The sequence below is a fragment of the Cricetulus griseus genome, chromosome 4 (assembly GCF_003668045.3).
Source record: "Cricetulus griseus strain 17A/GY chromosome 4, alternate assembly CriGri-PICRH-1.0, whole genome shotgun sequence".
NCBI classification, from domain to species: domain Eukaryota; kingdom Metazoa; phylum Chordata; class Mammalia; order Rodentia; family Cricetidae; genus Cricetulus; species Cricetulus griseus.
Window position 1 is genome coordinate 133,047,333 of NC_048597.1, and position 72,089 is coordinate 133,119,421.

General features: G+C 38.1%; 3 protein-coding genes and 1 pseudogene across 3 annotated transcripts; 2 read left to right on the plus strand and 2 right to left on the minus strand.

The window, feature by feature from the left end:
- Positions 1–9,685: 9,685 nt before the first annotated feature.
- LOC100766786 (olfactory receptor 7D4) lies at positions 9,686–10,639 on the plus strand. Its single transcript, XM_027411659.1, has one exon. It carries the CDS (start codon positions 9,704–9,706, stop codon positions 10,637–10,639), a length of 936 nt encoding a protein of 311 aa, XP_027267460.1. The 5' UTR covers positions 9,686–9,703.
- A 15,922-nt stretch (positions 10,640–26,561) lies between these two features.
- Positions 26,562–27,512, plus strand: LOC100751251 (annotated as a pseudogene).
- A 13,663-nt stretch (positions 27,513–41,175) lies between these two features.
- LOC100750957 (olfactory receptor 18) lies at positions 41,176–42,141 on the minus strand. Its single transcript, XM_027411660.1, has one exon. It carries the CDS (start codon positions 42,061–42,063, stop codon positions 41,176–41,178), a length of 888 nt encoding a protein of 295 aa, XP_027267461.1. The 5' UTR covers positions 42,064–42,141.
- An 8,815-nt stretch (positions 42,142–50,956) lies between these two features.
- LOC100766497 (olfactory receptor 18) lies at positions 50,957–53,746 on the minus strand. The gene is made up of 2 exons (XM_027411661.1): positions 53,734–53,746; positions 50,957–51,882 (listed from the first exon to the last, which is right to left on the minus strand). The coding sequence occupies exons 1-2, from the start codon at positions 53,744–53,746 to the stop codon at positions 50,957–50,959; spliced, it is 939 nt and encodes a 312-aa protein (XP_027267462.1).
- Positions 53,747–72,089: the final 18,343 nt, after the last annotated feature.

Genomic DNA, 72,089 nt, shown 5'->3' on the forward strand with positions numbered 1-72,089 from the left:
ATAAAGGGTATTTATTAGTATGATTTACAGACTTCAGTCCCACTAATCCAACAATGACTAGCTGTGAATGGAAAGTCAAAGAATCTATTAGTTGCTCTGTCTATGAATCTTTATGTCTCAGATGGTCTTCAGCATATACAGGAATATCAAAGAAGTAGGCTCTGATGCCATTGAAGGAATAGACTTCATAGCAAGGTAAGGGCAAGTAGGCAAAGAGCAAAAGCTTCCTTTTTCCATGTTCTTATATATCCTGCCTACAGATTAGATAGCCCAGATTAGATCTGGATTAAAGACAAGTCTATTCCCAGTTCAAGGGCATGTCTTCCTACCTCAAATATCAGATTAGAAGTCAATTTTCCTATTTCAATTTAAGCAAAACTCTATCACAAATGTGCCCTCCATTTTTGGGTTTTAGTTCCAGGTGTGGTCAAGTCAAGTTGACAACAAAAACATAGATACAAGTGGTATAGCTGAATCTTGAAATAGATAAATTCTCATCTTTCTGAGGAACTGACACATTGATTACCAAAGTGGCTATACAAGTTAGCACTCCTACCAACAATGGAAGAGTGTTCCCCTTGCTCCACATCTTGCCTTCATGAGCTTCCACTTGTGCTATTGATCTTAACCATTTTGATGGGTGTAAGATGAAATCTAAGAGTAGTTTTGATTTGTGTTTCCCTGATGGGTAAAGGATGTTGAACATTACTATAAATGTTTCTCAGCCATTTAAGTTTCTTCTTTTGTGAATTCTCTGTTTAAATCTGTACCCCATTTTTAAATTGGATTATTTGTTTCCTTGATATCTAGGATTTTTTGAGTTCTTTATATATACTGAATATTAGCCCTCTACCATACATATAGTTGTTGTGGGATATTTTACACTGTTTGAGATGTATTGCTGTGATTGGTGTAATAAAAAGCTGAATGGCCAATAGTTAGGCAGGAGAAATAGCCAGGATTTCCAGGGAGAGAGAGGAAGGGGAGGAGTAATCTAGGTGCAGGGGTTATGCCAGGAACATGGCAATGAGACTCTGAAGAATTCAGACATATGGTAGACAGTAGAGGTAACTGAACCACATGGCAGAATGTAGATTAAGAGAAACAGGCTAGTTTGAGTTATAAGAGCTAGTTGGTGACAAGCCTAAGGTAAAAGCTGAACTTTCATAATTAACAAAAAATCTCTGGTCTGGCAGTCCAAAGATAGCCCAGCAATATCTTGCTACATATCACTGGTAAAAAAAAAATCTTTTCCTATTCTGTAGGCTTCTGTTTATTACAAATAATGATTTCCTTGACCATGTAAGAGCTTCTTAGTTCCATGAGGTCCCATTTTAATTATTGATCTTATTGCCTGTGCTAATAGTGTTCTGTTCATAAAGTTACTTCCTGTTTCAATGAGTTCAAGGCTATTCCCCACTATCTCTCCTATCAAGTTCAGTATATCTAGTCTTATGTTGAGGGCTTTGATCCACTTAGAGTTAATTATTGTTCAGAGTAATAAGTATACATCTTCTTGGATTCTACTTGCAGCTGTCCATTTTGACTAGCACTGTTTGCTGAAGACATTTTTCATATATGTGTGTGTGTGTGTGTGTGTGTGTGTGTGTGTGTGTGTGTGTCTTCTTTATCAAAAATCAAATGTCCATGGGTGTGTGAATTTATGTCCGTTTCTTCAATTAGATTCTATTGAGAAATCTGCCTGTCATAATAAAAACCATAATGTTTTTATTTCTATAACTCTGTAATAAAAACTGAAATTGGGAATAGTGATATCTCCTACTGTTCTTTTTAGGGTGGTTTTAGTTATTCTGAGTGTTTTTGTGTTTCTGTATGAAGTGGAAAAAATTGTCCTTTCAATTTCTGTGAAGAATTGTGTAGGGATTTTGATAGAGATATTATTGAATCTTTGCATTACTTTAGGTATAATGGCCACTTTTAGTATATTAATCCTACTATTCCATCAGCATAGGAGATATTTCCATATTCTGATATCTTCTTCAATTTTTTTCCTCAAAGACCTGAAGTTTGTATCATACAAATCATTAGAGTTACCTCAAGGTATTTTGTATTATTTGAGGCTATTGTGAAAGATGCCATTTCCCTGGTTTCTTTCTCAATCTGTTTGTCATTTGTATATAAGAGAGTTACTGATTTTTGTGATTTTTTATCTTGTATCGCGCTACTTTGCTGAAAGTTTTTATCAGATGTGGGAGTTCCCTGGTAGAATATTTAAGGCCACTTATCTATTCTATGATATCATCTACATTTATTTCTTCCTTTCAAATTTGTATCCATTTGATTTCCATCAATTGTCTTATTGCTCTATCTAAGCCTTCAAGTATTATGTTGAATGATTTTATGAAGTAGATGACTTTGTCTTGTAACTGATCAGGGGGCAGGGTTCAGTTCTATGTTGGTTTCCCAGCTGTCAGCCTGGGGCCTATAAGCTCCCCGTTGTTCTGGTCAATTTTCTGGATGTATATCACCTACCAAAATCAAATCAAGAACAGATAATCAATTTAAATAGACCAATAACCCCTAATGAAATAGAAGACCATGTAGAAATACTTAGATTAATAATTATGTGTTGATAATTAAGACAGAGATAATCAATAAGAAGTCCAAGCCAATGGCCAATAGTTTCATAGTTAATATAAGTCTTGTGTGTTTATTTGGGGGCCCTGAGTTGGCTGCAGAATCTGGCTGGAATCCTCACAACATCTGGCACTAGAGAAATGTACAGAGATCTACAAGAATGACCCCAACTAAGAATCTAAGCAATAGTGAAGAGGCTATCTTAAATGTTCTTCCCCTATAATGACTTTGATGACTACCTTATATGACATCCTAGAGCCTTCATCCAGTAGTTGATGGAAGCAAAAGCAGACACCTACAGCTAAACACTGAGCTGAACTCTGGAATCCAGTTGCAGAGAGGGCAGAGTGATGAACAAAGGGGTCAAGACCAGGATGGAGAAACCCACAGGAACAGCTGACCTGAACAAGGGGGAGCTCATGGACCCCAGACTGATAGCTGGGAAGCCAGCATAGGACTGTTCCAGACCCCCTGAATGAGGAGGTTAGTTTGGATGTCTGGACAATCTATGGGGCCACTAGTAGTGGGTCAGTATTTACCGCTAGTACACAAATGGACTTTGGGAGCCCTCTCCACATAGAGGAATAGTCTCTCAGCCTAGACACACTGGGGAGTGTCTAGGCCCTGCTCCAAATGATATGACAGACTTTGAAGATCCCCCATGCAAGGCCTCCCCCTCCCTGGAGAGCAGAAAGGAATTGGAACAGGGCATCAGTGGGGGGCAATGGAGGAGGGGAGGGAGAGGGAACTGAGATTGACATGTAAAAGAAGCTTGTTTCTTATTTAAATTTAAAAAAAGAAATTAGAGACCCACAGCCAAACAATGTGCAAAGAGTGATAGACCTTCTAACACTCAGTCTCAAAGGGGATGTCTCTATCAAATCCCTTCCCTCATGACTCAGGGAACTCTGCAGAAGAGGAGGCAGAAAGATTGCAAAAATCAGAGGGGATGGAGGACAACAAAGAAATAAGTCCTTCTAAACACAACAGAACCAATGTACACATAAACTCACAGAGAGTGTGGCAGCATGCACAGTGCTTGCAAAAGTCCAGGCCAGATGGGGTCCCAGCCCAGTTAGAAGTGGACATAAGTCCCATCCCTAACCCAGAAGCTATGTTCAATTGATAGTCACTTGCAAATAAAAAATTAGTTTTTTTCTAGTGAAGTCACTCTGGTGATAAAAACCACTCTTAAGGGAAGGTCCCATGCTCACCAGTAGATGGCCAATGCAAAACAATCTCACTGGCAACCTTGAAAGCTCTTTGTCTCACGTATTGTCAGTGTACTTTTTAATACCTTCAAGGTCCTTTGTGTTTATATTGTGGCTTTTGGTTTTGTATGTGAACTCATATGTCTCTGCATCTATATGTTTCTTGTGATTTATCATGGTTCTTTTTCTTCTGTTTATTTTGTCCTATTCCAGTTTATTTCTTTTTGTTTTATCTCATTTTACTATTATTCTTCAGATGCCTGTTTGTTTCTAAGAAAAGACAGAAAGGATAGGATGGGAGATAGAGGGGATTTTGGAGGAGTTAGGTGAGTATAAACCATAATCAGTATATTTTATAAAAAAACTTTTTTCAATAAAAGAAAAATTAAATAAGAAAATATGGATGAAAGGGATTTGAAAATTTGGGTTAATGTAATGGAGGAATTTTATTCATCTAAAAGTAAAATATAATGTGTGAATTACCAATACAGAATCAGGTAAAAAATACAAAAGAATTTAATAGGGAAAAGCTTTACTTACAGAGCAGCTTAGCCAGCCAGTGGGGCAGCAGTAAGTACAGCAAGCTGAAAATGAAAGCAAAAGCAGGACCATCATGTGAGCATCCTTCACTCTTAAACTTTCCCTGACCACACCCTGACAGGCATAGTCAGGCACATCTGCAGCCAGCCCCTAAGCAGGCTTGGCTACAGTATCCACTACAAAAATATCAGTGGGAAATAATTTCATTAGAAGAGGAGGAGAAGGAGTAAAGAGAAGGGAAGGGGAGGGGAGGGGAGGGGAAAGGAGGGGAGGAGAGAGGGAAGGGGAAGAGAAGGGAGGGTAGTGGAGAGGAGGGGAGGGGAGGGGAGGTATTTTGGAAATACTAAGTGAATACTAAGGGTCTCACCATAAAATTAATAACTCTATGAGGCAACTTATATGTTACTTTTCTGTAATCAATTCATGACATGTAGTACTACCTGGCATAATCTTATATACATTAAACACATATAATTATATCCTTTAAGTTGAATTATGCTAATATAAAATTACAAAGAAAAGTAAGGACTTCTTTTCTACATAACACTGTAGACAAAACATATCCATTCAGTCTCTAAAATTCCACACAGATATCAATGAGAGATAATATCTAGGATCCTCATACAATTTAATATTCCCATAGATGATGTCTTGTACCTTTGGAAATAAACTGACCATAGAAGAAATAAGTTTATCTCTCCCTGTTAATGCCCACATGAATGTAAAATTGATTGAAAAATTTCTCCTCTGCAATCTTTGTTTTTTCCCTCAGGGGAAACAAAAGTTCTGGGACCTAGAAAGGAAATAAAACAATTTATTTAATGAGGAGCTCTGGTAATTAAATGATTTAAATGATAGAAACTCCAACCATGTCATTGTCCCTGTCCTGTAATTATATTATTCTAGATTCCATAATAATCCATATGGGCTTCCTCAAAACAGGTTATGGAAATATAAAACATCAGTGATAGATATCTGAAAGAATCTGTACATCCTGGTCAAGACAGTGGATTTAGAGGTAAGTAGTAGTCATAGTAATATTAAAAGAAAAATGAGCTTTGTCTCCAAAATACCAGAATTATTTTGTCTCTGAAAGTGAACTCTGTATTTTGAAGTAAAGTTAGTATTCACAAATTAGTTTCTTTCTTTGCTCTTATTCTATATCTTTCTTTCACTCTTTGGAATCTGGAGCCTCATATAAAGAAGGGTAATTTTTTGCCCAGAAATCAAACAATACAAAATGGTTCTGTGTGTATATGTATATGTGGGTGGGTGTGTAGGTGCATATATGCATTTTTGTTTTGTTTTGGGTTTTTCTGTTTGTTTGTTTGTTTGTTTGTTTGTTTTGGTCTTACTGGTTTTCTTTTTCAATTTCTCTGTCTTGATTTGGGGTTTTGGAGTTTTGTTGGTTTGGGAGAGATTTTGAGAGAGAAAGAAAGAGAACAAACATGAAGTTGAGTTGAGGAAGAGGGGAGGATCTTGGAGGATGTGTAGAAGAAGAAAGACCATGATAAGATATATCATAGTCTTCCCTGGGATGAACATTCCAATCGGTTATATAATACCAAATGACCAGCCATGAAAATATATACATACAAATAATTTTATATAGACTGAATAGATTGTACTTATATATTTAGAAATGTGTGTGTAAAACAACGATTAATAAAAAAGAGCAAGGGAAGAAGAGGAAGGATGCAGAGGTCATGAGAGAGCAGAAATGTTGAGTGAGGTGTAGATTAGAAGAAAGGATATGTGATAGATAGGGTTTTAGTTGAGGGGTGGTAGGGGAGGAAAGGAGGGAGAAGGGAATTGGGATTGTCGTGTAATTCAATCTTGTTTCTAATTCAAATAAAAAATGATAAAAATAAATAAAAAATAAAAAGAGCAAGGAGGGTTCTATAGGAAGGTTTCAAGGAACGAAAGTGGTGGGGAAAATGATGTAATTATGTTATAATGTCAAATAATAAAGTAAATAATTTAAACATATAACTTCCACCATTATCCCTTTTAAAAAGAGAAATCACTAGTCTCTAGCTCTTCTTCAGTTTTCCTTCAATTGTGCTCTCCTTCCAGACATTCTGCATCCAATTATTTACTCATTAACAATTCATCAAAAATCTATTATGCACCAGGTATTGTCAATTTTATCATACTTTATTTTTCCGTTCTGTTACCTAAGCTTTTACTGAATTACAATGTCACTTGTTCCTTTTAGTTGTAATTATTGTTTCATTATTGTATCCCAAATAACATTTACTTACAACTAATTATTTAAAAGGTTCAAAATTCAGTGACGTTCCCTTTGTCATATAAATTGTCTAATCCCTTTATTTTAAAGTAATCTTTTAACTGTTCAGAAAAAATATGATTGAAATTGGAGGAGACCACGGCCTAGGCCTGGCCCAGGATGATGTGGTAGACTTTGGGGACCCCCTTTTGAGCGCCTTACCCTGCCTGGAGAGTGGAGAGGGGATGGCTAGGGGCAGGTGGGATGTTGGGGGGAGGGTAGGGAGAGGGAAAAGGGATTGACATGTGAAACAAGCTTGTTCCTAATTTGAACTAATAAAAGAATAAAAAAATAGGAAAAAAAAGAAATTGAAGGAGATCAAATTAACATGTTAATGGATTTACTATCTTGTAGACTGTTGTTTCAAAACAATCATTACTTATTGGATTAGGAAATTGGTCTTGGTTGTTTTTGTTTGCTGACATACTCACCTTTCGCATCTATCAACAAAACTTGCTGCTAAGCTTTTTCAACCACATTTTTCTTCAAATTGTAGTTATAGTATATTCCTATAGAAAACTGTTGACTGACATCCTTATTTTAATTGGACTTACATTTCTAAAATTGCTGCTAACTTTTTATGATGTTACTATTTTAAATTTTGACATGGATGTAGTTTATACGATTCTGTGTGTATCTGTTTTGAGGGGTAGATATGATGAGGTTGAACTCTAATTTTTGTTATATAATTGATATTGGGTACTGATCTTTATTATGATTTAAAATTTATATTTGTTCAGCACTTACAACATTTCAAGTCATGCAGATCTTTGGAAAGGAAAATTATGAGATAAACTGTTACAAACTCAGACGAGCAGATGAACTTGAATTCGTCAATGTGATGGTGGCATTAAGGAAGAAAAAAGGGATATCTTTACTTTGCTTCATGCATTGTGTCCTTCTTGACTTTCACATCTGCATTTCATCAGTCACTTCTTGAAATCCCTAGTTTAAATCGTAATCTGATAGAACAAATGTTCATTCCCTTCTCATTGCTATGGTTGCTTCTTCATTCCTTACCTTCCCAAATTAAGTTACCCACCATTCTTCTCTCTGCTGAAATATTTCTATTTAAGACAAGCCTTTCCTACCCACTTTTATGCAATAACTTAGTATTCAATATATATTTGTGACTTAAATAAGCATCAATAGATATTAATAATGAGTTTTTGTGAAAATATGTTTAGTTTCAATAATTGCATTTATTATCTTAATATTTTAAGATAATTTGCTTTAGAAACCTTGGTTTATTTGGTCAAACACATTTTATCCATTGATTGCATTTATTTAAAAAAATGCCCATCATGAGCATGACTATATGAGCATACACTCCCATATATACTTTTATTTTTATTTTATTTCACTTTACTTCCATGGTATAGCATTACTTTTCTCTCTTTTCTTTTTTAACTAATTAAATGTATCCATTTGTTTTACATCCCAACCACAGTTTCCTCTCCCTACTCTCCTCTCATTCCCTCCTCCCACTTTCCCTCTGCCCTCATCAAGCCACTCCTCCTCTGTTTGTGTTCGGAAAGGGATAGGCTAGGTATATCACTTTAAGGCAAGACTAAGCTCATCCCCTCATATTAAGGCATGGTAAGCCAACCCAGTATGAGGAACAGGTTCCCAAAAGCCTGACAAAACATCAGGGGCAGGCCCCGCCCCCACCTCTAGGTGTCCAACATATAGACCAAGCTATAAAACTGTCATACTTATATAGAGGGCCAAGATCAGTCCCATGTGGTCTCCTTCAATGTGAGCCCAGTGTCTGTGAGCTCCTATGAGCCCTGGTTAGTTGTCTCTGTGGGTTCCCTGGTAATTAATAACTTTGAGCTCATACAATCCTTCCTCCCTTTCTTCAATTCAGGGAACATTATTTTTTACATATCTTGCAAGAATAAACACAGCATTCTCTGTCTAAAGGAATATAGGTTCACTGATCAGAAATGTTGCATCCATTGAAAACAATGATTGTATTTATAATCATCAGAATTCCATCTTTGATGTATGCCCAAGTTTAACAGGTATTGCTAAATAGCCCTGCAATAGATAAATATTGCATGCTCAGAAGAAAAGTTAACATTTTGAAATGCCAGCTTCATATGACAGGAACCACAGTAGAATAAATGAATTGCAATCTCATCTAATTTCTTTTAATCTTCTCATGTAGTAAATGTCAAAATGTAAAATTATTTATAACTAAGTGAATTTAAGTAACTATCTCAGAATCACATAAATGGTAACTTGGTTAACTAAAATATTGTTCCTACGTATTTGAGTTGAGAATTCAATTTCTAAACCAAACTCCTTTCTGACTTTTGGAATACTTTCATGTACAAAATACTTATTATAAAAGATAATAATAGTCGGGCGATGGTGGCACACGCCTTTAATCCCTACACTCGGGAGGCAGAGGCAGGCGAATCTCTGTGAGTTCGAGGCCAGCCTGATCTCCAGAGGGAGTGCCAGGATAGGCTCCAAAGCTACACAGAGAAACCCTGTCTCGAAAAACCAAAAATGATAATAATAATAATAATAATAATAATAGCAGCAGTAAAATATATCATTTTTTGATATTCTTACTGTAGAAAGCCATGTTAAAGCTCAGAATAAATTTAATAGTACTAATATTTATAGAGAGAATCATGTTTGTTAGCTGTTAAAATACCAATAAGTATAAATTCAGAAAACAAATATGGATTGGGTTAAAATTCATTTTTTATTTATTACAAAACTTTAGAAAAAAGGAAATGTTATTGTTGTCAAGGAATGTTTGTCTTAAAATCATTCTATAGCTAATACATATCGGCAAATTAAGAGGGAAGTTCCAGAATTGAGTGGCTATAAAATGTTAGGACTTTTCTGCTAAATAAACTAAAATGCTTGAAACATTTAAACTGAAATGAGATTATTTTTGACTAAGGATATCATGGTGATGGGAAGGATCCTGAAGGGGCAAGAGCAACCGTCCAAAGATGAGAGTGTAAACTCATTTGGGACTGATGTCAATGTGGATGTTTTCTGAATATTTGCTTGTTTGTCAAGGAGAAAACCCTCAGGAATGGGAAAAGGAAACCACACAGAAGTATCACAATTCCTCCTACTGGGCCTCTCAGATGATCCTAAATTGCAGCCTATTCTATTTGGCATGTTCTTATTCATGTATCTGGTCACAGTTCTTGGGAACCTGATCATCATCCTGGCTGTCAGTTCTGACTCCCACCTCCACACCCCCATGTACTTCTTCCTCTCCAACCTGTCTTTTGTGGACATCTGTTTTACCTCTACCATTGTCCCAAAGATGCTGGTGAACATCCAGACAATGAAAAAAAATATCACCTACATAGAGTGCCTCACTCAAGTATATTTTTTTATGGTTTTTGCAGGAATGGATAATTTCCTACTGACTGTCATGGCCTTTGACCGCTTTGTGGCCATCTGTCACCCCTTAAACTACACAGTCATCATGAGCCCTCACTTCTGTGACCTCCTGGTTCTAATGTGCTGGATTATTATTTTATCAGTTTCCCTACTTCATAGCCTATTAATGAAGCAACTTACCTTCTCCATGGGCACAAAAATCCCACATTTCTTCTGTGAATTAGCTCAGGTTCTCAGGGTAGCAAGCTCTGATATACTCATCAATAATATCTTATTGTATGTGGCTACTGCCTTATTCTGTGTGTTTCCTGTCACTGGCATTCTCTACTCTTACTCTCAGATTGTCTCCTCCTTATTCAAGATGTCTTCTGCAGTAAGCAAGTATAAAGCCTTTTCCACCTGTGGGTCTCACCTCTGTGTGGTCTACTTGTTTTATGGAACAGCACTTGGGGTTTACCTCAGTTCTGATGTTACCCATTCTTCTCAAGGAAGCACTTTAGCCTCAGTAATGTACACTGTAGTCACCCCCATGCTCAACCCCTTCATCTACAGCCTGAGGAACAAAGATGTGATGGGGGCTCTGATAAGACTCCTTAGAGCAGGTTCTTGTCCCTGATGGGTCAATGACCAGAGAACTATAAGTAAACATTGTACCTTCTTAGATAAATGCTGCGGGTTTTAATATCCCATTTACCTATTCAAAACTGCTTCACATAGAGGGATACTCTCTCAGCCTAGACACAGGGGGAGGGTCTAGGCCTTGCTCCAAATGATATGACAGATTTGTAGATCCACATGCAAGGCCTCACCCTCCCTGGGGAGCAGAAATGGGTTGGGATGAGTGAGGGGGTAGGGGAGGTGAGGAGGGAGAGGGAACTGGGATTGATATTTAGAACAAAAAGCTTGTATCTAATAGAAAAGAAAATTGGTGAGAAAGGCATCTGTGGAAGAAGTATATGACTATATCTCTCCAAATGGGTAAAGGATGTGAAGATACTTGTGTCACATGTAAATGCTCATTAAAAAGTGACCAGCTGAGGAGGAGTTCAAAAATCAAGTAGATAGGTTGACCCATTCTGTAGATAATCAACCTCTTTCCCCAGCCATTTTGGTCATTGCCCAATGGGCCTATAAACAAAGCAGCCATGATGGCAGAGATGGGGGTCATGCATGGGCTTCTACTCAGCAAGACTGATCTAGTTATAGCTGCTTCTAAATGCCAGATCTGCCAACATCAGAGACCAACATTGATCCTCAAATGTAGCATCATTTCCAGAGATGACCAGGCAGCAACCTGGTGGCAAGTTGACTACAATGTAGCACTTCCTCTGTGGAAAAGACACAGCATTGTTCTTACTGGAGTAAATACTTATTCCTGTTATGTATTTGCCTTTCCTGATTATAATGCTCCTGTCAATACCACCATCTATGGACGTATAGAATGCCTTGTTCACCATCATGTTATTCAAATGCAGTACTGCTTCTGACCAAGGAACTCACTTCACAGCCTGAGAAATGTGACAGTGAGCCCATTATCCTGGAAACCTCTTGTATTACCATATTCCCTACCATCCTGAAGCAGCAATTCCACTCTTAGGCACATACCCAAAAGAAGCACATTCATACAACAAGGACATCTGTTCACCTATGTTCATAGCAGTATTATTTGTAAGAGCCAGAACCTGGAAGCAACCTAGATGCCCCTCAATTGAAGAATGGATACAGAAAATATGGTGCATTTACATAATGGAGTACTATTCAGCAGAAAAAAAAACAATGGAATATTGAAATTCTCAGGCAAATGAATGGAACTAGAAGAAACTATTCTGAGCGAAGTAACCCAGTCACAAAAAGACAAACATGGTATGAACTCACTCATATATGGATTTTGGGCATAGAGCAAAGGATTACCAGCCTATAATCCACACCACCAGAGAAGCTAGGCAACAAGGAGGACTCTAAAAGACATACATGGTCCCTCAGAGAAGGGGAAAGGGACAAGATCTCCTGAGCAAGTTGGGAGCATGGGGGAGGAGAGAGGGATCTAGGAGAATGAGAAGGGGAGAAGAGGAGGGGTGAGGAGGACATAAGTGAGCAGGAAGGTTGTGTAGGGGGAAGAATAGAGGAGAGTAAAATAAGAGATACCATCAAAGAGGGAGCCAGTATAGGTTTAAAGTGAAATCAGGCACTAGGGAAATGTTCAGAGATCTACAAGGATGACAACTAACCATCTAAGCAACAGTGGAGAGGTTACCTTAAATGCCCTCCCCTGATAACGAGATTGACGACTAATTTATATACCATCCTAGAGCATTCATCCATCAGCTGATGGAAGTAGAAGATACCCACACCTAAAAACTGAACTGAACTGGAATCCAGGTGCAGAGAAGGAGGAGTGATGAGCAAAGGAGTCAAGACCATGCTAATGAAACCCACGGAAACAGCTGACCTGAACAAGAGGGAGCTCTTGTCCCCCAGACAGCCAGCATGGAACTGAATAAGACCACATAAATGTGGGTGTCAGTGAGGAGGTCTGGGAAATATATGGGGCCTCTTGTAGTAGATCAGTACTTATCCCTAGCATAGGAATGGACTTTGGGATCCCATTTCACAAAGAGGGATACTCCCTAAACCTAGACACACGGGGGAGGGCATAGGCCCTATTCCAAAGGATATGACAGACTCTGAAGACCACCCCCCATGGAAGGCCTCACCCTTCCTGGGGAGCAGAAAGTGTATGGGATAGGAGTTGGTGGGAGGCAGGGGAGGAGAGGAGGGAGAGGGAACTGGGATTGACATGTAAAACAAGCTTGTTTCTAATTTAGACTAAAAAATAAAAAAGCAAAAAAAAAGAGAGCTATCATTGTGTGTCATGTTGACAAGGGGTGGACTTGTGATGAATATTCTTAGTTGTCAACATGACTACATCTGTAAGGAACTATAATCCAGGAGCAGAGGGCACACCTGTTTGAGATTTTTTTGCTTAGTTTGAAGTGTGTGAATCCACTTCTAATCCAGACCTTTGAGTTAGGAAGATACCCACCATTGATCTGAATGGATCTTGAGGTGGAAAGGCATACTGTTAATCTGGGCCACACATTTTGCTGGAAGCCTATATAAGGACATGGACAAAGGAAGCTTTTGCTCTTTCTCTGTTTGTTCTTTCCTTGCTAGCAAGTCTATTCCTTATAATGTCAATGGTCTACTTCTTTGGGATTCCAGCATCTACTAAAGACTAGCTAAGGCATCCTGACTGGTGAACTGAACAACTTCTAAAATTTTGGACCCATTCATAACCCATCATTGTTGTATTAGTTGGACCACGGCCTGTAATACATTATAATTAATCCCATATATATACACATATATATATATATATGGATTCCATAAGTTCTGTTACTCTAGACAACCCTGACTAATGCAGTTATCCCTACAGCAATCATGTCATTATTACAACATCAGGCATATTTTTCCAGATTGTCCATTAACTGAGCACACAAGATTCATATCTGGGTAGGACCATTTATGACTTTTCTTCCCCATCAACCTACATAGCATTTTGGCATTATGAAAGAGAGCTGTAAGAAAAGTATTGTCCAATTTAGATCCAAATTGATATTTGTATGCATTAAAAGCAAAATTGTATGATGTTTTTAGTAACAGTGTATTACCATCTAGTTCTGTTTGGAAGCCAAAAGCAAAGGCAAAAGCTAATATTGTTTCAGCAATCTTTGATGTCTACCCAATCAACAACTCCATATGAAAGCTTCCTGGGATAAATAGTTTTGTGTCAACCTGACACAAGCTTAAGTCATCGGAGAGGAGGGAACCTCAATTAGGAAAATACCTTCATAATATTGGCCTGTATGTAAGCCTGTGGGACATTTTATTAATTAGTGATTGATGGGGGAGTTCCTTGCCCATCGTGGGTGATACCATCCCTGGTCTGGTGGTCCTGGATTCTATAAGAAAACAGGCTGATCAAGCCCAGTAAGTGAAGTAAACAGAATACTCCATGGCCTCTGCATCATCTCCTGTATCCAGGTTCCTGCAACATTTGAGTTTGAGTTTCTCTCCTGACTTATTTTGATGATGAAGAGTGCTGTGGAAATATAAACTGAATAAACCCTTTCATCCCCAAGTTTCGTTGATAATGGTGTTTCTTCACGCCAAAAGTAACATTAACTAAGTCACTTCCTACACTTGATACTGGAATTTATTTTTGGATTGACACTTTTATTATTCTTTTTATAAAATTTTATTTAAATTGCAAACAACCTTATTTTGCATATCAATCCCAGTTCCCTCTCCATCCCATCCTCCCATGACCACCACTAACTCCCCCATCCCTTCCCCATCCACTCCCTGGGGAGGGTGAGCCTTCCAGGGGTATCATCAATGTCTGACACATCATTTGGGGCAGGGCCTAGGCCCTCTGCTGTGCATTTAGGCTGAGAGAGTATCCCTCCATGGAGAATGGGATCCCTAAGTCTATTCATGCACTAGGGATAAATACTGGTTCCACTGCCAAAGGCCCAATAGACTGCCCAGGTCTCCTAGTTAACAAACGCCTTCAGTGGGCATGGTTCAGTCCTCTGCTGGTTCCCCAACTGTCAGACTGGGCTCCGTGAGCTCCCACTTGCTCAGGTCAGCTGTTTCTGTGCATTTCCCCAGCATGTTTTTGACCCCTTTGCTCATTACTCCTCCCTCTCTACAACTGGATGCCGGGAGTTCAGCTCAATGCTTACTTGTGGGTCTCTGCTTCTGCTTCCATCAGCTACTGGATGAAGATTCTAGTATGGCATTTACGGTAGGCATCAATCTCATTATAGGGGAAGGGCATTTAAGATAACTTCTCCACTATTGCTTAGATTCTTAGTTGGGGTTATCCTTGTGGATCTCTGGACATTTCCCTACTGCCAGATATATTTTTAAACCTATAATGTCTCCCTCTGTTAAGGTATCTCTTTTCTTGCGCTCCTCTATTCTTCCCCTGACTCACTCGTCCTGATCCCTCATGTTCTCCTCTCTTCTGGTCTTCTCCTCTTCTCTTTCTCCTACCTCCCTCCCCCCATGCTCCCAATTTGCTCATGAGCTCTTGTCCCTTTTCCCTTCTCCAGGGAACGATGAATGTCTCTCTTAGGGTCCTCCTTGTTTCCTAGCTTCTCTGGAGGTGTGTATTGTATACTGGTAATCCTTTGCTCTAGGTATAATATCCATATATGAGTGAGTACATACCATGCTTGTTACTGATTACATGACTGGGTAATCATGACAACTCACTCAGGACAGTTTCTTCTAGTTCCATCCATTTGCCTGCAAATTTCAAGATTCCATTTTTTTGTACTGAGTAGTGCTAATCCACATAAATGTACCACGTTTTCTTTATCCATTCTTCAGTTGAGAGGCATCTAGGTTGGTTCCAGGTTGTGGCTATTACAAGTAATGCTGCTATGAACACAGTTGAACAGATGCCCTTGTGGTATGAATGTGCATCCTTTGGGTATATGCCTAAGAGTAGAATTGCTGGATCTTGAGGTAGACTGATTCCCATTTTTCTGAAAAGCTGCCATACTGATTTTCAAAGTAGCTGTACAAGGTTTTACTCCCACCAACAATGAAGAAGTATTCCCCTTTCTCCAAATCCTCTCCAGCATAAACTGTCATTGGTGTTTTTTTTTTTTTATTTTAGCCGTTCTGAAAGGTATAAGATGTTATCTCAGAGTTGTTTTGACTTGCATTTCCCTGGTGGCTAAGGATGCTGAGCACCTTCTTAAATGTCTATCAGCCATTTTAGATTCCTCTATAGAGAATTCCCTGTTTAATTTTGTGCCCCACTTTTTTCCATTCAAAAAGCTTTATGTAAGTCTCACAACAGAAACCATGGTATTTTTGTTGGCATGCACAGACACAGGAAGGCAGTTTTCAGGAGATTAGAATCCATCCTTCAATTATTTGGGGTTTTCTTGTGTTCTTGTTGTTGTTAGCTTGTTATGCCAGGGATCAAAATGTCCAAACTAGGAAAGCATTCTACCTCTGAGTCAAACCAGCCCACCAACCTTGGCCTCCATTACAGAGGCAAAATGTCCATAGTATATCCCCTCCAGGAATTTCAAGGAGATTTCCACACATGTTCCAAACATAGCAATTTCATAGAAAATGAAGAAAGGGGAGAGCATTAATGTTTCATATCTGTAAATATGTAAGTAAAAAAACATACAAGCAGCTTTCTGACCGCTAAGCAAAGCAGCATGGATACAGCATATAAAAGTACATCCATTCTGTGAGGCAGGATTCCCTTTAAAATACTGCTTACATCCTGCTTCCAGGGCCGCTGGACTCCTCCAGCAATACATGTCAGTGAATGCTGTCAGATTTTCCAACAAATCTTCTTATAGAGAATGTAGGCAATGAGCACCCAGTGAGCAGTGGCAACTATATTCTGAATTAGGTGCTCTTTGTGTCACTGGTCATACTCCAGCTTCCACCAGAAGGGGAAGTAGTCCACAAACACCTCATAACCAACATACACCAGAATAGAATTCACCCCTGGGTGAAAGAACGGAGTGTGTGTCCACAGCCCCTTCATGTCCACAACCGTGTACCCCACTTTTTAATTGGATTGTTTGGTGCTTTGGTGGCTACCTGCCTGAGTCCTTTGTATATATTGGAGATCAGCCCTCTGTCAGATGTGGAATTGGTGAAGATATTTTCCCATTCTGTGGGTTGATGTTTTGTCTTGTTGACTGTATCCTTTGCCTAACAGAACCATCTCAGTTTTAGGAAGTAACATTTATTAATTGTGGATCTCAGTGAATATACTACTGGTGTTATGTTCAGGAAGTGGCCTCCTGTATTGATTCATTCAAGAGTACTTCCCACTTTCTATTCTAATAGGTTCAGTGTGGCTGGATTTATGTTGAGGTCTTTGATCCATTTGGACTTAAGTTTTGTACATGGTGATAGATATGGATCTATCTGCAGTCTTCTACATGTCAGCATCCAGTTATGCCAGCATCAACTTTTTGAAGATACTTTGTATTTTCCATTTTATAAGGTTAGCTTCTTTGTCAAAAATCAGGTGTTCATAAGTGTGTTGATTAATATCAGGGTTTTCATTTCAACTCCATTGGTCCTACTGTATGTTTTTGTACCAATACTAAGATGTTTTCATTACTATAGCTCTATAGTAGAACTTGAAGTCAGGGACAGTGATGCCTCCAGATATTCCTTTATTATACAGTGTTGTTTTGGCTATCCTGTGATTTTTGTTTTTCCATATAAGTTGAGTATTGTCCTTTCAAATTTTGGTAATTGTGCTGGTATTTTGATGGGGATTTTATTGAATCTCTAGATTTCTTTTGGTAAGATTGCCATTTTTACTAAGTTGATCCTGCCTATCCAAGAGCATGGGAGGGGATACAGGACAGGCTCCAAAGAAATACAGAGAAACCCTGTTCTGAAAAATCAAACAAACAAACAAAAAAGAGCATGAGAGATCTTTCCATTTTCTGTATCTTCTTTAATCTCATTCTTTAAAGACTTATAGTTCTTGTCATACAGGTCTTTCACTTATTTGGTTAGAATTACCCCCAAGATATTTTATGCTGTTTGTGGCTATTGTGAAGGGTGATGTTTCTCTGATTTCTTTTTCATCCCATTTATCATCCATATATACAATTGCCACTGATTTTCTTTTTGAGGTAATCTTGTATCCTGCCACTTTGCTGAAGGTGTTTATCAGCTGTAAGAGTTCCCTGATAGAGTTTTTTGGGTCACTTATGTAAGCTATCATATCATCTGCAAATAGTGAAAGTTTGACTTCTTCCTTTCCAATTTGTATCCTCTCAACCCTCTTTTGTTGTCTTATTGCTCTAGCTAGAACTTAAAGTACAATATTTAAGAGATGTGGAGAAAGTAGACAACCTTGTCTTGCTCCTGATTTTAGAGGAATCATGCTGACTTTCTCTCCATTTAGTTTGAAGTTGGCTGTTGGCTTGCTGTATATTGCCTTTATCATGTTTAAGTATGTTCCTTTTATCCTTGATCTGTCCAAGACCTTTAACATGAAGGGGTATTAGATTTTTTTTCAAAGGCTTTTTCGGCATCCAGTGAGATGTGGTATTTCTTTTTCAGTTTGTTTGTATGGTAGATTACATTGATGTATTTTTGTATGTTGAACCATCCATGCATTTCTGGGATGAAGCCTACTTGATGATCATGGTGAATGACTTTTCTGATGTGTTCTTATATTCTATTTGCCAATATTTTATTGAGTATCTTTCCAATAATATTCATGAGGGAGATTGGTCTGTAGTTTTCTTTCTTAGTTGTGTCTTTGTGTAGTTTGGGTACTAAGGTAATTGTAGCCTCGTAAAAAGAGTCTGGCAATGACCCTTCTGCTTCTATTACATGGAACAATTTGAGGAGTATTGGCATTAGCTCTTCTTTGAATTTCTGGTAGAATTCTGTACTGAAGCCATCTGGCTTTGAACTTTTTTTTAGTTTGGAGACTTTTAATGACTGCTTCAATTTCATTAGGGGTTATAGGTCTATTTAAATTGTTTATCTGTTCTTATTTAATTTTGATAAGTGATATCTGACCAAATTTTGTGAAGTACTGGTTTTCAAAGTATGACCTGAAGATTTTTTGGATTTCCTCAGTTCATGTTGTTATGCCCCCCTTTTCATTTCTGATGTTGTTAATTTGAATTTTCTTTCCCTGCCATTTGGTTACTTTGGATAGTGGTTAGTCTATCTTGTTGATTTTCTAGAACAAATTTTTTGTTTCATTGACTCTTTGTATTGTTTTCTTTGATTCTACTTTATTGATTTCATCCATCAATTTGATTATTTTCTGGCATCTACACCTTCTGGGTGAGTTTGCTTCTTTTTGTTCTAGAGCTTTCAGGTGTGCTACTAATTTTCTAATGTGACTATTCTCCAGTTTCTTCATGTGGACACTTAGTGCTATGAACTTTCCTGTTAGCACTGCTTTCAAGGTGTCCCATAAGTTTGGGTATGTTGTGCCTTCATTTTCATTGAATTCTATGAAGCCTTTAATTTCTTTCATTATTTATTTCTTCCTTAACCCAGGAGTGATTCAACTAAGCATTGTTCAATTTCCATGAGTCTGTAGGATTTCTGCAATTTATATTATTGTTGAATTATAACATTAATCCATGGTGATCCCATAAAACACAGGTGCTTATTCTATTTTTCTTGTATCTGTTGAGGTTTGCTTTGTTGCCAAGTATGTGGTCAATTTTAGAGAAGATTACATGTGACACTGAGTAGAATGTATATTCTTTTGTGTTTGGATGGAATGTTCTATAGATGTCTGTTAAACCCAGTTGGGTCATAACTTCTATTAGTTCCTTTGTTTCTTTGTTAATTTTTGTCTGGTAGTCCTGGCCAGTGGTGAGAGTGGGGTGTTAAAGTCTCCCACTATAAATTTGTGAGGTTTTATGTGTGATTTGAGCTTTAGTAGTGTTTCCTTTATGAATGTGGGTGCCTTTGTATTTGGAGCATAGATGTTCAGAGTTGAGATTTCATGTTGATAGATTTTTCCTGTGGTGAATATGAAATACCCTTCTTCATCTCTTTTGATTGATTTTAGTTTGAAGTCTGGTTTGTTAGATATTAAGATAGCTACACCAGCTTGTTTCGTAGGTCCATCTGATTGTAAAATCTTTTCTCAACCCTTCACTTTGAGGTAGCATCTGTCTTTGAAGTTGAGGTGCATTTCTAGTATGCAGCAGAAGTATTGATTCTGTCTTCGTATCCATTCTGTTAGCCTGTTTCTTTTTATAGGTGAATTAAGACCATTGATATTGAGGGATATCATTAACCATTGATTGTTGATTACTGTCTTTTTCATTTGTTTTTGGTGGTAGTACTGTGGGTAGGTCCCCTCCTTTTTGTCTTTTAGTAATGTGGAATTCTCTATTGCCTATGTTTTTGTGGGTGTAATTAACTTCCTTGAGTTGGAGTTTCCTTACATTATTTTCTGTAGGGCTGGATTTGTGGATATGTATTGTGTAAATCTTGTTTTCTCCATCTATAGTGATTGAGAGTTTTGCTGGGTATAGTAGTCTGGGCTGGCATCCATGGTCTCTTAGTGTTTGTAGAACATCTATGCAGAACATTCTGGCTTTCAGAGTTTCCATGGAGAAGTCAGGTGTAATTCAGATAGGTCTGTCTGTCCTTACATGTTACTTGGCCTTTTTTCTTTACTGCTCTTAATATTCTTTCTTTATTCTATATGTTTGCTGTTTTGATTATTATGTAATGAAGGGGCTCTCTTTGGTCCAGTCTATTTGGTGTTCTGTAAGCTTCTTGTACTTTCATAGGCATGTCCATCTCCAGGTTGGGGAAGCTTTCTTCTATGATTTTGTTGAATGTTTTCTGTACCTTTGAGCTGGGCTTCTTTGTCTTCTATACCTAATATTCTTAGGTTTAGCTTTTTTAACAGTGTCCCATATTTCCTGGGTATTTTGTCTTAAGGATTTGTTGGACTTAAGATTTTCTTTGGTCAATGAATCTAATTCCTCTAGTACATCATCAACACCTGAGATTCTCTCTTCTATCTCTTTATTCTGTTGGTTATGCTTGCATCTGTAGTTCCTGATTGTCTACCCATATTTTCTATTTCCAGCATTTCCTCAGTTTTAGCTTTCTTTATTGAATCTATTTAAATTTTTAGGACTTGAACTGTTTGAATTGTTTCCTTCATCTGATTGATTTTTTATTTGCTTTCCTTGCTTTCTTTAAGAGATTTGTTTATTTCTTGCATACTTTGCTTTGTATTTTTCCCGTTTCCTCCATTTTTTGTTTGTTCTTTCTCTCATTTTTAAGGGATTTTCTCATTTCCTCTTTGAGGGCCTCTATCATCTTCATAAAGTTGTTTTTAAGGCCATACTCTTCTGTTTCATCTTCATTGGGATGTTCAGGTCTTGCTGGTGCATAATCCCTGGACTCTGGTGGTGTCCTATTAGTCTTTCTGTTGTTGAATGTGTTCTTATATCGTTGTCTTCCCATCCCTTCTTCCAGAAGGTACAGGTGTGGTTTCTCCCTCTCCTGGTGGGTACAGGTCCAAGGCTCTCTCCAAGGGGGTATAGGTGGGTCTAAGACTCCAATGGCAGGAGATGCTGGATAGGTCATCCTGCTTCTAGGTCTCTCTCTCCTGGTGGGTATGGGTCCAAGACTCTTCTGATGGGTGGGGTCCAAGACTGGAGTGGTGCCTGATGCTGGATGCTTTGGTCTGCATCCAAGTCTCTCTGGGGTATTTGGTGGCAGGATGGGTCTAGGGGCAGAAGGTAAGAGGACTCCAACAGGGAAAGGTGGGTAGGAAAAGGCCCAGCACTCATATCTCCTGGTGGGCACAGGTCCAAAACTGGAATGCTTTGGTCCAGATGCTGGATGCTTTGGTCTGCCTCCAGACCTTTCTGTGGGATTCAGTGGCAGGATGGGTCTGGGGGACACATGTCATGGTCCTCTAGCAGGAAAAAGTGCTCTGTTTCTCTATTCTTCCCTCCCTTTGATCTTCCTGATCCATCATGTTCTCCTCCCCCTACCCCATGCTCCCAATTTGCTCAGGAGATCTTGTCTCTTTCCCCTTCTCCAGGTGTTGATGTATGTCTCTCCTAGGGTCCTCCTTGCTTCCTAGCTTCTCTGGAGGTGTGGATTGTAGGCTGGTTATCCTTTGTTCGACATATAAATCCACTGATGAGTGAGTACATACCATGCTTTTCTTTCTGGGTCTGGGTTACCTCACTCTGGATGGTTCCTTCTAGTTCCATCCATTTGCCTGTGAATTTCAAGATTCCATTGTTTTTCCCCCACTGAGTAGTACTCCATTATATAAATATACCACATTTTCTTTATCTATTCTTTTGTTGAGGGGCATCTAGGTTGCTTCCAGGTTCTGGCTATTACAAATAATGCTGCTTTGAACATAGGTGAACAGATGTCCTTGTGGTATGAATGTGTGTCCTTTGGGTATATGCCTAAGATTGAAATTGTTGGATCTTGAGGTAGACTGACTCCCATTTTTCTGAGAAACTGCCTTGTTATAGAGAAGGAGGAGTAATGAGCAAAGGGGTCAAGACCATGCTGGGGAAACCCCAGAAACAGCTGACCTGAGCAAGTGGGAGCCCATGGAACCCAGTTTGACAGCTGGGGAAACAGCATAGGATGAACCAGGCCCCTGAACTAGGGTGTCAGTTGGAGGCCAGAGCAGTCTATGGTACCTCTGGCAGTGGAACCAGTATTCATCCCTAATGTGCTGACTTTAGGAGCCCGTTTCCTATGGAGGGCTACTCTCTCAGTCTAGATACAGACTATGCTCCTCCCCAGATGATAAGACAAATTTTGTTGATTCCCCATGGGAGGCCTCGTCCCATGGGGATGGGGATGGTGGGGAACATGGGAGGATGGAAGGGAGAAGGAACTGGATGGGTATGTAAAATAAGATTGTTTTTAATTTAAATAAAAATGCAAAACACTGACTAATAATCTAAAAACCTGTCAAAGAATAAATTTAATTAATAAAACAAATTAATATGCAGATTTCTAGATGAGATAAAATAGGAATTGTTTTCATCCATCACATCATTGAAAATAAATTGTTCATTAAAACTCTAAAGACTGTTTAAGGAACATAAGAGAAGTTATCTCTGAAATCTATTTCCTGTATAAGTTAATGTTTCTCTGGGAATATCCTTGTAAACTTTAAGATAAAATGAAATACTTCCCACTTACAAGAAATAAGTCCAGCTTTCCCAGTCAATACAAATATAGACACAAAAGTGTCTGAAAACTATTCCCTATAATCTTATTTGTGTACCAAGGGAGCAAAAGTAATTAGACCCTGGAAAGAAAATAGAACAACATTTTTAATGAGGAGCTCTGGTGATTTGACAATTAAAATCCTAGAAACTTCAACCATAGTCTTATTGCTCTTCACCTGTAATTATGAAAACCAGACCCTATGTAAAAATAATAATAATGTGAAATTCCTGGGGAGACAAAATCAAGGCGTGATAAATGTCCTTGTTTCCTGTTGAAGATACATGAATTAAGGAAATTAGAAGCAAAAGTGAGTGCTGGGCTTTCTCTCTAGAAGAAGGACAATGGGCCAGAACCACTTGGTATCTGAAGGTGAATTGCCTGTACTTTGAAGGAGCTTTAGTTTTTATAGATTCCATTCTTTAAATTTGATTTTGCTTCTTTCCTCATTCCTTGGGATCTAGAGATTATTTTCTACATGGTCTCCAACTCTTCTACACTTACTTATGAGATGGAGTCTCTCAGCAGGTTCCTTGCATCCACTTATTTATTCATTTATTATTCTGTTATGTACCAGGTGTTATCTGTTTTTCTAGGATTTTATTGAATTTTCTCTTATATTATCTAAGTATTTCACTGAAATTTTTGAATTGGCTACATTACACCATAAGTAACATTACTAACAATGTAATTATTTATGAGGCTAAACACTCAACGGGATTTGTTCTTTTTCATAGTGATAGTCTCCTAAAATGTATCTAACGATATAATATGATTGAAGTTGGACAAGACTGAATTGATATGTCAAGGAGATCAACACACAGTCTAGTGTTTTAATATCCTGTGGACCGTGGTTTAAAATCAGTCGTTACTTTTTGATATCCTTGGTTTGCTCACTGGTATACTTAGCCTTAGCAGAAAACACAGTTGCTTTTAATTTTTCTTTAATTGCATTCTTTCTTTTTATAATTGTAAGTATGATTTATTCTCACCACTATAGTGAATTACGTTTACTAACATCTTATATTAATTAGTCTTACATTCTCATAATTAGTATCAGTTGTTCATATTGTTAAAAACAACATGAATTTATATCTTTAAATATACTATTCAGTTCTATGTCTGCTTTAAGGATGTAAGACTTAAATTCTCCTTTTGCTTTATAGGTGTGGGTAAATATCTTTAATATATCTTCAATATTTGCACTTGTTTAGCACTTACAGTGTGACAGAACCCATTTAAGTCTTTGTAAATACAAATGAGGAACTACCATATCCTCAGACATACAGAACACATGAGAGGGGAACAAGGAAGAACAGAGAAATTCCCCAACACATTGTCCTTACTGGTCATCACTATCTGCTTTACATAAGTGACTTTTCAGGATCCTCTTAAATCAGCTCACCCACACAGACAACAAATGTCCATGCTGTCTTTCTATATACAACACTTCTTTTTCTCTGCTTCTTCTAACTAGTAACTCCTGAAAATTTCATCTCAGCTAAAATACTTATAACTCAAAGAAAACTTTTCACCTCTTCTCATAATAACTTACTATTAAATGATATTTTTCTGACTTAAATTTTACTTAATGCTGATTTTATCATGAAAATACTGGACTTTTACTTCCAATAATCACATTTTGCCTTAATACTTCTAAATATTCTTCTTTATATGAACCCTTGCTCTCTTAATCAAATATATCAAATGTATGATTCATTAACTGGTGGTTTCATGTCCAATCAGGATGATTTATGCTTGGTCACAAACTCTCACATATGCATTTGATTTTTTTCTTCATGGTGTTGCGCTGTTATTTTATTCTCTGGGAAGAGTATATCTGGCATTATCTGGCCAAAGGAATCATAGGTAGATTCACTAATTAGGCAGCCTGAACTTTTCTGAAGACAAAGGAGGAGTCGATGGGGGAAGAGGGAGGTTGGAAGTACAGACTGGTGAAAGAGAAGGTAAGGAGGGAAAACTGTGGTTTGACTGGGAATAATTAATTAAAAACAAATTAAAATATAAAAAAGAAATTCTGTCATAAGCCAAAGACATAACAAACATGGAAGGTGTGAGGATGTGTGTGTGTGTGTGTGTGTGTGTGTGTGTGTGTGTGTGTGTGTGTGTGTTAACTAGAATTCTACATTGTATAGATTCCATGTTTTAAAAGATATTGATGAATTATAGGTCATAAAATAATTACTGACAAGTTCTGAACAACAGTTCACAATATGGAATACCAAATGTATGTCACAGAAACAAGAATACAATAAATGCATCATGGCCTTGTTAATTTCCTTTTTCAATTCTACTGCATACTGACTATTTACTGTTCCTAATGAAGAGGTCAAGTATTTGTTTCTGAAACACCTTAAGGAACTTTCTAAGGATCACACAGAAGATAAGAAGAAGAACAAAAATTATGTTTCAAAAAGTTTTAGTAAAGAATTGAATTTCTCAAAAAAAATATTTATGCTAAGTTGGCATTAATTAAGAAAAGAGGGATGTGACAGAGCTAAACACAGTAGGGGCAAGGTATTGGAAGGGCAATTGAAAGCTTGAGATGTTTAGAAACCACTGACATTTAAGAAATCCAAATATTGTCATTTCTGTATTTTGTATGGATCATAAAGAGTGGCATGAAAATAAATGTAGAGTAGATTGGAGCAAGAAACACAGGACAGTGTGTGAGGGTATGCCACCTGTGAGTACATGACAATACTGGTATACCTTAATGGTTATTTTGGTTTACAAATACACCATTGAGAAGGTCTGAAAAATAGAGACAAGTATTGTTAGATCTGAAATCATAAAAGCAATCATGGCCTTAGTGTGAAACATACCACACACACACACACACACACAAACACACACACACACACACACACACACACACGTATCAAACAAATGTATAACTGGATAATAAAGCCTTCTAAAAGAGAAATCTGAAAAATAAATAAATAAATAAATAAAATTAAAATAAAAAAAGAAGAATTGAATTTCTAAGACAATCGCTATTCTGATGTTTGGAACTAACATATCCAAAACAATTATCAAAAATAATAAATACTACTAACAGTAATTAAATATATCACTTCATGAACCCTAGTGTACATAACAGAATTCAAGCCTCATCAAAAGCGAAAACAAGTAGTTGGATAAAAAATGAGTACTCTGAGTGGAAGATTGAATAAAGAGAAATTCTCAACTGGTGGGTCATGACCCATTTAGTACTCCATATCACATAACCTTCATATCAGACATTTACATTATAATTCATAACAGTAGCAAAATTCCATTTATGATGTAGCAATGAAATAATTTTATGGTTGGAGGTAACCATAACATGAGGAATGCAGCATTAGGATGATTGAGAACCAATGGAATAGAGAATAGATTCATATTTTATTATAATTTTAGATCTATTAAAAGGGGAAGTAAGAGTATTTTCAAGATATTCATGAAATATCTTTAGTATTATACAAATAATTATAATAAAATAAAACAAACTTATGACAACAAATTAAGAAGGAATTCATATAGGCTCCTCAATGAAAAAGCAAGAGAGATTTCTCCTACATTTAATAAAAGGTTGAAATATTATGAATATCTAATAGTGAAATGAACAAAGTATTGAAAATGGTGAGAGAAGGGAAAACTGGGGAGTAAATTACATCTGTGAACCTGTGAAATGATGACTTCCTTGGGTCCACCTGAATGCTTGATGAACTTTTGCTTTTTTATAAAGGAGAGAAGCCTCTGGCATGGAAGGAGAAAATCACACAGAAGTATCACAGTTCCTCCTGCTTGGTCTCTCTGATGATCCACAACTGCAGCCCCTCCTCTTTGGCATGTTCTTATTCATGTATCTGGTCACAGTGCTTGGGAACCTGCTCATCATCCTGGCTGCCAGCTCTAACTCCAACCTCCACACCCCCATGTACTTCTTCCTCTCCAACCTGTCTTTTGTGGACATCTGTTTTACCTCTACCACTGTCCCAAAGATGCTGGTGAACATCCAGGCACAGAGCAAAGATATCTTCTACTTACAGTGTCTTATTCAGGCATATTTCTTCATGGTATTTGCTGGGATGGATAATCTTCTATTAAGTATAATGGCATTTGACCGCTATGTGGCCATTTGTCATCCCCTAAACTACACAGTCATCATGAACTATCAATTCAGCAGCATCCTAGTTCTGATTTCATGGATCATAGTTTTAACAGTCTCCCTGCTTCATGTTCTATTAATAAAATGATTAACCTTCTTCAGAGTCACTGAAATTCATCATTTTTTCTGTGAGCTCACTCAGATACTTAAGGTGGCCAGCTCTGATACTCTCATCAATAACATCATTGTGTATGTGGCAACTGCCCTGCTAGGTGTGTTTCCAGCCTCTGGCATCCTCTTCTCTTACTTTCAGATTGTCTCCTCTTTATTGAAAATGTCCTCAATTGTAAACAAACATAAAGCCTTTTCCACCTGTGGGTCTCACCTCTGTGTGATCTGCTTGTTCTATGGCACAACACTTGGTGTTTACCTCAGTTCTGCTGTGACCCACTCTTCCCATAGAAGTACTGTAGCCTCAGTGATTTATACTGTAGTTACCCCCATGCTCAACCCCTTCATCTACAGCCTGAGGAACAAGGATGTGAAAGGGGCTCTGGGAAGACTTCTCAAAGCAGGCTCTTCTTAAATCAATGACCAAACAGCTAAGTGAATATTGGAGCTGCTTAGACAAATGCTGTGGATATTAAATTCATCTATGAAATGTTGCCTATTTGATTTTCTGTTAAATGATAAATAGATAGAGATAGAGATAGAGATAGAGATGTAGATATAGGTATAGATGTAGATATAGGTATAGATGTAGATATTCCTCTTCAGTCACTGCTATGAGCATTTCTCCCAAAATAGTAAATCATAAATTTTGCATTTTGGTCACTTTTGTTCAATTTCTTGTTTTTGAGATTAAAATATACTCAAAACATCCCATGTTGCTTCTCCTTTGTCCAAATCTTCCTACATACCCCTCCTAGTTCTCTTTCAAACTTAAAGACTCTTGTTTTACTAACTGCAATTACATGCACATCTGTACACAAATATGTGTACATATATACACTTAAATATATAAACAAAACCTGCTTGTTTGTATAATGTTACTTCCATATGTACATACATATTTAAATGGCTGACCATTTGGTATTGGGTAACAAATTGGTGGGTTCCTCCTAGGGGAAGACTATTCCTCATTATTTCAGCATTACTGAGTTATCTGAATTTGCCTGATCTTTGTGTAGGATCAAGGCCTCCTTTGACTAACACTATCATCTTTTTTATTTGAATTAGAAACAAGATTTTTTACATGTCAATCTCAGTTCCCTCTCCCTCTCCTCCTCGCCTGCAACCCCCCCAACTAAAACCCTACCTATCACATATCCTTTCTGCTCCCCAGGGAGGGTCATCAGAGTCTATCATATCCTTTGGGATAGGGCCTAGGCCCACCCCCATGTGTCTTGGCTCAGGGAGTATTCCTTTACTTGGAATGGGCACCCAAAGTCCATACCTATGCTAGGGATAAGTACAGGAAGTCCTGTAGATTTCCGGGGTCTCTTCACTGAAACCCACATTCCTGGGGTCTGGATCAGTCCCATGCTAGTTTCCCAGCTATCAGTCTGGGGACCAAGATATCATCTTTAGTATATCTATTGGTACCATATCTGCTCAGCACATATTTAGGTGATCATATTGGTGAGACTTTATGGGTGTAGATTTTGTCATTCCCAAGAGACACAATCTTACAGCAAACTTTCTATTCATCTGATGCTTAAAATCTTCCACCCCATGTTCTTCAATGATTCCTTAGGAAACAGGTGAAAGAGATATGTTGTTGACATATCTACTTGGAACGTGCTCCACAACTCTACATGTTGATTGGTTGTGGTTTTGAGTAATGGTTTCCACCTTTTACAAGGACAGTTGCCTTGTTGAAGAGTAGGGTCTACACTTTACTGTGGATACAGGAGCAAATATTTAAAATGTAGTTGGGGATTGTGCTGGCTTAGTAAAATGGTATTGTAGGTTCTTCCCCAATTCATAACCTTACCAGCACTGGGTTCTTGGTCCTGAGGACCAGGAATGATTCTGATCTAGTTTAGCCAATATTAAATCAAATTAAAGAGTTGTTGCTAGGCAAACCACTACTAAGATCTTGGTGCTGTCATGCTATGCTTTTTATTGTTGTGAATAATGTGCATCATAGCTGGATAGGACTGTTGTTTGATTCTCTTTCTTTGAAACCTTACAAGGAATCTCTTCATACCATGAAGGTAGTCCACAGGGAAAAAGTTTTCATGTCCCTCCCAGTTCACAGGCCTCTGGTCCCTGTGTCTGAAGTACTGGTATCTTTAGCAATAGGGACTCATCTTCTACTTCTGTGGGGGAGCAACTAAGAATAATAGCAATAGCCTATGATATTTGGAGAATCTACTGGACAACCCTAATCAACAACTAAAAAGACAGATTCAATGCCTGTGTAGGAGGTGTTGATGGATGCTCTGTGGCTCTTGAAGGGAGCATTGTCATCTTGAATGAGAAATTTGTCTCTGACATGTATATGTATATTTATACATGGAAATATGTGTGATATAGGTATTTTTTTAATTTATTTATTAGTTCTAGTTAGGGAACAAGCTTGTTTCACATGTAAGTCCCTTCTCCATCCCTCCTCCCCCACCCCCAGCCTACCCCCACTCCATCAACCCACCACTCCCCAGGCAGGGTAGGGCCCTCAACGGGGGCTCTGCAAAGTCCACCAAATCTTCCTGTGCTGGGCCTGGGCCCTTCCCCATGTGTCCAAGGCCGGAGTGTAACCCTTCACGTGGGATGGGCTCTCAAAGTCCTTTCTTGCACCAGGGAAAAATACTAATCCACCACCAGAGGCTCCCTGGAGTGCAGAAGCCTCCTTATTGACATCCATGTTCAGGGGTCTGTGTCAGTCTTGTACTGGCTTCCCCGACAGCATCTGGGGTTGATGTGCTCTCCCTTGTTCAGGCCAACTGTTCCTGTGGGTTTCTCCAACCTGGTACAGACCCCTTTGATCTTCAGTCCTCCCTCTCTTCAACTAAAATTCCCGATTTCAGCTCAGTGTATTTCTGTGGATGTCTGCCTCTGCTTCCATCAGCCACTGGATGAGGGCTCTAGGATGGCATAAAGAGAAGTCATCAATCTCATTTTAGGGGAAGGGCTTTTAGGTTATCCTCTCCACCATTGCCTGGATTGTCAGATTGTGTCATCCTTGTAGGTTTCTGGAGATCTCCCTGGTTCCAGATCTCTTCTCGGACCTATAGTGGCTCCCTCTGATATGGTATCTCTCATCATGCTCTCTCTCCTCGATTCTTCCCCCAACTCAATATTTCTGCCCCTCCATTTCCTCTCCTCTACTCCTCTTCTCTTGCTCTTATTGTAGCAGCTCCCTCCCCCCTACCCTAATGCTCCCAATTAGTTCAGGAGTTCATGCCACTTCCATTCCTGGGGACCATTTATCCCTTAGAGTCCTTCATGTTTCCTAGTTTCTTTGGTGAAGAGGATTATAGGCTGGTAATCCTTTGCTCTATGTCTAAAATTCATATATCAGTGAGTACATACCATGTATGTCTTTTTTGTGACTGGGTTACCTCAGTAAGGATGGTTTCTTCTAGTGCCATCCATTTGCCTGCGAATTTCAAGATTCCATTGCTTTTTTCTGCTAAGTAAAACTCCATTGTATAAATGTACCACATTTTCTCTTTCCATTCTTCAGTTGAGGGGCATCAAGGTTGCTTCCATGTTCTGGCTATTACAAACAATGCTGCTATGAACATGGTTGAACATATGTCCTGTTTGTATGAATATGCACTATATACCCAAGAGAGGAATGGCTGGATCTTGAGGTAGACTGATTCCCATTTTTCTGAGCAGCTGCCATACTGATTTCCAGAGTGATCTTACAAGTTCGCATTCCCACCAGCAATGGAGGAGTGTTCCTTTTTCTCCACATCCTCTCCAGCATTCATTGTCATTGGTATTTCTGATTTTAGCCATTCTGACAGGTGTGTGGTGGAATCTCAGGGTTGTTTTTGAGTTGCATTTCTCTGATGGCGAATGATTTTGAGCACTTTCTTAAGTGTCTTTCAGCCATTTCAGATTCCTCTGTTGAGAATTCTCTATTTAGTTCTGCACCCCACTTTTTAATTACATTGTTTGGTGTTTTGGTGGCTAGCTTCTTGAGCAAATATATAAGCTTGAGCATATATATTGTGGAAATCAGTCCTCTGTCAGATGTGGGATCGGTGAAGATCTTTTTCCATTCTGTGGGAAGGTCGTTTTGTCCTACTGACTGTTCCCTTTGCCTTGCAGAAGCTTCTCAGTTTCAGGAGGTCCCATTTATTAATTGCAGACCTCAATGTCTGTGCTACTGGCGTAATGTTCAGGAAGTGGTCACCTGTACCAATTTGTTCAAGGGTAATTCCCACTTTCTCTTCTAGAAGATTCAGCGTGGCTGGATTTATGCTGAGATCTTTGATCCACTTGCACTTAAGTTTTGTGCATGGTGACAGGTATGGATCAATCTGAAATTTTCTGCATGTCCGAATCCAATGGTACCAGCACCATTTGTTGAACATGCTATCTTTTTCCATTGTATAGATTTAGCACCTTTGTCAAAAATAAGGTATTTGTAGGTGTGTGGGTCAATATCAGGGTTTTCAATTGGATTCCATTGGTCTATCTGTCTATTTTTGTGCCAATACCAAGCTGTTTTCAGAACTATGGCTCTATAGTAGAACTTGAAGTCAGGGATGGTGATTCCTCCAGAAGATCGTTTATTGTAAAGAGTTGTTTTGGCTATCCTGGTCTTTTTATTTTTCCATATAAAGTTGAGTATTGTTCTTTCAATGTCTGTGAAAAACTGTGTTGGGATTTTGATGGGGATTGCATTGAATCTGTAGATTGCTTTTGGCAGGATTGCCATTTTTACTATGTTAATTCTACCTATCCAAGAGCATGGGAGATCTTTCCATTTTCTGGTATCTTCTTTAATTTCTTTCTTTAAAGTCTCAAAGTTCTCATTGTACAGGTCTTTCACTATTTTGGTTAATGTTACCCCAAGATATTTTATGTTGCTTGTAGATATTGTGAAAGGTGATGTTACCCTGATTTCTTTCTCATTGGATTTATCATCTGTATATAGTAGGTCTAATGATTTTTTTGAGTTAATTTTGTGTCCTTCTACCTTGCTGAAGGTGTTTATCAGCCGTAGGAGTTCCCTGGTAGAGTTTTTCAGGTCACGAATGTAGACTACCATGTCATCTGCAAATAGTGAAAGTTTGACTTCATCCTTTCCAATTTGTATCCCTTTGATCCCCTTTTCTTGTCTTATTTCTATAGCCAGAACTTCAAGTACAGTATTGAAGAGATATGGAGAGAGTGAACAGCCTTGTCTTGTTCCTGATTTCTGAGGAAACGCTTTGAGTTTCTCTCCATTTAGTTTGACGTTGGCTATTGGTTTGGTGTATATTGCGTTGATCATGTTTAGATATGTTCCTGTTATTCCTGTTCTCTCCAAGATCTTTATCATGAGGGGATGTCTTTTCTGTTTCAATCTGTGATCCATTTTATAATTGGATTATTTAGTATTTTGATGTCAGTTTCTTGAGTTCTTAATATATTTTGGAGATTAGCCTTCTGTCAGATGTGGGGATGTGAACATCTTTTCCCATTCTGTAGGCTGTCATTTTGTCTAACTTACCATGTCCTTTGCCTTATAGAAGCTTTTCAGTTTCAGAAGGTCACATTTATTAATTGTTGCTCTCGGTGTTTGTGCTACTGGTGTTATATTTAGGAGATAGACACCTTTGCCAATCCCTTCAAGGCTACTTTCCACTTTCTCTTCTATCAGGTTTCAGTGTAACTGAATTTATGTTGAGGTCTTTGATCTACTTGGACTTGAGTTTGGTGCATGGCAGTAGATATGGATCTATTTGCATTCTTCTATATGTCCACATATAGTTAAGCCAGCACCATTTGTTGAAGAGGCTTTCCTTTTTTCATTGTACAATTTTGTTTTATTTATCAAAAATCAGATGTTTATAAGTGTGTGGACTAATGCTAGGGTCTTCAACTCAATTCCATTCATCCACATGTCTGTTTTTATGCCAATACATCCTGTTTTTATTACTATAACTCCATAGTAGACCTTGAATACAAGGTTGGTAATGCCTCTGGAAGTTCCTTTATTGTACAGGATTGTTTTAACTATCCTGTGGTTTTTTTGTTGTTGTTGTTGTTTTTCCATATAAAGTTGAGTATTGTTCTTTCAAGGTCTACAAATGATTGTGTTGGGACTTTGATTGGGATTTCATTGAATCTGTAGGTTGCTTTTGACAAGGTGGACATTTTTACTATGTTAATCCCATCTATCCAAGAGCATGGGAGGTCTTTCCATTTTATGATATCTTCTTTAATTTCTTTCTTCAAAGACTTAAAGGTCTTGTCATACAGGTGTTTCGCTTGTGTGATTAGAGTTACCCCTAGATATTTTATATTATTTGTGGTTATTGTAAAAGGTAATGTTTCTCTGACTTCTTTCTCAGCCTGTTTAATATTTATAAATAGGATATCTGCTCTTTTTTAGTTAATCTTGAATCCCACCACATTACTGTATGAAATCCCTAATAGAATATTTGGTGTCATTTATGTATACTTCAAATAGCAAAACTTTGATTTCTTCCTTTCCAATTTTCATCCTCTTGATCTCCTTTTGTCGTCTTATTGCTCTAGATATAAGTTTGAGTACTTTATTGAATAGATAGTGAGAGAATGGACAGGCTTGTCTTGTTCTTGATTTTAGTGAAATCACTTTGGGTTTCTCTCCATTTAATTTGATGTTGACTGTTGGCTTGCTGTATATTGCCTGTATTATTTTAGGTATATGCAATTCATTTACATTTTCCAGTTTTGTGGAGTACAGGTTTTTAAAGTCTGACCTGATGATTCTCTTGTCCTCAGTGTCTGTTATGTCCCCCTTTTAATTTCTTATTTTTTTAATTTGGATATTCTCTCTCTACCTTTTGGTTAGTTTGGATAAGGGTTTGTCTATCTTGTTGATTTTCTCAAACAACCAACTCTTTGTTTCATTGATTCGTTGTGTTATTCTCTTTGTTTCAATGTTATTGATTTCAGCAATGAGTTTGATCATTTCCTATCATCTACTACTCCTCAGTGAGTTTGCTTCTTTTCATTTTAGGGCTTTAAAGTGTGCTGTTAAGTTACTAGTGTGAGATTTCTTCAACTTCTCTATGTAGTCATTTAGTGCTATGAACTTTTTTCTTAGCACTACTTTAATAGTGTCCCATAAGTTGGGGTATGTTGTACATTCATTTTCATTGACTTAAAGGAAGTTTTTAATTTCTTTATTTCTTCCTTGATCCAATGGTGATTCAGTTGTGCATTGATCAGTTTCCATGAGTTTGCAGGCTTTCTGTAATTTGTGTTGTTGTTGAATTGTACCTTTAAGCCATGGTGATCCAATAAGATATAGGGGATTATTCCAATTTTGTGGCACAATCATGTCTGATGGGAAAGGCAAAAGTCATAAGGCCAGCATAGCTCTTTGACAAAATCCAGCAAAGCTGAGACACATGACATCTGCCCTGCCACCTTTGCTTTTCATCTCCACCTGTTGCGTATTTTTGAGACTTTTAATATTTGTATAACTTAGGAATATTGTATTGCTGGAAATTTTCTTATAAATCATTTATGCCTTCTCCAAGGAGTGCTGCTTCTAAGCTTCCCAGGAAAGTACTGAACACACTATCCCTCCAAATTAATAAAACCAGAAATGAAAAGGGGGACATAACAACAGACAACTGGTGAAATCCAAAGAGTCATCAGGTCAGATTTTCAAAACCTGGACTCCACAAAATTGGAAAATTTAAAGAAAATTGATGATTTTCTGGATATTATCACCAAAATTAAATCAAGAACAGATAAGCAATTTAAATAGACCTATAACTCCAAACAAAATAGAAGCAGTAATCAAAAGTCTTCCAACCCAAAAAAAAGCCCAGGGCCAGATGGTTTCAGCACAGGATTCTACCAGAAATTCAGAGAAGAGCTAATACCACTACTCTTCAAATTGTTCCACACAACAGAAGCAGAGAGATCATTGCCAAACTCTTTTTACAAGGCTACAATTACCTTGGCACCCAAACCACACAAAGACACAACTAAGAAAGAGAACTACAGACCAATATCCCTCATGAACATTGATGCAAAAATACTCAATAAAATATTGGCAAATAGAATCCAAGAACACATCAGAAAAATCATCTACCATGATCAAGAAGGCTTCATCCCTGGGATGCAGGGATGGTTCAACATATGAAAATCCATCAATATAATCCACCATATAAACAATCTGAAAAAGGAAAACCACATGATCATCTCACTAGATGCTGAAAAAGCCTTCAATAAAATTCAATGCCCTTTCATGATAAAGGTCTTGGAAAGATCAGGGATAACAGGAACATACCTAAACATGATAAAAGCAATATACAGCAAACCAACAGCCAACATCAAACTAAATGAAAAGAAACTCAACGCAATTCCACTAAAATCATGAACAAGACAAGGCTGTCCACTCTCTCCATACCTCTTCAATATTGTCCTTGAATTTCTAGCTAGAGCAATAAGACAACAAAAGGAGATCAAGAGGATACAAACTGGAAAGGAAGAAGTCAAACTTAAACTATTTGCAGATGATATGATAGTCTATATAAGTGACCCAAAGAATTCTACCAGGGAACTCCTACAGGTGATAAACACCTTCAGCAAAATGGCAGGATACAAGGTTAACTAAAAAAAATCAGTAGCCCTACTATATAAAGAAAATAAATGGAAACTAGAAATCATGAATGACTCTAAGGGATAAATGGACCCCAGGAATGGGAAGTGGCATGAACTCCCAAGCTAATTGAGAGCATTAGGGTAGGGGAGTGGGTGCTGCCACAATAAGAGCACAAGAATAAGAGTAGAGGAGAAGAAATGGAGGAGCAGATATATTGAGTTGGGGGAAGAATAGAGGAGAGAGAGCAGGATGAGAGATACCATATCAGAGGGAGCCACTATAGGTCCGAGAAGAGATCTGGAACTAGGAAGATCTCCAGAGACCTACAAGGATGACACGATCTGACAGTCCGGGCAGTGGAGGAGAGGATGGCCTAGAAGCCCTTCCCCTAGAATGAGATTGATAACTACTCTCTATGCTATCCTAGAGCCCTCATCCAGTGGCTGATGGAAGCAGAGACAGACATCCACAGAAATACACTGAGCTGAAATCTGAAACCTAGTTGAAGAGAGGGAGGAATGAAGAATGAAGGGGTCTGTACCAGGTTGGAGAAACCCACAGAAACAGTTGACCTGAAAAAGGGAAAGCATATCGACCCCAGACGCTCTTTGAGAGGCCAGTACGGGACTAATCCAGCCCCCTGATCATGGATGCCAATGGGGAGGCCCCTGCACTCCTGGGAGCCTCCAGAGGTGGACTGGCGTTTTGCCCTGGTGTGTGGGGGGGGGACTTCGAGAGCCCATCCCACTTGAAGGTATGCGCTCTGTCTCTGAACACATGGGGAGGGGCCTAGGCCCAGCAGAGGAAGATTTGGTGGACTTGGTGGAGCCCGGGTTGGGGGCCCTACCCTGCCTGGGGAGTGGTGGGTGGATGGGGTGGGGGGTAGGTTGGAGGTGGGGAGAAGGAATGGGGGTGAGGGGAGGGAGAGGGAGAGGGGAATTACATGTGAAACAAGCCTGTTCCCTAACTTGAATTAATAATAATAATAATAATAATAATAATAATAATAATAATAATAAGAGAAAAAAAAGAAAAGAAATGGGCTGAGAAAGACATCAGAGAAACATCACCCTTTACAATAGCCACAAACAACATAAAATATCTTGGGGTAAATCTAGCCAAAAAATGTGAAAGACCTCTATAATAATAACTTTGAGTCTTTAAAGAAAGGAATTAAAGAAGATAACAGAAAATGGAAAGATCCCCCATGCTCTTTAATAGGTAGGATCAACACTGTAAAAATGGCAATCTTACCAAAAAGCAATCTACAGATTCAATGCAATCCCCATCAAAATTCTGGCACAAATTCATAGACCTTGAAAGGACAATACTCAACTTTATAGGGAAAAACAAAAAACCCAGGATAGCCAAATCAACCCTGAACAATAAAGAAAAATCTGGAGGCATCACCATCCCTGACTTCAAGCTCTACTATAGAGTTATAGTAATGAAAACAGCTTGATATTGGCACAAAAACAGACAGGTAGACCAATGGAATGGAATCAAAGAATATATATACAGATATAGATAGATAGATAGATAGATAGATAGATAGATAGATAGATAGATAGATAGATAGATAGATAGAGTCTCCATGGCTGGCAGCTGCTTGGCTAGCCATAGGTGTGTCCCTCTCTTTTTCCCTCATTCTCTCCTCCTTTTTCTAAGCCTATATTTCTCCTCCTACTTATTCTCTCTTCCCACCAACCCTGCCTATCCCTCTCCTCCCTAGCTATTGGCCATTCACCTTTTTATTGGACCAATCAGATGCCTCAGGCAGGCAAAGTGAAACAAATGCAACACATCTTTACATAATTAAACATATACAGCACAAACAAATGTAACATATCTTCACATAATTAACAAATACAACAAAAACAAATGTAACACACCTTCACATAGTTAAAGTAATATTCCACAGCATAAATAAATGTAATATCTTTGTCTAGTTAAGATAATGTTCCACAACACTGGGTTTTTTGTGTTTCCAGGCAAAGTTGATAATTGTCCTTTTAAGGTCTATGAAGAGTTGTGTTAGGAGATTGTATTGAATTTTGAAGGAGATTGTATTGAATCTGTAGATTGTTTTCTGCAGGGTGACCATTTTTACTATATCCATCCTACTAACCCACGAGCATAGGAGATATCTTTTTCCCTTTTTTTCTTCAAAGACATGAACTTTTTATCATACAAATCTTTCACCTGTTTGGTTATATATACCCCGAAAATACTTTATATTGTTTGAGGCTTTTCAAAATGTATTGCTTATCTGACTTCTCTCTCACCCTGTTTGTCATTTGTATACAGGAGGGCTACTAATTTTTTGAGTCACTTTTGTAGCCAGTTACTCGATTGACGGTGTTTATCAATTGTCGGAATTCACAGTGGAATTTTGGGGGTCACTTGTGTATACTACCATTTTTGGATGCACAAATGATGATACATTGACTTCCCTCTTTCCAATTTGATACCAAATTTTTACCTTCCTCAGTATTTTATAATTTTCCCCATAATTTTATATTAATCACAAACAGACTGTTCATCATTTAACCTTTGCTCAATGTATTTGTATCAGCTGGGAATCAGCTCAGACAACAATACTAGGTTTCAGCCATTATAGCAAACTGCTGTATATCATGGGTAAAATGAGGGTAACAGACAGAATACAAAATTGTCACTATTTCATTACATTAAGTTTTTCTATATTTCCAACTGCCAGAATATTTTTCCAGGCTGTGTAGATGGCTCAGTGAACAAAATGTTTACAATGTAAATATGAGGATTGGAGTTCAGATACCCATGAGTTACATAAAAAGCTGAGCAGATATTGAGGACACCTATAACTCCACCACTCAATGAGGGCAAGCTGCCTATCTAGATTGGCCAATGGGTAATCTCTTTATTCAATTGAGAGACTCTGTCTCAGAAAATAAAGGATAAAGCAATGGAGAAAGAAACACAATGTCAACTTGTGGCCACCATAAGCCTTCACATACATGTAAAGCATATACATACCAACACACAGCAATACATATACAGTTATGTATAATATACACTCATGCACATAAAAATAAAACACATTTTTTTCTGGGCTGTGGATCACACCTAGGGCCTGATACATGCTAACCAAGCACTCCTCAACTAAACCATACACTGAAACCCTAACTGTCAAAATGTTTAAGAAATCCCGAAGTCTTGAATATTAAAACAGAGGAAGAATATTTTTAATTCTCCCTGGTGTCTTAAAATGAATAAAATTAAATCCTCATTTCAGGCATCCTCTCAAGGATAACCGAAGATTAAAAGAAAAGTAAAGATGTAGATAGCAACAGTCATATTCCAGATTGGGATCAAGGAGATATCTATGCTGTTATTATGTGTCTATCTGCAAACTTGGCCTGTGGTCTATAGCCATCTCTCCTATAGCTGATACAGCATGTGCCACCCACCGATGTCTGAAGTGTGGGCCAGACTCCCACTTGAGAAGAGCATAGTGAACAAGTGAAATCTTCCTGGAGTATCGTGTAACTGAAGTGACTGATTTGTCAAGAAGACCATCTGTGGGGTGGGAAAAGCCAGTAAAGACTGTAACCAGTGTGACAACCTAAGCTCAACTCATGGAATTCACATGACTAGAGGAGAATACTAACTCCTTCATTTTCAACCTCCACATACACCCTGTGGCATACGTGTCACTCACATACATACAATAAACAAATAAACAAACTTCTGCCAAAATCCTCTTGGCAAGGTATTCTGTATTCTGACATCTCTGTGTTGTTATTGCTGTTGCTGTGGTTTTATTTTGGGATTTGTTTGGTTTGGTTTGTTTTTTTAGATAGGTCTGACTATATAGCCTTGACTGGCCTAGCTCTCACAGAGATTTGCTGGTCTCTGCCTCTAAGTGTTGGGGTTAAATGTCTGCACAACCACACCTAACTGTATAATGATGTGGCTTCATTCATTCCTACTGAAACACCTAGAGTAGATTACAATAAATATGCTATGTAAAATAACAAAAATTGGAGTATTAAAACTTTGAGAAGCTTATACATGCAAAATGGTGCATACCACATAGAACATATGGCTCAGAGTATAGAGATCCTTTTATCTAGAATGCTTTCAGGTTTGGAATTTATCTCAGTGGCAGAATGCTTGCCCAGGTTCAGTCTCCAAAGCTAAAACCAAAATAATAAACTTTCATGATGTTGCAATTATAAGCATTCCTTTTATATATTTATCATCACTTCCATAGTCCTTTGAAGTTCCTAGAAAACACTTTTAAAAATACATTATCTGCTAGCATATGGAAAATATCCATGGTAACCAGAACTAGTGTGAGAGGATTGATCAAAATTTCCAGGATTCCCACCTTAACTGAGAATGTAATCATTCTCTTCCTAAGCTGAAATTTTGTAAGTCAATATCCTGCCATCTAACTATACAAATGATTGTATTTGTTCTGTTGATAGTCAAACATATTTTTCTGGAAGTCCCTCCTCGATGTATCATCCCTTCAACACTCATAAGTTGAACTACTTCTGTGCTTAATCTTGACCAAGGATGCCAGATACAGTATTCTTTACTCACCAGGAGCTCAGGCTCTATGTTCAGGAATGGGAGTGATACAGTGTCTCAAAAGTGCTCCAATGCAGACAATCATGGGAGGAAGAGGAATACGGTGCCCTGTGGGTTGGAGCTAGTAACTGAAGAGCTGGAAAGAATGGCTTATTGTTGGCAACCTTGGATTGATCTTTGTTTTTTTGGTTTTTCGAGACAGGGTTTCCCTGTGGCTTTGGAGGCTGTCCTGGAACTAGCTCTTGTAGACCAGGCTAGTCTCAAATTCACAGATTATCTTGCTAACCTGACCGGGAATTGAACCCTGGCTGCGGCGGTGAGAGCGCTGAATCCTAACCACTAGACCACCAGGGAGCATCCTTGGATTGATCTTTAAATGCTCAGTTTAGTCCATGTTTTCTCAATTCACAATGACTTCCTACTAATAATAGAAAAAGAAGAAAAGTAGGTAATGAAAGTTTAGGGCTCCTCTCACCCCATGAGCAACTCATGTGTAATATTCATTTCTTTCATTCTTTTTCTAATGCCTAGGTAGTTTTTAATTGTCATTATGGCAAAACATTACAAATAATGAGATACAAAATTAAGCATTTAAATATTGTTATATGTCGATTTCGTTGGTAATAGTTACATTCACATTGTTATGTAAGCATCACCATCATCCATCTCCAGTACAGTTTTGTCTTCACTAATTAAAAAATTGTATACATTTTTAAACTCTCCTTCTTCCCTCTCCACAACTTTGCTAACTACTATTCTATTATAAAATGTAAGAAAGTATTAAAGTCATCAAAATCCAAAACTAATGTAACTGTAGAATTAGAATGCACAGTTCTAGAAGTTTTGCTCTGCTGCATTTACCAACCCACATTCCAAATGGGTGTCACAGGTGAAATTACAATGTTCTGCTGTGGAATCTCCTCACTGCTCTTTTAATGTCCTTGTTCTGCAGGCTGTAGATGAAAGGATTTAGCATAGGAGTGACCACAGTGTACATCAGTGAAGCCACTGCAGTATTTCTGGGAGAATGTGATACAGCTGAACCAAGGTATACGCCAATAGCTGTTCCATAAAATAAACAAACAACCGACAGGTGAGAGCCGCAAGTGGAGAAGGCTTTATACCTCCCGCCTGATGATGGGATTCTCAGAATGGAGAAAACAATTTTGTAGTAAGAGAAGAAAATTCCAGAGATAGGAAGTAAACCAGATATTGCACCAACAAAATACATGACTATGTTATTAATGAATGTGTTGAAGCAGGCAAGATTAAGGAGTTGTGCAGGGTCACAGAAGAAATTGGAAATTGCTACATCTTTGAAGTAGATGATTTGTGATGCAATGAGGTTGTGTGTCTGAGAATCCACAAGACTAACCAAAAGAGACAGGAAAACTAAAAGGCCACAGAGGCGAGGAGTCATTATGAGTGAGTAACGCAAAGGATGACAGATGGCCACAAACCTATCATAGGCCATCACAGTCAGAAGCATGCCATCCATACATCCAAAAAGGATCAAAAATGACATCTGCACAAGGCAACCCACATAGATGATCTCTTTGCTATGAGTGTGGATGTTCACAATCATCTTTGGGACTGTGGTAGAGATAAAACAGATGTCAGCCAAGGACAGATTGCACAGAAAGAAGTACATCGGAGTGTGGAGATGGGAGTCAGAGCTGACAGCCAGGATGATGAGCAGGTTCCCAAACACCGTGACTAGGTACATGGACAGGAACAGTCCAAAGAGGATGGGCTGCAGTCCTGGATCATCAGAGAATATCATGAGACAGAATTCTGAGACACGTGTTAGGTCTTGTAGTTCTGTGTTGTTTGGACAGCTTATAAAAATGAAAAAGGGGTTAGCAAAAATAATAGAAGTTTGCCATCATTCAATACTGTGTGTTTCGGATTAAAGTAACTGTCTTGTAAAATGCCCGGTGACTATACATCTTTGGGAATATTTATAATTTGTTGCAATCGCACTATTCTTTCACAAATTATTTTTGTTGACAATTTCACACAGATATACAGTATATCATGATTATATTCTCCCATAACCTTTATCAATTCATCTCTCATCCATGATGACATCCTTCTTCTACTAACTAGTCCCCTCCTACTTTCATTCCTTTGTGTGTAGGCCTTGTACAGGCTGTCACAGTTGCTACGTGTTTATGCATGCAATGGCCACACCATACCCAGAAGATAGCATTTGTTAGCACTTTTTCCCATGCTCCTGTTTTTATATTCTTTCCATCTGCTCTTTTATTATTCTCCCTGGGTCATGGAGAAAGTGGCATACATGTCCTGCTTGGGGCTGAGCATTCAACAGTCTTCTCAGCACTTGAACCAGTTATTAGTCTGAATTAACTGTCACCCACTGAAAAGAGAAGTTTCTTTCACCAAGACTGCAAGCAGGACTAATCTAAAGGCACAAATACAAACTGACTTCCTATTGACTTTGTCATTCATCTCTTTCTACATTCAATTACATTAGAGATAGTCTTAGGAAGAGTGTACAAGACCAAAAACGTTATATATACCATCCTCTAATCACAATATAATACAAACAAAAATTATAATAAAAAAACAAAAACTCCTTCCTGTGCTGAAAAAATACAATTCTAACTAAAGGAAATTAAAACACTACCAAAAACACCTATGTTATTCCAAGATGATGTATGAATTGTCTTGATATGGATTATTTGCAAAATTTCTGTAAGACTAAAGATCACATTGTTGAGATTCAAAAATCACATAGAAAGTTTGTAATCACAGAGAATTTTTTATATTCCTGTTTAACTCATGGAGTTGCTTAATTCTTTGATTTTCTATTTCACTGATCCCTGAAAATAAGGGCTTATTCAAATTCATAGACTGTCTTAGAACAGCTTCTCACCCTGACCTGGACTATGCTGGACTTCCACTTTGACAAGTGTGCATATGACCCTAAAGTGCCCTGACCACATAAGGCATTAATGAGAAATACACCTGAAATAATTAAATAATACTGAACTTTTAAAACTACTTCTGAAATATTTTATTTTATATCATTTTTGTATTAACCCCATATAATCCTTTGAAAATATACTATCTATAGGATATTTCAAAGGATCACCTTTGCTGTATTAACCCCATATAATCCTTTGAAAATATACTATCTATAGGATATTTCAAAGGATCACCTTTGCTATTTTTTCTATGTTATATACTCCTTTTTCTGGTCATAAACTCTTGTATACACAAATGAGAAATATAGCACCTGCAGTCTCCCAGAAGGTTTTTCATCTAGTTGAGAAAACTTGATGACAATTCTCCCTCCCCAACAAGATCTCTTGCCTAGCAATGTTGGGGAGACACCTATAGGACTGAGAACCAGTGTGTGGGGAGAGCAGACTCTGAGAGTTCCTAGAAAACAACTCAGTCCTCAGAGCATAATACTTGCATGCCTTCATCCTCTCCTCCATGCCAACAGTCACGCCTCTTGATGACAAAGAAACAGTGTTCCTGACAGTCCCTCTACCCTTCCACCATGTCCATTAGCACTTACTGGACTAGGATGTGCCTCTGCAAGGGCATTACCAATTGCTTCTTCCCTGTCTAATATTCACCAAAGCTTCAGGCCATATGCTCAGGAACTGAAAACGAGACAGGCTCAAGTTAATAAAGGTGTCCAAAGGAGGTATGAGACAGTGATTGAAGTTGACAAAGTAAAAGTGTGAAGGTAATAACTAATTACTTCAATTGTGTGACCTTGGGGGCTCAATGCACACAGCTCCTAATTAGCCAATTGGTCCACATTATCCCTCGCTTTGGAGACTTGTTACTATTAACAGTAAAGGAAAAAGAGAAAATATGCTTGCAAATTTCAAAACAGCTTTCCCATAGACCTTCCAAATTTTTGTTAATAGAATATTTGTGTAAAACTAAGACTACTATTTTTTACCTTACTTTTCAAGACAGGGTCTCACTGTGTAGCTCTGGCTGTACTAGAACTCTCTATGTAGATCAGGCTGTCCTCAAACTCACAGAGATCTGCCTGTGTCTGCCTCCCAAGCAGTGGCATTAAAGGTGTGCACCACTATGCTCCACAAGACAACTATATTTCATTTCAGCTTGGGGTTTTGACCTCTGCCAATGCATTGTATTGCTCGGGAAATCAGAGTAGAGGTAGATCATCCATTCTAGCCACCGCATACTATTTCCATGTCTTGGTTTTTGTCTTTAAGGAGAAAGTTTTATTTCTATTTCCTTTCCCTTTATTCATGCTAGTATTTTTCCAACATAATATTTTCATTTATTATTTGAGAATTTCACACCATGCACCCAATCATAATCACTTCCCAATCCTCCTAGATCTGACCCTCCACCCTTGTGACCTCTCCCTGAAAAAAAAGAAGAAAGCCCAATTTGTGTTTTTGCGTTGCCCATATACTTACTGGATCATAGTCAAACTCCCAGTGACTAGCCAGTTAAAGAAAACTGAGTCCTTCCCCAGCTGCACCCTTGCCAGAAGCCATCAATTGGAAATCCATACTTCAGCATCCTTATCACAATTTTAGGAGGTTTGTTTGAAGGCTTTCTGTCTAAATTGTTACTTTTGGGGGAGGGAGTGTAGTTGCCACCAAAGCCTTCCATGTCTGTCTTTCTCAACTGTGGGTCTACAGTCATAGATACCATTGCAAAAGTAGCTTTCTTGCCCTTTACAGTCAGTAGAGGCATAGATCATGCATGAGCTTCCACAGACCCTAATATGGCAATTGGTGGCAACATATGGCAGCCAGAGTAGGACCATGGACCCAGACCTTCATGCTAGTATTTTATGTATGCAAGAAATATGAACTTTTAGTAATTGAATTGAGTCTTCAGTTCTAAAATTTCCTTCCAATAGAACTATTTAGGGCAAAACTCTTGATGTTTGTATACTTATTTTATAACATAAAAGGCAACAGGAAGCAAGTCCTTTTCCTTTTTTCATATGAATCGCAACATTTAAACATATGGATTACTATGCTTTTATATAGGTATATTCTATATAATGTTCAAATTGGGATGAGTGTTAGAGTGCTAGAGAGATTGCTCAACAGTTATGTTCACTTGCTGTTCTCCCAGATGATCTGACTTCAGTTCCCAGGATGCATATGGTGGTTCACAACTATGGATAACTCCAGTTCCAGGGACCCTGATGGCCTCTGGCCTCTACAGTCACTGTACACATGTGGTACACAGAAAAATATGCAGGAAAATACACATGCTTAAAATATACAAATACATATATACACACAATAACAATAAAAAAGAGGCCATTAATTTAAAGACAATTGAGGAGGGATATATGAGAGGGTTTTAAGGAAAGAGAAGGAAGGGATAAATGTTGTCATTATATTATAATCTCATAAACAAAATTTTAAGAATTAAGTCAGGCATGGTGGCACTTGCCTTTAATCACAGCACTCGGGAGGCAGAGGCAGGTGCAGGTGGATCTCTGTGAGTCCAAGGCCAGTCTGGTCTATGAAGTGGGTACCAGCACAACCAGAGCTGTTACACAGAGAAACTCTGTCTAGAAATAAAACAAAAAACAGTAAAAATTAAAACTAAAAGTAAAAGTTAAAAGGAATTCTTGCTGATAATCTTTTGAGACCCTCCATAAACCAATTTTATAAACTTCATTGGCTCCTTTGGTGAAATTTTACATTTTGGGACAATTTAGTATACCTAGTCCAATAAACTGTTGGTTGTAAATCAGTGTTTCCCATGGTACATGCAATACATGATGAGCTCTATAACATTTCTGAAGTATGCTTCCTTGGTAATGAAGCATAATAAAGGAAGGAAAGAGATTCCCTTGCCGGTCACATTCAGTGAGCAGTAAGAGCTGAGGTTCTGGGCTCAGTAACAAAGTTACATATATACCTCCTTATTAGATGTCTCTAGGAAGAGAAGATAAAAACTCTGAAAGACTTAATGCATGGGATGAAATTTACTTTTATATCACCTAAAGAAGTTTGCATGAACATGAGCACCCATGATGTCCTTTCCATAAGTGCTACAGGATTATCATCATAAACCTTTTCTGCCCAGCACATTACACAACCCATCAAACCACCATGTTTTCAACCAAGTTTTCCCAGAAGACTGCCATGTTACAGCACAGATATTTCAGCAGATCTCTGCATGCAGATCCTGTACATTTACTCAGAAATTTTAAAAAGATCTTGTTTTATCTCCCAGCAGCAAGATAATTCTTTATCCACAGTCAACGAATGTCCCTAGTGTGTTCTTACTTTTCTCATCAAATTCATTTCCCTCCAAAATGTGTTTTCTTTAGAATTTGTATGTGTATTTTCAGCTAATCAACTCTGTTTTTTGAAACAGAGTTTTGGCCATAATAACAACAGTAAAATGACAGATAGCTCTAGACTTCAGTCATCTAACAAAAAACACATGTAGCAAATAGCATTATGGGAACTCCATGAACTGGTTAAGAAAGAACAACATTGACCTGAACAACGGGGAGTTCTTGGTCCCCAGACTGATAGCTGGTAAACCAGCATGGGACTGATCCAGACCCTATGAACGTGGGTGTCAGTGAGGAGACCTCAGAAATCTATGGGGCCTCTTGTAGTGGATCAGTACTTATCCCTAGCATAGGAATGGACTTTGGGAGCCCATTCCACATATAGGGATACTCCCTGAACCTAGACACATAGGGGTGAGCCTAGGCCCTATCCCAAAGGATACGACAGACTCTGAAGACCCCCTGTGGAAGGCCTCACTCACCCTGGTGAGCAGAAAGGGTATGGGATAGGTAGGGGGTTAGTTGGGGGTCAGGGGAGGAGGGGAAGGAGAGGGAACTGGGATTGACATGTAAAACAACCTTGTTTCTAATTTAAATTTAAAATGGAGAAAAATAACAACAACAACAAAAAAGAAAGATCAGCATTTCAGGGAAGTGTAAACCCAATAGCAACATCACAGTGAATAAGAAAGTTTGTTACATTTGCCTACCAGAGAGGATCCCACTGGCAAAAACCAAATGGTAAAATTGGGAGAAAGTTTCCAACTCCTAGGTTCTATCTTAGAATGAATACTTAGGTAAAATATTTGTCTAAATTTTTGTGTTTACCTTTTTATTGTGCTCCTAAAGAACTAGTTTGTGTGTTTCATGTCTTGAAGCACTGAAATTAATGACAATACATTTGAAATGACAGTACAGGTTCACAAGCAAAACTAGAGGTTACCTTAAATGCCCTTCCCCTATAATGAGAACGATGACTACCCTAAATGCCATCCTAGAGCCTTCATCCAGGAGCTGATGGGAGCAGAAGCAGAGATCCACAGCTAAACACTGAGCCCAACTCCTGGAATCCAGCTTCAGAGAGGGAGGAGTGACCAACAAAGGGGTCAAGACTATGCTGGGAAAACCTGCAGAAACAGCTAACCTGAGAACTTAGGAAATCATGGACGCCGGTCTAGAAGCTGGGGAACCAACATAGGACCAAACCAGGCCCCCTTAGCCTTCATCCAGTAGCTTATAGAAGCAGAAACAGGCACCCACAGCTAATCACTGAGCCATACTTACTCCTGGAATCCAGTTGTGGAGAGGGAGGAGGGATGAGCAAAACAGTCAAGACCGGGCTGGAGAAACCTACAGAACCAGCTGACCTGACCTAGCAAGAGCACAGGACCCCAGTCATAAAGCTGGGGAACCAGAATTGGACTGGCACCCTATGAATGTGGGTGCCAGTTAGAAAGCCTGGGCAAGCTATGTGACCTCTAACAGTGGAACCAGTATTTATCACTAGTACACAAATGGATTTTGGGAGCCCATTCCCTGTGGAGGGATACTATTTCAGCCCAGATACACAGAGAAGGTGTAGGGAGAGATCCCAACTACCTATAACACTGACCACGCCAAATGGGCGTGGTCACGAGTACATAGAAGATGTGGGATAAAAGAGCTGGGAAGGAGGAAGCTTGCTATCTTTCAGTTCTGCTCAGGTCTCAGAAAGGCTGCAGAGACTAACCTGGGTTTTGGTAAGTAATCTCCCACAATAAATAGCTAACGTCATTCTTATTCCATGTCCTGTTATAATTCATTATCAAGGAGGGCCTAGGCCCTCCCCCAAATGATGTGACAGACTTTGATGATCCCCATGGAAGGCCTCACCGTCTTTGGGGAGTGGGGGGGGGAGGTGGAGGGTTGGTAGGGGGCATGGGAGGATGGGAGGAAGAGGGAATGGGGGAGATTAATATGTGAAATGATTGTTTCTAAGTAAAATAAAAAGCACCAGAGAGAATGCAGTACCAGGGCCAGACAATGGGTGAAAGAAAAGATAATGGGCTCTTGAGAAGAGAGGCAAGCCTTCTTGATTAAAAAAAAAAAACTCATGAACATATTCCTAGAGAAGATAAACTATTGGGAAATGTTTGGGAATCATCTAGAATTTGTAGCCTGTCCATTGGTAAAAGCCTTCCCCATGGAGGGAGCTACGAGAATGAGAAGGGAAGAAGAGGAAAGATGCAGAAGTCATGAGGCAGCGGAAAGGTTGAGTCAGGTGTAGATTAGAAGAAAGGATATGTGATAGGTAGGGTTTTAGTTGGGAGGTGATAGGGGAGGAAGGGGGGAGAAGGGAACTAGGATTGTCATGTAATTCAATCTTGTATAATTCAAATAAAAATTACATGAAAAAAGCCTTCCCCATATGAAGCCAACCTGTAAACTTTCGGAGAATTGGCTTTTTTATGACAGGGTTTTTCTGTGTAGGTTTGGCACCTATCCTGGTACTTTCTCTGTAGGCTAGGCTGTCCTTGAACTCACAGAGATCCGCCTGCCTCTGCCTCCCAAGTGCTGGGATTAAAAGCATGCACCACCACTGCCCGTCGAGAATTGGCATTTTTTAACCTCAACAACAAAATACAAGTTATGCACAGTACCAAGGAAACATGGAACAACCACAGAAATAAATCATAGGAAAACAACTCTTCACATTTCCTTTAAAAAAATAGTCATCTATGATTTATTCAATAACAAATTCAAACAAAGATCAGTCAATAAATGGGGATGCTACATAGACAAAAATTAGGGAAATGATGTATGAACAGAATGGTACAATCACAAATAAATTATTAGAATACAACAATTTTAAAGTTAAGGAACATGATAACTCAATTGAAATAGTCAATAAGGTATATGAATGCCATATGATAGATTCTACTAAGCAGAAAGAAGAATCACTGACCTTGAGCACATATTATTTGAAACCATTGAATCAGTGAAGCAATGAGAAAGAATGAAGAAAAGCAGAAATATAATAATGAACTTATATGATGTAATAAAGCTAAATGTTTACATAAGAGGAATTCCAGAAGGGGCACAGAGAAAGACATTTTAAAAACTGAAATGTATAACTTCCCAATTTTAAAAAATGAACTAACCATGTATATTTTAAAACTCTATAAAGTCCAACAATGGTAAATACAAGCTCACAATTAGTGTCAGTGTCACAGAGAATCCTGAATCCAGAAATAAAATTTTCATTTCATGCAAGGAAATGAGTATAAATATATCAGCATATTTTTCAGGAAAAGCCTTGGATGCCTTTAAAAATTATGTCCAGCCACACACCTCTTCAGTAAATCAAAGGATCTGAATAAAAAAAACAGGCATTGTACTTTTAAAGGTTTTTATTTATATATTTTTATTTTGTGCAGATGAGTGTTGCCTCCATATACATGCATGCACCAAATACATGTAGTACTTAGAAAGGGCAGAAGTCTGCACTGGATCTTCTGGAACTAGAATTACAGATGGGTGTAAGCCACGGGTGTGGGTGCTATGAATTACGTCCTTTGCAAGATCCCCAGAGGCATCAGTAATTTTTAGAAATGCCTGGAGCAATTTTATAAATACAGGCTTGACAACCAATAACCTACATCCTCACAGACAACATGTATAAATCTACTGGATAAAATCAAATCCTTAATATATGTTTTTATTTTGTTCTTTGAACGTCTCATAACTGTGTATAGTGTATTTTGGTCACATTCCCCTGTATGCCCCATTCAACTCCTCCTAGGCCAACCCCCACTCCCTCCCAATTTCTTGTTCTCTTTTTTAATTCACTGAGACCAATATCATGCCTATACATGTCTGGACATAAAGTCATCCACTGTAACATGGTCACCCTTCCAGGGACCACACATCAAAGAAAATAAAAACAAACACATGTAGAGCATTTCTAAAGAGACACATAAAGAAGGGTAGAAAATGCCATTTTTTATGAGATAAAATTGTATGTCATGTGTGTTTCACACAGCATGATGATTCCTTTTAATAAGCACGTTTTCCCTAGTGTTCAATTTATATATCTCTACATACTGAGCTTGGAAGGAAGCTTGTTAGGGCATTTTTCTACAAAGCAGAAGAGAGGAAGAATTTACTGCCTTCCTCCTTTCTGATTATATAAGAAAGAGAGTTGACTTCAATTGTGTGGTTATTAAAGCAATATTAAACATTCCAAGATTAACATTAAAGATCAATATTAAATTATCTTTAATTTGATATTAATGAAAATAATTTAATATTATTAAAGACCCCATGGGTATTGTAAGAATTAGGAATTTTGTGAGTCAGATTTACAAAGGATACAGAATTAATTGCCTATGTCCTAAGATTAGGCTGGTTTTCTGAGGAGCTGCCACATGGCCCTCTTGATGTCCCTGTTTCTTAAGCTGTAGATAAAAGGGTTGAGCATGGGGGTAACCACAGTGTAAAGTACTGATGCTATTGCACCCTTCCTGGGAGACAATGAGACAGCTGAACTGAGGTATACCCCAAGGCCAGTCCCATAGAATAAGCAAACAACTGACAGATGAGATCCACAGGTAGAGAAGGCTTTGTACTTCCCACCAGGTGATGGCATACTAAGAATAGAGGAAATAATTTTATAGTAAGAGAAAAAAATCCCAGAGATAGGAAGAAAACCAGAGATGGCACCAACAAAATACATAACTATGTTATTGGTAAAGGTATCAGAACAAGCAAGGTTGAGAAGTTGAGAAGGATCACAGAAGAAATGAGAAATGTCCACACTCTTGAAGTAGGTAAGTTGTAATACTATTGAATTATGCAACTGAGAGACCAAGAGGCTGATGAGAACAGACACAAAAACCAACAAGCCACAAAGACGAGGATTCATAATGGCCTGGTAGTGCAAAGGATGGCAGATAGCCACAAACCTATCATAAGCCATCACAGTAAGAAGCAGACTGTCTAAACACCCAAAAAGCATAAAAAATGACATCTGAGTCAGGCATCCTGAATAGGAGATGTCTCTGCTGTGAGTCTGGATGTCCACTATCATCTTTGGTAGTGTGGTGGAGATGAAACTAATGTCAGCCAAGGATAAGTTAGAGAGGAAAAAGTACATGGGACTGTGGAGGTGGGAATCAGAGCTGACTGTCAGGATGATGAGCAGGTTCCCAAGCACTGTAACCAAGTACATGAACAGGAACAGTCCAAAGAGTATAGGCTGCAGCTGTGGATCATCTGAGAGTCCCATGAGGTGGAATTCTGAGACATGTGTTACATTTTTCTCTTCTATATTACTTGGACACCTTTTGAAATCAAAAGAGAGGATCATAGATAAATAAATAATTAAATCAGTACCCAACAATGCCTCTGAATTTTCTATAGAAGCAGTTGACTGACAAATTCCACATTTAATTTTATGGTCATAAACAGCTCTCAGTATGTCTCAGTTTTTATGTATTCAATCCTAGAGTAATTTCATCATTCTATGCTGTAATAATTCATATATTCTATTCTATTGGCATATATATATACATATATGTATATATGAAAAACCCAAATGAAGTATGTTTGAATAGCAAAATCATTACCTACAAAACCATGACCACAGGAAAATATTCCTTTAAGATTAAAATATACAATAAGAAACATACTTTCCTGATTAAAGGAATATTATTTATATTAAAAGTAATTAAAGTTGAGTTTAGGGTTACAATACTTTAATACCAGTACTTGGGAGGCAAGAGCAGGCAGATCTCTATGGGTTTGAGGCCAGAATGGTCTACAGAGTGAGTTTTAGGACACCCAAGGCAATAGTGAGAGCCTGTCTCAAACAAAAAGTAAGAAGCAGCCCTGTTTTATCCACATGTGTGCAAGAATTTCCCAGATGGAGCTTGAGAAGAAAGGATCTAGTGGGGGAGAGAAAGAATAAGAGAAGAAAATAGGGGGGAGTAAAACAAATAAAATTTGTTAAATAAATGATAATGTCAAACAGTCTTAAAATTTTAAAGAACTTATTTTAAGGCAAAAATAAAACTATCTAGACATCAAAATAATGTTGAATTCATCAAGGTATGAAAGATGAAAGTTTCATGAAGTAGCATTGAAGTTAAGCAGAACCAATAAAATGGTAAAAGTCATATTGTCCATAAGAATTCATTCTCTAAATGTAAAATAAAAGTAATATTTGCAAAACGTATGACATTATTTAATGATACGTGTTATTTAAGAACCAAAATTTGGTTCTGACTCAGTCCATGTTCTTTATGAAATATGGTGTGTTTATAGTTTTAAAATTAAAACAATTATATATGCAGGTCCATTTTAGGATATGGGAACCATAAATACAAACCTTGACACATTATTCATTTAGAGCCCAAGAGTGAAATGTAATAAAAATGAGCCTGAATGTCACATAGAAAGTTAGATGTTAGAGTTTTTCCACACAACAAATTCTTTTTATCTATGTTCAAATTTGCACCAATCCAAGCTTTATGAAATAAGTTCATTCTCTCAACTCATCATAATAATGTATCTTATATATCAACATAAATATGAAAGTAAAGGTGATAACTATCAGCACTGGTAGTTAAGACATTTTAATCTCTCTGTAGATGTTTCCATATGCATTATCTACTTCAGCATCATATCTATAAGCAAACAAGAATTAGTTTTTAAAAAGAATTCCCTCCAACATAGAATGCTAGATAGTATAATTGCTGAAGCTATATTATGTAGGTGCTAAATTAAAGTCAAAGGTTCATAATCAGAAAACACTTTATGTGTCCCCTATCTTCACAGATGATGGGAGATATTCTTCTGTGTATATGTTTCTCTAATTGGTTGATGAATAAACACTGATTGGCCAGGCAGGAAGTATAGGCAGGACTAGGAGATGAGGAGAATTCTGGGAAACATAGGCAGACAGAGTCATCATGTAGAGCCCGGAAAAGGAGGACAACCGAGGCATTCTCCAGTAAGCCAAGACCATAGAAATGGGTTAATAATAATTAAGACAGAGCTAGCCAATGAGAAGCCCATGCCACCAGCCAACAGTTTTATAACTAATATAGGATCCATGTGTTCATTTGGGGCTGAAGAGTGGCAGGGCCAGCCGGGACAAAGAACCTTGTTACACACCGATTTTCATCATTTTTCTGTCTTGACTCTGACCCTTAATGGAAAACATTCACTAAATGTGTGGCCATGGAAAAAAGATAGCATCTTCAATACATGATGATGGTCAAATTGGATGGCTGAATGTAGAAGAACCCAAATAGTTCCATAACTTATCACCCTGTGATAACTATTTGGAGTTGCAAAACTCAACTCCAAATAGATCAAAGACCTGAACATAAAACCAAATCCACTGAAGCTGAAAGAGGAGAAAGTGGAGAGAATAGCCTTGAACCATGGCACAGGAAAAGATGTTCTAAACAGAATACCCATTAATGCAAGAACTAATATCAACAATTAATAAATAAGACCACGAAACTGAGAAGCTCTGCATGTCAAAGGTCACTACCACTTGAACAAAGCAGCAGCCTACAAAATGGGAAAGATTTTAAGCAACTACATCAGATAGAGAGCTAATATACAAAAATACATAAAGAACTCAAGATACTAGATATCAGGAAAACAACCCAATTTTTAAAAATGGGTACAGATCCAAACAGAATTTCCAATAGCGGAAACTCAAATGGCTGAGAAACACTTAAAGATGTATGTTCAACATCCTTAGCCATCAGGGAAATGAAAATCAAAACTACTTTGACATTTCATCTTATACCTGTCAGAGTGGCTAAAATCAATAAAATAAGTGGCAGCTCATGTTGGCAAGCATGTGGAGTAAGAGGAACATTCATACATTGTTGTTTGTGGTACAAAATTGCACAGCCCCTATGAAAATCAGTGTGGTGGTTCCTCAAGAAGATGGAAAACCATCTACCTCAAGATCCAGCTATATTGCTCTTAGGTATATCCAAAAGATGCTTCATCCTATCACAGAGACAGCTGTACAACCATCTCATTGCTTCTCTATAATGTCCAGAAATTGGAAATAACTTAGATGCCCCCAACAGAAGAAAGGATAAAGAAAATATGGTACATTTATGCAATAGAGTTTTACTCAGCCATTGAAAGACATGAAATCATTAAGCTCACAGGCAAATGGATGGAACTAGAAAAAAACTAATCCTGAGTATGGTATCTCAGACTCAGGAAGACAAATATTGTATGCATTCACATCATCAAGCTACATTCAATAGAACCACAGAGATAAAGTATAGAGTAAGAGACTTTGGGGTGATGAGTACAGATAACCCCAGGAAGGGGAAAACAGACAGTTATGGATGGGGGCTAGAATGGGAGATTTAAACAGGGAGGGAAGGAAATAAGCAGTGAATAAGGTAATACATGGACAAACAGATAAAATTAAGGGTCATTTGACTGGTAGAATGGAAGTCTAATTCAGTAGAAGCTCCCATATGTGTAAGTATGTATGTATGTATGTATGTATGTATGTATGTATGTATGTATGTATTATGTATACATATATGAATACACACATACATATATGAATGTAAACATATACACATATAAAGGCAATCTAATTGAATCATAAAATAATGGGGAAACATTATCCAAACTTGACATCTCTTCCACCAAATGAAGCTCCCATTATTGGGAATGGGTTACATCTAATTGAGTTGATGGCCAAAGGAATTCCAAACAATTTAGGCTGTTGCCATGGCTATAGGTCACTCTCCACAAACTGAGAGCAAGGTCATATTTCTAAATACAACCCCTAGACAACCCATTGAACATAGAGAAGTCAAGCTTGTGGTACCTACCTATAACCTTCACTCTGCAAACTAGTGCTCTTGGTACTAGAAGGTACTCAACATTCTACCAAAGAAAAACATAACACCAACCCAGCTACAAACCCTTTCATCTAAAATAGTGTCTATTATGCAAGATATACAAGTGAGATGGTGGCACAAAGCTCATGAGAGTAACCTACAAATATTTGGTTTGATTTAAGGTCCAATTCACAAGATGGAACCCATACTTGACACTGCTTGGGTGATCAAGAATCAGAGAGTAGATAGTCCAGGTCCCTAGGGGAAAACCAAACACTACTGTTCTACTAAAGGGCCATAGCAATAAAATTATCCTTAATGATACTCTACCATACTCATCTATCACTTCCTTGTTCAGTCAGCAGAGAAGCTTCCTCTTTCAGCAGACGGGAACAAATACAGAGACTCACAGTCAGAAAATATGCAGAGTGTACAAAACCTTGGATCACTCATTCATAAACAGGATGACTCCATAAAAACCCTTCCTTCAAGGATCAGGGAACTATGCTGAAGAGGAGGCAGAAAGAGTATAAATGCCAGAGGAGATAGAGGACCTTGGTAACAAAGCCTTTTAAACACAGCACAACCAATGGATTTAGGAACTCACAAAGACTGAGGCAGATTGCATGAGGCTTGCTAGTGGCCCTTTGCTATGGCCCTTTAGTAGAACAGTATGTATCAGATGGGGTCCTGGAGATCAAAGGAAAAGTAAACACAAGCCCCATATTTAACCCAGAAATTATTTTCAAATGATAACCACTTGCAAATGAAAATTTGGTTTTCTCCAAGGCTGCCTCATTAAGTAGACCACATTCTCTGTAGATGGCCAACATAAAATGAACACAATAGCCTCTTTGATACATCTTTGAAGGTTATTTGTCTCATTGCATCACGTCAGGGCATTTTTGCTTTTTTTAACCCATTCTGTGTTGTTATAATTCCTGAGTGTGCAAACAATAGTGCCTCTGAGACTTAGTTTTTATGTTTCTTGGGCCTTTGGGGGGCTCTTTTACTTCTGGTTTTTGTTGTTGTTGTTGTTGTTGTTCTATTCCAATTTCTCTGCCTTTATTTTTATCATATCATATAATATTAAATTTGTTTTCTAATGAGAGACAGAAAAAAGATGGATCTGGATGGAAGGGACAAAAATTAATGATTTGATACAACTCAAAAATTTGGAAAAGCTACAAAAAACAAACCAAACCCAGTAAGCAGCAAGAAACATTTAAAAACCAATGTAGAAATTAATTAAATAGAAAAAAACAAAATAAGCAATACATAGAATCAACAATATAAGAGTTGGAACTTTGAAAAAATAAAAATAAAGAGTTGGAACTTTGAGAATGTAACAAGTTTCGCAGATCTATGGCCTAACTAACCAAAATCAAAAATAAAGAGCAAAAACAATTTAAGAAAATCATAAGTGAACAGGAAACATAAAAGCAGACATCAAAGAAATTCAATCCCCAGACTGATAGCTGGGAAACCAGCATGGGACTGATCCAGACCCCCTGAATGTGGATGTTAGTGAGGAGACCTTGGAAAACTATGGGACCTCTTGTAGTGAATCAGTACTTATCACTACCATAGGAACGGACTTTAGGAGCCCTTCCCACATGAAGGGATACTCCCTGAGCCTAGACATAAGGTAGTTAGCCTAGGCCCTATGCCAAAGAATATGACAGACTTTGAAGACCCCCTATGGAAGGCCTCACCCTCCCTGGGGAGCAGAAAGGGTATGGGATAGGTAGGGTGTTAGTTGGGGGGGGGCAGGGGAGGAGGGGAGGGAGAGGGACCTGGGATTGACATGTAAAATAATTTTCTTTCTAATTCAAAAAGAAAAAAAAGAAAGAAATTCAAAATTAGTTGTAAAACCTAACAAAAATAGATAAATTTCTAGATTCAGCCAAACCATCAAAATCAAACCAAGAAGTCAATGACCTGAAAAGGCCCATAATAAATGAAGACATTGAAATAGTAATAAAAATAGTTCTAACTAAAAAAGTACAAAACAAGATGTATTCAAAGAAAAATCATACCATATTTTCCAAGATCTACAGCTAACCCTCTTAAACTATTTCAAAAATAGAAACAGAAGAATCACCCCTAAATTCCTTCTATGAATCCATATCCACCCTAATATAAAACTTAGTAAAGACAAAACAAAAAAAATAAAATCACAATCCAATATCCCTTGTGAACATAGACTCACAAATGGTCAATAAAATCCCTGTAAATAGAACACAAATATACATTAAAAAGATTATCCACAAGGACCAAGTTGTATTTTTTCCTGAAATGCAGGAAATGTTCAACATCTACAAGTCAATAAACATAATAAACCAAATAAATGGATTTAGAGATAAAAATCATATGATTATCTCAATAGATGCAAAGAAAGGTTTTGACAAAATCTAAATACCTTAATGATTAGAAACTGCAGACAATATTATCCTAAATGGAAAAAAAAACTAAGTATTCCCACTGAAGCTAAGAACAAGACAGGGATGTTCACCATGCCCTTATTTTTCAATATTGCGTCCAAACCACAAGCTGGAGTAATAAGGATATTAAAGTTATGCAAATACAAAAAATCAAACTATCCCAATGTACAGATGACATGTTATTATACTTCTGGGTTGCCAAAAAATCTACCAATAAAACTTGTAAAAATGATAAACAAATATACAATGTGGAAGGGTAAATAATATATTTGCACAAAGCAATAGCTTTTCTACACAACAACAACAACAAATGCACAGAAAGCTTGTGGATGCTCATATTAGCAGTACTTAGTCTCAAAGAAAATAAAATATCTAGGAATAAACATAAACAAGGATGTGAAATACTTTATAATGAAAATTTAAGCCTCTGAAGAAAAAAAGAGAAAAAGGCACTATAAAAGGGAAATACATACATGTTCATGAATTGATAGAATTGATATTGTCAAATGGCTATTTTACCAAAAGCTATTTACAGACTCAATGCAACTAAATCTCCATATTGTTGTTCAAAAATATAAGGAAAAAACTGTCCTAAACTTCACATGGAAACACAAAAGACCTTAGATAGCCAAACACTGCAAAGCAAAATGATAGAGGGATTACCATCTTGGATCTCAAAATATATTACAGACCATAACAATGAAAATAATATAGTACTAGCACAAAAACAGATATGTAGACCAATGGAATAAAATCAAATAACCTAAATGCCTCCTCCATATGTACCAGAAGGTGCCATGCAAGTTTACAAGGAAGGATGGAACCAATAGTCCACCCAGCTTTAACATCTGTGAACCACAACAGCAACCGGTATGGCACAATAACCCTAGGGTTGCAGTAGTGACACACATACCTTGGTGATATGCAGGGAACCATGGAATTGGCTTGGCCTAGCTGCCTTGAGAATCATCATCATAGGTTTTCCAGGTTAGAGTTCATGGCTCCTGAGACACAATGTACTGTCCAATTTGTGAAAGACTGATGCACTCCTTCAGGCACTGAAGCATTTAGGCCACTTTGTGCTTCTCTATATGTTTCCCTGGTAGTTAAGGAATCAAGGAAACTTCACAGGACAATTAATCTCAGACATCAATGTGTGCCCTGTATGGCTTTCAAACTTCATTGTATCCTGGCAACTACAATTGCATTGATCCTGGCAATTGCCATTGTATTCTATTTCTGATAAAGGTATTAAAGGTCTGATTGCTGTCAATAAAACTGTCACAGCTTTGGTTATGCTATGGCCCCTCCAACCTGGCCTGATTTCATTTCTTGCAACCATATCAGGTGACCTTGGTTAGTAAGTAAGCACAGGCACTTACAATGATAATCAAAATATCTACATATAAGACCCACTCACAGAAGAAAACCCAAGCCTGCTATTAGAAACCCAGCCATCTGCCTAGGGCTAGTGAACTCATGGATCATGAAGGAGAACCGACAACCAGCACTTTACTAAGCAGCATAATCCCTATCTACACTCTAAACATCTGTCTATATATCCACAGGGAAGTGCAGTCCTCACCTCTTGTCAATGAAAATTCTCTCTGCAACAGTCAGAAAAACATAACCAAATGCAGAGTTGAGAAATCCAGTAGCTATGTTGTAATAGCTACAACACTATTCCTGCACATAAGGCTCTGAGATTATTGCAGAAGTGGATTTTAATATTAAAGGAACAGGAAGTTTTCTGTGAAATTATGTCTTCTAGTAATGTCAGAAGCGACACCCATGAGGTCTCACCAATATGACTGCCTAAAGGTAAGCTAAACAAGGATAATACCAATAGACATAGTAATGTGGATTTGGGGAAAGCCTCAATCCTATTCAAAGAACTACATGCAAATATAGAAAGCTAAGAACAGAAAAGATAGTCTTCCCCAGGAAAGAACACACCACTTGGTTATCCAATAATAATGGTCAGCCCTGAAAACATGGACATACAAGTAACTTTATATAGACTGAGCTAAACAGATTGCATTTATTTATTTAGAAATGCACACACACACACAGGTGTGTGTGTGTGTGCATGTGTGTGTGTGTGTGTGTGTGTGTGTGTGTGCATGTGTGTGTGCGTGTGTGTGTGTGTGTGTGTGTGTGTGTGTGTGTGTGTGTGTGTGTATCCCTCTGGATTCTGCAGCCAACTGCGTTAATGGGCATATACCCACATTCAGACACATATACATACCACATTTTTAAGATGTATTTATTTTTATTTATGTATATGAGTGTCTTTCACAGTGCATGTATATATGTGCACTGTGAGCATGCTTGGTATGTGCAGAGCCTTAAGAGAGTACTAGATCCCCTGGAACTGAAATTATCGATGATTTTAAGGTGTCATGTGAGTTCTGGAAACTGAACCAGAGTCCTCTGGAAAAAAAAGAAAGTGATCTTAACTGATGAGACATCTTTCTAATAACACATACCACATAATTTAAAATAATAAAATAAATTTTTAAAGATATGTCGTATTTTTCCATCACTTTTTATCTTTTGATAAGGAGAAAGGCTATATATTTCATGAATGGAGGACAAAAAAGAAAATATATGAAATTCAAGAATGAAAGGAAAATAATTCTTCTGTGCATTATATGCTTCCTTCAGTTCCACACCTGTGATCTCAGCCATGCTTCCAATAATTGGAACAGAAGGAATATCAACTGTCTACTTAGGATGGATGCCTACCAGGAACCTCCACAGAGAAGAATACTGAGTTAGAGGGAGGTTTCCAGAAATTACAGGGAAAAGAAATGACTGGGCGGGTTAGAACGGGAAAACCCTGAAAAAATGCCTTTTGCATGAAGTCATATTCATTCAAAATATGCTTCAACCCCTTCTATCCAATGATATGGTGCAAATTACTGAAACTAAGACACTGGTCTTTTCCTTGTGGAAAAGTAAGTCCACCTGTGCTGCTGACAGTGATGGTAAAGATAAAATTAAGTAATCTACATGTAATCTAACACTTAGGAAATTTAGATAGAGCTTACAATATTATAGTTACTGGCATCTGCCATGACCCTCTTCATTTTCAGAAATCAAGAGACAGTATTCTGGACATACTTCCCACTCCAGCATTAATAGAAAGACTACAGGAATTAGTACCAGTATGAGTAGAAGTTGGAGGTCTGCATTAGTCTTCACATCCTCACTATAATAAGAACATAGGATGTTATAGCCTCTAGTGACAAGCAATGAGTAGGGATGAAGGCAAAGTCGAAACTGGAATAATGGGCATTAAGATACAGTTATATATGAGCAGTGAGTTCTAATGTTCAATATACAGTTATGGCAGCCATCCATCTACAACAATTTATTATAGACTTTATAATGAACCAGAAGAAAGGAGTTTGAAGTTTCCCAACATGAACAAGACAAATGGTGAGTATTTAGGGAGATTGATAAATTAATAAACCTTGGTCTGCTCTTTTACACGTTAATATATATATATATATGTATATATATATATATATATCAAAATGAACACATAAATATGTATAATTGTATACATTCTAATAAAATTCATTGTCCTCTGAGTTAAAATTTTGCATTTGGGGCACCTTTACACCTGCCTATTTTTTTTTTTTTTGATTTTTCGAGACAGGGTTTCTCTGTGTAGCTTTGGAGCCTATCCTGGCACTCGCTCTGGAGACCAGGCTGTCCTTGAACTCACAGAGATCCTCCTGCCTCTGCCTCCCAAGTGCTGGGATTAAAGGCATGCGCCACCAACGCCCAGCTTCACCTGCCTATTTTAACGCCTTGTAATTGGTTTACTTCAGATTTGGTTTGGTTTCCCTTGGCTTGTTTTGGTATTTTATTATTATTTCTATTGCTATTATTATTAATTACTGGAAGTCAAGCACAGAAGACAACACTGTTAAATCAATTGTCCACTTCTGGATATATTTGGATGCTTGAAATGAAACTCAGATCATCAGACTTGATGACAAGTTCTGACAAATGGAGCCATCTCACAGTCCCTGGTTTAGTTTTTTGAAATAGGCTTTTGCTACATAGAACAAACCTGCCCTCAAATTGCCAATTCTCCTGTCTCAGCCTCCCAAGTTTTGGGACTACAAGTATGTACCATCAAGTTGCCAACTTTTTGCTTTGATGATGAAGAAACAATGCCTCCTAATCTCTGGTGTATCCAGTTTCTCCCAAGGTTCTCACCAGACTTTGTCATCTCTATGTTGGGGCATGATGACATAGTGATGATCCATTATTTCTCCCATGCCTGGCACGTGGTGGAGAGTCAGAGTCTGGCAAGAAGATAGACTTTGTCATGTACTCATGAAGGAAATATTGTCTCTGAAACAGAGAAATAATACAGAGCCAAGTGGACTAGGACCAAAAACTAAACAACTGTAGGGACACTGGCTTTTTATTTACAATTACATAGGCTGGAGAGTTCAATGCACAGAGCTTATAATTAGCCAAATTGGTTCATGTTAATCCAATCTCTGAGGACTTATTAATACTAAGTGAAAAAAGGCATAGAAAAAGTCAGTTCCTTTTGTAGGAACTCAAACTTTCACTTCTCAGGAGGAAACTCATCTGTCCTCTTTATTGACTTTAAATGTTCAAAACACTTAATGTAAAATTTAGGCTTACAATTGGAGCATACTCATGCCATAAACTGGTCTTATCACATCATTCAGAAGTAACTGATGAGAAACAATGCTGTGTGAATGCCATAACTATTGTTAAACACATTGGCGGTATGTAGACTGTAGCATCAGCAGAAGCATTTATATGTATAAAACAAATCAACACCAAACAAGAATATAGTTTAGTGAGTATAAATCCTAGTCACATTCATGATAGGAGACCAATGCAATCACCATTTCTCCAGTTGGCTCCTTAGCCATTCTTGAAACAATTTAGATATTGTGTTAGTCAATTTTCTGTTGCTAATAACCCAACAGAATATACTGAGCTATAAAAAGTTTATTGGTATGGCACTACATACCAGTAATCTCAGCACATCGGAGGAGGGGGCAGAAGAATCGAGAGGCAAAGCCAGCATGGGCTACATAATGAGCCTCTTTTTCAAAAGAATAAAATAAATAAGGGCAATGAGATGGCTCAGTGGATAGAGGGACTTGCTACTGAGCCTAATAACCTGAGTTCAGTACCTAAGACCCACGTGATAAATGGAAAGAACCAACTCCTGAAAGTTATGACCTGCACATGTTCACCATGGTATGTTCACACACACACACACACACACACACACACACACACACACACACACACACACAGAGAGAGAGAGAGAGAGAGAGAGAGAGAGAGAATAAATAAATGTAATTTTTAGTTTATGCATATGTGTATTTTGCCTGCATATATATATATATATATATATATATATATATATATATATATATATATATATTGAGAGCTTCTGGTAGCAATGGCTTTACCACAGGCCAGAGAGTGCACAGCAGGTGACAACTAGTATTCAACAGGCTGAATAACTCTGTGATGGGGAGCCCTACTTGGAAAGGACCATGGAGTCACTGGCTGTAGATAATTGGTTGTTTGTGTTTGTAGTTTTTCTCATGTGCCACCTATGGATAATTTTCCCACTATTTGTGTGTCTCATGAAAATATTACATCTGCTGGACACACATATAACTATGGATGATAAGGAAGATGATTTCTGCTTAATTTGTATAATTCTTATGAATAGAAATAATACTGTGATATTGTTCATTACTCAGACTGACATAAGAAAATAATAGTATTCTTGGTCACAAAGACAGCTAATTTTAGACTTTGGAACAAATTCAAAGCAAACTGGTTGCTTTTGGAGACAAGTACATAAGAACAATTTCCCAGATGTTTATTGATGATTCAAAGTCAGGCATGAAGCAACTTTAGTAGACATAACTTTCTCAGCCGTACACTTTCTGCATATCCTCCCAACCTCAAGATTCAGCAAAATAACTGTTTATTGTTTAAGTCCTGAATGTCAGTGTTACTTTCTGTCTCCTGACCACTCAGAGCTATGTGCTTACTTTACTCACCATGCCCGGTCAGTGTGACCTCCCTAACCTCAGAGAAACTGTGTGATCAGCATGGCTCTGTTTCATATTGTTTACTCAACAAGTGCTGTGTGACCCTGAAAGGCTGATTCATATTTTTCTAGAAGCTTTGCTGTAAGGGGAGTAGGAGAATGTTGGAAGCCAAAGATCTCAGGGACTTGGCATGAGATCTTAGGTCATGCTTGGCTGGCCACATAGTTATATATTAACCTTTACATAGCAGCTTCTTAGAACCTCAGCTCAAGAAAAGAAACAACTTGACCCAGTTCTCTACCCTATGTTCCACCCATGGGCTCAGTCACCTAGGCAACCCTTCCTGACCTCTTACTCATGAACTCTTTACCCTGCCAAATATCCTCTCTTTGTGGTTTTCTAATATCCTGCCTACACTAACACCTGGTGCACAAACAAGCCATTCTACTCCTCCCCATATCCTGCTCTGCTGACTCTATAAGCTAGCCTGAGAAAAGTAAAGTTTGCCACTTGATCAGAATCCTGTCTTGTGGCCCTTCTTTCTGTGTCTCTGGTCTCCATTCCCTATCCCTGACTCTCTTGCCCTAGGTTGACATCCCGTGGCAGGTGTGTGTGTGTGTGTGTGTGTGTGTGTGTGTGTGTGTGTGTGTGTGTGTTGTTGAAAAGGAGATGTAGCTGAATGTTCAGAAGGAAAAGTATGAGAAATGGAGAGAGAGGTGTTAGGTAGCTGCATGTAACAGATGTAGCTGTGTAGAGAGATTGTCAAGACAGAAAGATTATTCAAGAAGAAGCAAAAGAGTTAACATCAGGAAAACATGTGCTTGTTCCTTTTTTCTTAAATTGCCATCAGAAAGCATGTGTTTCCTTATTTACCCTCAGATAGAAAAGTCTAGGCTTCAGGTAGAGAAGTCCTTATTGCTCTAAAGGCATTCTTTTCGATACCCTGGGTACAATACTGGGAGCTGGACTCCCAAGTGGTAGTAACTTACATGCCTGATGAATTCAGAGACCAGTGATACCCTGGAACTAGAGTAACAGTTATGAGCTTCCATATGCTGATAATTAAATCTAGGTTATCTAGAAAAGCAGCCGGTACTGTTAACTACTAAGCCATCTCTCCAGCACCTAAATACAATTTGTTGCTGTTGTTTATTTCTGAGATTATATTTTAATTACAAAATTTCTACCTTCCCTTTCCTCCTTCAAAACCCTCCCTTATACTCCTCCCCACTTTACTTCATAGTCACAGTCTCTTTTCTTTACTAATTGTTATTGCATGTATATAGGTATTTCTATACACACATATGTAGGAATATCATATATATATATATATACAAATTCATATGTACATATACAGATATATATATATATATATATATATATATATATATTCCTAAATATAAACAGTTGAGTCCATATAATGTTATATGTATGCTTTCAGGCTGACCATTTGGTAAAGGACAACCAACCATTGGTGTGTTCTTCCCTGGAGAGGAGCACCTCTCCCAGTCCCAGATTTACTCAGTTGCTAGTAATTCTTTGTGTAAGGTTAAGGCTCATGGGCTTTTCCCCACACAGTTTGGCATGTTCATTGGTGTTCTCCTTGTTCAGCTTGCATTTTGGCTGATCATGTTGGTGAAAATCTATTTGTATAGCTTCTGATATTACTAGGAAATACAATTTCCCAGCTAAGTTCCTTATCAAGTCTGACTTTTATGATATTTACACACCTCTTCTACCATATTTCCTGAGCCTTAGGTGTGAGAATATTTTGTAGATGTATCTGATGTCATTGGTCTCCACAACTCTCTATATTGATTAGTTGCTGTTTTCTGTAATGGTCTCAGTCTGTTGCAAAGAGTTTTCTTGATGAGGGGTAAAGACTATATCTATCTTTGGGTATATGAACAGATGTTTATAGATTGTTGTTAGGGATCATGCTGGTTTAGTAAAACCAGTGGTAGATTCTCCTCCAATAATCATGATTTCCTAGCTCTGAGTAATTACCTAAGTTTCCAGCTCCAGGCACTGTATCGCTCTTGATGAGAAGGTCTTAAGTCCGAATAGCCAGTAGTTGGTTAGTGCCAAAGTATGTGTGCCAATAGAACAACCATAGGATTATCATGCATGGTGGTCATTGATGTGTCATAATTCTTCTTTAAAGACTAAACTATGTACTGAAAAGATTAATCACTAGTTAAGAGCACATACTGCTCTAGAAAAGACCTGAGTTCAGTTCTGAGCATACATGTGAGACAGTTCACAATCACCTATAACCAGCTCAGAAGATCTGGTGTTTTCTGGCTGCCACAGGCATCTTGCATTCATAGGCATATATACACACACATCACTAGGGCTCCTACATTTGTAAAGGAAACATTACTAAAGCTTAAATCATAAATCAAGCTCCACCCACTGATAGTAGGAGAATTCAAAACCCCACTCTCACCACTGGACAGATCTGTAGACAGAAGCTTGAAACCAAAACAAAAAAAAATACATGCATATTTAATTTTATATATTTTTATTTAATTTAGAAGCAATCCTATTTTACATATCAATACCAGTTCCCTCCCAGCTTCCCATAACCCCCATTGACCGCCCCCCATCCTAACCCCATCAAATCGCCAGGGAGGGTGAGGCCTTCCATGGGGGATAATCAAAGTCTGTCAAAATCATTTGGGGCAGGACGTAGGCCCTCCCCTGTGTATCTAGTCTAAGAGAGTAACTCTTCATGGGGAACAGACTCCCAAAGTCAATTTGTGCTCTAGGGATAAATACTGGTTCCAGTGTCAGAGGGTCCCATAGACTGCAGAGGCCTCCTGAATGACACCCACATTTAGGAAGCTTGGTTCGGTCCTATGCTGGTTCCCCAGCTGTCCAACTGGGGTCCAAGAGCTCCTACTTGCTCAAGTCAGCTGTTTCTGTGAGTTTCTTCAGTGTGGTCTTTACTACTTTGCTCATCCCTCCTCACTCTCTACAACTGGATTCCAAGAGTTCTGCTCAGTGCTTAGCTATGAATGTATCCTGCTTCCATCAGCTTTTGGATGAAGACTCGAGGAAGGCATTTAAGGTAGTCATTAATCTCATTATAGGGGAAGGGCATTTAAGGTAGCCTCTCCACTATTGCTTAGATTCTTAGTAGGGTTCATCCTTGTGGATCTCTGGATATTTCCCTAATGCCAGATTTCTATTTAAACCTATAATGGATCCCTCTATTTTTTTTTTGCTCTCTTCTATTCTTCAAGCAACTCAATTTTCCTGAACCCTAATATTCTCCTCCCACTACTCCTCTCCCTTCTCTTTCTCCTAATTCCCTCTCCACCCTTGCCTGTGCTCCCAATTTTCTCAAGAGATCTTGTCCATTTCCCCTTCTCTGGGGGACCATGTATGACTCTCTGAGGGTCCTCCTTGTTTCTTAGCTTCTCTGGAGCTGTGAATTGTAAGCTGGTAATCCTTTACTTTTTGTCTAATATCCATATCTGAGTGAGTACACACCATGTTTGTCTTTCTGTGTCTGGGTTACCTCACTCAAAATGGTTTATTCTAGTTCCATCCATTTGCCTGCAAATTTCAAGATTTCATTGTTTTTTTTAATTTTTTGCTGAGTAGCACTTGATTGTGTAAATGTACCACATTTTCTTTATCTATTCTTCTGTTGAAGAGCATCTAGGTTGCTTCTAGTTTGTGGCTATTACAAACAACACTGCTATGAACATAGTTGAACAGATGTCCTTGTTGTATGAATGTGCATCATTTGTGTATATGCCTAAGAATGGAATTGCTGGATTTTTATAAGGTTGTTCTTTAATTAACACTTTAAAACCATTTGCAGGTTAAGGTACAAACAAGGGTATCAGTTTTTAATATGAACCATATGAAGATTTTGAACAACTGTGTGTTTGTTATCCACCACTCTAATTATTTCTAACCACACTTCTATACTTATCCACATAGGAAATATAAAAAAATTAAAATGAAACATGATTAAAATATTTCACTGTCGACAAGACTGTAAATAGGTGTCTATTTATGTTCTTTAATGTACTAATTGTGTTTCTTGTCTCTATGACAAAACACCTGATGAAACACAAATAAGGTCTTAGCAGTATGATCCACCTAGAAGAGAAGTGACAGTCATGGAACAGAGAGATGGATGCTCCTAAGGAATTGCTGGACCTTGTGGTAAACTGATTCCCATTTTCCTAAGAAACCACCATACTGATTTCCAAAGTGGTAATACAAGTTTGCACTCCCAGTGGAAATGGAGGAGTGTTCCCCTTTCTCCACATGCTCTCTGGCATAAATTGTCATTGGTGTTTTTGATTTTAGACATTATGACTGGTATAAGATGGTATCGCAGAGTTTTTTGAGTTGCATTTCCCTGATGGCTAAAGATGTTGACCACTTTCTTAAGTGTCTTTCAGCCATTTTAGATTCCTCTATTGGGAATTCTCTATTTAGTTCTGTGCCCCAATTTTTAATTGGATTACTTTGTGTTTTGGTGACTAGCTTCTTGAGTTCTTTGTGTATTTTGGAAATCAGCCCTCTGTGAGATATGAGGATAGGGAAGATCTTTTCCCATTGTGTGGACTGTCATTTTGTCTTACTGACTGTGTCCTTTGCCTTACAGAAGCTTCTCAGTTTCAGGGGTCCCATTTATTAACTGCCAATCTCAGTGTCTGTGCTACTGGTATTATGTTCAGGAAGTGGTCTCCTGTACCAAGTAGTTCGAGGGTACCTCCAATTTTCACTTCTAGGAGGTTGTTGTTGAGTTTATGTTGAGATGAGCCATTGGATTTAAGTTTTGTGCATGGTGATACATATGGATCTATCTGCAACCTTCTAGCATGCTAGCATTCAGTTATGCCAGCACCATTTGTTGAAGATGCTTTCTTTATTCCATTGTATAAATTTAGCTCCTTTGTCAAAAACCAGATATCCAAAGGTGGGAGGACTAATAACAGGGTTTTCAATTATATTCCATTGGACTACCTGTCTCTTTTTGTGCCAATACCAAGCTGTTTTCATTACTGTAACTCTATTGTAGAGCTTGAAGTCGGGGATGATGATGCCTCCTGAAATTCCTTTATTGTACAGTGTCATTTTGGATATCCTATGTCTTTTGTTTTTCCATAAATATTGTGTATTTTTTTTCAAGATTGGTGAAAAATTGTTCTGGGATTTTGATGGGGATTGCACTGAATCTGTAGATTGCTTTTGGCAAGATTGCCATTTTTACTATGTTGATCCTACCTTTCCAAGGGCATGGGAGATCTTTCCAATCTCTGGTATCTTCTTTAATTTCTTTATGTAAAGACTCAGAGTTCTTGTCATAGAGGTCTTTCACTTGTTTGGTTATCATTACCCCAGGTTATTTTACATTGTTTGTGGCTATTATAAAGGGTGACGTTTCTCTGATTTCTTTCTCAGCCCATTTATCATCTATATATAGTAGGGCTGCTGATTTTTTTTGAGTTAATCTTGTATCCTGCCACTTTGCTGAAAGTGTTTATCAGATGTTGTAGTTCCCTGGTAGAATTGTTTAGGTCACTTATGTAAACTATAATATCATCTGCAAATAGTAAAAGTTTGACTTCTTCCTTTCTAATTCATATTCCTCTGATCTCCTTTTGTTGTGTTATTGCTCTAGCTAGAACTTCAAGTACAATATTGAAAAGATATGGAGAGAGTGGACAGCCTTGACTTGCTCCTGATTTTAGAAGAATCACATTGAGTTTCTCTCCATTTAGTTTGATATTGGCTGTTGGCTTGCTGTATATTGCTTTTATTATGTTTAGGTATGTTCCTGTTATTCCTGATCTCTCCAAGACCTTTATAATGAGCGGGTATTGGATTTTGTCAAAGGGTTTTTCAGCATCTAGTGCCATGATCATGTGGCTTTTCTTTTTCAGTTTGTTTATATGGTAGATTACATTGATGGATTTTCATATGTTGATATTAACCCACACACCTACAAACACATGATTTTTTACAAAGAAGCTAAAATTATACATTGGAAAAAAGAAAGTATCTTTAACAAATAGTGCTGGCATAACTGGATGCTGGTGTGTAAAAGACTGCAGATAGATCCATATCTATCACCATGCACAAAACTTAAGTCCCAATGGATCAAAGACCTCAACATAAATCCAGCTATACTGAACCTCTTAGAAGAGAAAGTAGGAGGTACCCTCCAATGAATTGGTATAGGAGACTGCTTCCTGAATATAACACCTGTAGCACAGACACTGAGATCTTCAATTAATAAATGGGACCTTCTGAAATTGAGAAGCTTCTGTAAGGCAAAGGACACAGTGAACGAGACAAAACGGCAGTCCACAGACTGAGAAAAGCTATTCGCCAACCCCACATCTGACAGAGGGCTGATTTCCAAAATATACAAAGAACTCAAGAAGGTATTCTCCAAAACACCAACTAATTCAATTAAAAAGTGGGGTACAGAAATAAATAGAGAATTCTCAATAGAGGAATCTAAAATGGCTGAAAGACACTTAAGAAAATGCTCAACATCCTTACCCATCAGGGAAATGCAAATCAAAACAACTCTGAGATACCATCTTATACCAGTCAGAATGGCTAAAATCAAAAACACCAATGAAAGTCTATGCTGGAGAGGATGTGGAGAAAGAGGAACACTCCTCCATTGCTTGTGGAAGGCAAACCTGTACTACCACTTTGGAAATCAGTATGGCAGTTTCTCAGGAATATGGGAATCAGGCTACCTTAACATCCAGCAATTGCTCTCTTGGGCATATACCCAAGGGTGCACATTTATACAACAAGGACATCTGTTCAACTATGTTCATAGCAGCATTGTTTGTAATAGCCAGAAACTAGAAGCAGCCTAGATGCCCCTCACCTGAAGAATGCATGGAGAAAATGTGGTACATTTATACAATGGAGTATTACTCAGTGGAAAAAAAACAATGAAATCTTGAAATTTGCAGGCAAATGGATAGAACTGGAAGACAACATCCTGAGTGAGGTAACCCAATCACAGAAAGACAAGCCGAGTATGTACTCACTCATAGATGGATATTAGACATAGAGCAAAGGGCTACCAGCCTACAATCCACACCACCAGAGAAACTAGGAAACAAGGAGGACCCAATGAGAAGAACACATGGTCCCCCATAGAAGGGGAGGGGGTCAAGAATCCCTGAGAAAATTGGGAGTACAGGGAGAGAGAGGAAAGAGGAGGGAAGGGGAGAGAGGGAGAAAGGAAGGGGGAGAACAGGAGAAAACAGGAGGACAGCGACATGGAAGAAATAGAAGAGGGCAAGAAAGGATATGCCTTGATAGAGGGAGACAGAATAGGTTTAGAGAGGTCTGCCACAGGGGAAAAGTTGGGGGATCCACTAGGATGACACCAACTAAGAATCTAGGCAATGGTGGAGAGGCTCCCTTTGATGCCCTTCTCCTATAATGAGATTGATGACTACCTTGGTTGCCATTCCTAGAGCCTTCATCCAGTAGCTGATTGCAGTAGAAACAGGTACCCACAGCTAAACACTGAACCATACTCCTGGAATCCAGTTGTGGAGAGGGAGGGGGGATGAGCAAAGGAGCCAAGACGAGGCTGGAGGGACCTGTAGAAACAGTTGACCTGACCTAGTGAGAGCACAGAGACCCTGGTCGTAAAGCCGGGGAACCAGCATTGGAGTGAACAAAGCCCTCTGGATGTGGGTGCCAGCTAGGAGGCCAAGACAGTCTATGGGACCTCAACAGTGGAGCCAGTGTTTATCCCTAGAGCACAAATGGACTTTGGGAGCTCATTCCCAATGGAGGGATACTATTGCAGCCCAGATACAAGAAAAAGGGCCTAGGCCTCCCCCAAATGATGTGACAGACTTTGATGGTTCCCATGGAGGGTCTCACTATCCTTGGAGAGCGTGTGGGGGGGCAGGTGGGAGGGTCGGTGAGGAGCAAAGGAAGATGGGAGGGTGAGGGAATGAAGGAATTGATATGTAAATAAGAGTGCTTCTAAAATTAAAAAATACAAATAAATTTTTAAAAAGTATGATCCTTTTATCCCTGATATCTCCAAGAAGGGGTGTTGGATATTGTTGAAGGATCTTTCATTG

What these genes read in the sequence shown, in the direction of transcription:
- LOC100766786 (XM_027411659.1), top strand. Translation starts at nt 9,704, where the DNA reads ATGGGAAAAGGAAACCACACAGAAGTATCACAATTCCTCCTACTGGGC.
- LOC100750957 (XM_027411660.1), bottom strand. Translation starts at nt 42,063, where the DNA reads ATGATATTCTCTGATGATCCAGGACTGCAGCCCATCCTCTTTGGACTG.